The sequence below is a fragment of the Lactuca sativa genome, chromosome 3 (assembly GCF_002870075.4).
Source record: "Lactuca sativa cultivar Salinas chromosome 3, Lsat_Salinas_v11, whole genome shotgun sequence".
Classification (NCBI taxonomy): Eukaryota; Viridiplantae; Streptophyta; class Magnoliopsida; order Asterales; family Asteraceae; genus Lactuca; species Lactuca sativa.
In genome coordinates, this window is record NC_056625.2 from 314,700,456 (window position 1) to 314,772,544 (window position 72,089).

At 39.1% G+C, this 72,089-nt stretch overlaps 1 long non-coding RNA gene and 3 other non-coding genes across 4 annotated transcripts; all 4 read right to left on the bottom strand.

Moving 5' to 3' along the window:
* Positions 1–35,456: 35,456 nt before the first annotated feature.
* On the bottom strand, positions 35,457–35,559 carry LOC111907213 (small nucleolar RNA Z103). Its single transcript, XR_002855453.1, has one exon. It is a non-coding gene; the product is annotated as a small nucleolar RNA Z103 (small nucleolar RNA).
* LOC111907212 (uncharacterized) lies at positions 35,536–36,539 on the bottom strand. Its single transcript, XR_002855452.3, has 2 exons — positions 36,383–36,539; positions 35,536–35,848 (listed from the first exon to the last, which is right to left on the bottom strand). It is a non-coding gene; the product is annotated as an uncharacterized LOC111907212 (long non-coding RNA).
* LOC111907214 (small nucleolar RNA Z103) lies at positions 35,710–35,813 on the bottom strand. Its single transcript, XR_002855454.1, has one exon. It is a non-coding gene; the product is annotated as a small nucleolar RNA Z103 (small nucleolar RNA).
* LOC111907215 (small nucleolar RNA snoR145) lies at positions 35,945–36,093 on the bottom strand. Its single transcript, XR_002855455.1, has one exon. It is a non-coding gene; the product is annotated as a small nucleolar RNA snoR145 (small nucleolar RNA).
* Positions 36,540–72,089: the final 35,550 nt, after the last annotated feature.

A 72,089-nucleotide genomic window follows, 5' to 3' on the forward strand; every position in this document is an offset into this window, starting at 1 on the left:
CTCGATAAGTATCAGCACGTCCTTGTCCTGTGGAGCAGGGAAATAGGGATCCCCTCACAGATGGTAAGGCGAGTCCACCTCTTGCTCGTTCTCATCCCCCTCTTGACTCTATCCTATAAATAAATTTTCAGTATTTTTGGTTTTGATATAATACACATATATTTCACAGTTTTAAGCATTTATGAGTTAATCTTAATTCTATTAACATTTTTCCAATCATTTAAGAAATCAACTAATTCACTTAGATTAAATAGTGGATAGAATTTGATCATAATAAAACTTAGGCGCACAATTAGGTTTTGATGTGGTACGATCCATTTACTAGGGAACCTAGTTGATTATTTGATTTTCAAACTCTTGTATCTTTATATTTTTATCATCTTGAATTTGTTCGTGTATTATTAATTTATATCTGCTACTTTTGTAGTGTAGTTAATAATACGTATCACTTGTAGGTTTATAGGGATAAACCCGAATATAGAATCGTAGTTCTAAGGAAAGAACCTAAGTGTAATGCGTCGTAGACTTATAGGTGTATGTCTATTAGCAAGATGTTAAAGGTTTAGGAATACCTAAACCTATTGGAGTAAGCGCTTAGACTATAGTCGTGCTCTCCTATGAAAAGTACTAATTCATTATAGTCGTTAGCTCTAATACCAATCTATCACACACCAACCAACGACGGAAATGCTGGGGTTGAGACTTAAAATGTTGGATCATAGTTAAACAACATATATTGAATAATACCATAAATTATTATTACATTTATCCAAAGTCATAGAACAAAATTACATTGTTTAATAATTTCAAAAGCGTCAGACGCAGATTACAAATTCCTGCAAAACAGTAGAAGAGATTAAAGGCTACAACAGAGCCAACTATTTTTTATTGAAAATCAAATTCTTCATTCATACACCGGGTGTGTGTTCTTCCGGCCATTTTAGGTACCTAGAGATACATACGTTTAAAAAAAGTGTCAACAATAATGTTTGTGAGCTTTATAGGATTTTGACTCCGAGCATTCAATAGATCGAAACATTTTTAAAACCGATGATTTATAAAAGAATAAATTTTTACAATTTCATGCAATTTCTATTTCCATCCCAACAAATGAGTTTAGTTTTTCTGTCTAACTTATTAATTATATTTGATAACGAGAAATTATGTCATATCAAAGATTTAGTTATCCAATTGAATTAATCATAGACACAACCATTTGAAGAAAGGGTTATTTCATGTTAGTCTTATATTTTTCTAGATTATGTTTCCCAGTTCTAAGGTGGGCGTATAATTGACACTATAGACGTTCCTGCCCCATAAGGGCACGAGAAAAGGAGGTATCTGGATCATTACTAACGCATTAAGAAGTCGTGTAGTAACAAAGAAAGAACACTTGACGTCAGTTTAGTCTCGTTATACAAAGTCGTAGCTAGCAACCACAGGCGGAGAATATCGACTCGCATAAATCTACATCATCTGTCATAGATTTACACCAAAGTTCTTTATTATAAATCTATGTCGCACGCTTAGATTTACACTATAACTCCCTCCCGGATTAACGGTTATAACACTAGGGTTGATTCTAGGATTTTGATCCTAAGGAACGACAAGTATCACAACATAAATCTCGCCTTCAACGAATCTAGGATTTAACACACAAGCTCTAGTCTTAAACTCCCATGACAATTTTGTCAACAAACCAACTCACAATTCACACAAGGGATATCAATCTCTAATCTTAAGTTTGTAACATCCTGATGATGATGTATTTCTAATTTTCACCCCAAGGATGAAGATTATTTGCATTTTAGCCCTTGTGTATGAGAAGTGTTGCAAAATGGCCCATGGTGGCACTTTTGTAAATTTTAGGCGTACGATGGGCGTACGTGCCAGGACTTAAAACCCTAATTTTTAGGGTTTTGACCCTATTTAAACATTTTTATGTCCCAAGTCTCATTCCCTTCATCAGCCTCCTGCCCCATTTCAACCCTCTAGCAAACCCTAGGCCATTTTGAGCTTAGTGTGTGTGTTTTGGTGAACTTGAAGGAGGAAGGAAGAAGAGGAGATCACCCTAGAAGTGTGGAGCACCTTGGATCCAGAATCATCACCTTTGGACACTCTTTAGAGGTAAAAAGCTCTGGACTTGATGAAGCTATGCTTAGATCTAGTTTAGCTATGAAGTTTGTGCTCTTTTGGTCCCATTAGTTTGGTATTTTGAGTATGAGCTACTCCGATCCATTTAAGTTGTCCTTTCAGTCGTTTTGAAGTGTTTAGAAGCATAAAAATGTAGTCTTGGTCCTTATTCACCTTCCATGCATGAGTTTGGATGTCTTAATGGGTTGAGAGGTTAGGGCTTTGTTATTTAGCACTTAATGGTCATGCAAGACCATAAAGTTGGAAACTTTATGGTTAAGGACAACATTTGAGGTCTAGATCTGTGATTTGGGTGTAAGGACTTAAGCATTAAGCTCTTAATAAGAAGGAAAGGGGCCAGACGCATACGTTGGGCGTACCAAGTGGTACGTTGCGCGTACGCAGTCAACCACCCATTTTTGGTCAAGGTATGAGTACGCCCAGTGTACCAGCTGAGTACGCCCGTCGTACTCAGCTGAGTTGACTCGGTTGACTTTTTGACTTTGACCAAGTTTGACCTAAGGGTATATTGGGTATTTTGAGTGATATTTGAGATTGGTCATTATTTGGTGTATAGGTGACTAGTTAAGCTGGCATTCGGAGTTGCATCCTATTCAACGATCATTTCAAACTGAGAGGTGAGTTTTTCTCACTGTCCTTGTGGGTCGAAGGTACTAATGTCGGTCATTAGTATGTATCTTGGTATAGAGGATGTTACTATGATGTAGTGATTTGTTAGATCTGGTATATAGGATGTAGTATGCGGTGGTGATCTGTAGATCTGCCTGATCGTCTGCTGACTAGTTATATGTTTATCTGTTTAATGGATATATGTTATATGTTATGTATATGTCGACAAATTATGGTTGGGTTAAGGTAGTATTGCTTTGTGCAGTAGCCAACAAACCTGGGAGCAAGCTATACATAAGTTGTTGGCATGTATGGCAAGCCAGATATGAGTTGTAGACCTAAAGGGCAAGCTAGAATCATAATGTGGGCTCAAGGGTAATCAAGTCTGTTAGCTGTGGACCCAGTATATGTTCTTATATGTTTGTATGTTGGTACTTTGGGGGAACTCACTAAACTTTGGCTTACATTTTTAGTTTATTGTTTCAGGTACTTCAGAGGATCATGGGAAAGCAAATGCATGATCGTGCACATCTTCCTGTTTTTATGACACTGGATCTTGGGATACTCTGATGTTGAATAATACTTTTGAAACAATGGTTTTGTAAACACTTTATGGATGAAATTGGTTGTTTTTGAAAATTTTAAGTTTCTATTATTTTTTGGATGTTACAAAGTTTCTAATATTTTTATAAAACTTAGAGTTTTTAAGCGTAATTATGAATTTAATTCAAAGTTTGGATAGCGTGACTACTACGTTTTGAATAATTCTATATATTTAACCAATTGAAAATTATCCAAATAACACAGTTTAAAACACAAATATGCAAGTAAATGATTATTAATCTATCATTTTAATAACTCACTACGACACATGTTTAGGCATCACAATTGTTTAAACAACTTTATAAAAAAAATCTTTTTATGACATAATTTGTCATTAATTTTTATATATAACTCAATTAAAACATTTTGAGCCATTCTTTGTACAAAACCGATTTTTATATAAAGTCGAAATTCTTTTTATATAAAAATCATATTTTGGTCATTTCTTTTGTACATTCTTTCACATAAGGATCACATCTTGGTCACTTCTAATAAATATCTCATAAATACTCTAACTAATATTTTTACAAAAACCATGTATTTACATAATAGATAATATTTTCTTTAGCCAAACTTTTACTGGTCCATTTTTCGTATAAAATATCAAATAACATTTTAGGTTATCCATATACATACCTAATATATGTTTAAAGTACAGATTCTTAAAAGCCTATCATTTTACATAAAACTTCATAAAGAACACATATTTATCTTTTTTAAACACACCATTTGCCCAACAAGTTAAATGCTAAGTTTATGACATCAGAAATATCACAACTTCCATACTTATAATTCTGTAACAGATTCACAAGGATTCTAACATGTTATTTATGAATATATAACCATCTTGATCATAGTTATCTCGCAAAAACTGACTACATGCACAAAATCATAACATGGACATATATTTCCATGAAACTTTCGTTATAACATAACTAGTATGTATCTTCCCCCAAGTGATTTAAAACATAAAATGGGGCCATAAAGACTCACTTTTGAAGCGTGTTCTTGCTTGGGTTTTCGTTTATCTTCCCAGGAAACTTCTCGTCTCGAATTTTAACCAACTATTGAAAGAAGACCCGTAATTGTTTTAGCTTCTTTAACCCATGAAAATGATGAGGAATGGAGTTTTTCAGGACCGAAGAAGGAAGAAGAGGGAGCACCACATCAACCTCGGTGGTGATCGGCGGTAGTGGGGTGGCAGGGGTTGCTTCGGCATCCTCTAGCTGTCTTCCTCGTTTTCGGCAGCACCACAACGAAGGTAAGAAACAGGGCAGAAAGCAGCGATGCAAGAGGGTGTTTGGCTTGATCGTTTCATCGCAAACCAGAGGGTAAAGAGGAGGGGGGCTTCTGCCCTTGGCTCGCCGGAAACCACCAGCAAAACACCTTCGGTCGGGGTGTTCTTGATGAACCATGAAAACAGAAAAGAGAGAAGGGAGAAAGAGAGAAAATGATGAGTGTTTAAGTGTTTTTAGGCTCCTCTTTTCTGCATGAAGTGCTCTCTTTATAAGTGATCATCTCGCTTTTGAGTAGATGTACCTTTGTTTAAATGTGGAAGCAAAGTCTTACATCTTTTTCATTATGTATGTACTATGTTGGGAAAACTGCAATAAAGTCCCTACATATTGGCCTCATAATCGATTTAGTCCCTATATATTTTTTTTATTCAATTAAGTCCCAAATACCGGTAATCGTATTCAATTTAACCCTTTGACCTGGTCAACAGGTCATCTAAATTTCAAAAATTACATTTTTGGCCCAGATTTCAAAATTTATTACAAATTTGAACCAAAATTTACACTTTTGGCCCAAATTTTAAATTTTGTTACAAATTTGGTCTACACTTTACCCTTTTTGCCCAAATTTTAGAATTTTATTATGAATTCATCATAACTTTAGTTTTTTTACAACTTTTTTTCTCAAAGAACTGTTTGAAATATGTTTTTTCTTTATAACATCATATTTATACAAAAAAAAACACATTTTCACATAAAAATCTTATAGTTTATATATAAAACTTTCTTCAAAAAGTTTTTTGTATATGAAATATTTAGTTATAAAAATAAGTATTTATTAAGTATATAAATATATAGTGTAACAGCCCGGATTTCCAGGTATCTTTTATGCATATATTTTTGGTGTTTTGTAAGGGGACTCGGCGAGTTGGAGCTCAAACTCGCCGAGTAGGATCGCGGTTCTAGACGCGGGTTCGCGCCTGGACTCGGCGAGTCCAAGGAATGGACTCGGCGAGTCCGCGCTGTTTAATGAAACCCTAATTTCCCGGTCCTAAGCCCTATTTAAAGGACCTTATGGCCCTTCATTGCGGCTACCTTGACCTTGAGAGCACCAAATCAGCTGAGGGTTCTTGTGAGTGAGATAAGAGGCCATTATTCACCAATTTTGTGTGTGTTTTCAAGAAAGGAAGGGGAAAGTCAAGCTAGAAGAGTTGGGGAGCTTGGATCTACTTCCATTTCGTCAGAGGAAGCTTCTTGAGGTATCATTCAGAGCTTATTCTCGTGTTTTTGTTGATATGGTCAAATCTAGGGTTTCTTCATGCCTTGTTTGCTTTGTATTTGAAGTGTGAGAGGTCCCATGGGGATATGGTGCCTAGATCTGGACCTTAGTAGGTCCAGAGAGTCCCAAATGCCATGCTTTATGTCCTTCCTTTTGGGTTGGAGACTTAGGTTGCCAATTTAGAGGTCATTTCTTCAAAAGAAGCCTTGTAGGCGTTCCATGGTAGCCAAGACTGTGACTTTACGTGATGAATGTGCTTAGGAGGGCCAGATCTATGAGTTGATGGAGCGGATCTGACCTCAGAAGCGAGTTTGAGTTGATGCATGGCATGGACTCGCCGAGTCTGAAGAACAGACTCAGCGAGTAGCATGAAGATTGTCCTTGACCACTCAGCGAGTGGTCTTGCCGAGTTAAGGGTTGACACAGTGAGTCAGGGAGAGTTAGAGAGGATTGACAGGTGGACTGAGTCGAGCTGGAACTCGCCGAGTTGTTCTTGATACTCGGCGAGTTGAGTCGTGGTGGCCCCGCGATTCATGCCAGGTGGGACTCATCGAGTGGGGGTATACTCGACGTGTCAGGAGAGGATCCTAGAGAGTCAATGAACACGTATAGACTCGCCGAGTCGCCCTAGTGCACTCGCCGAGTCCGGTCAAAGTTGACCATTGACTGTTGACCAAAGTTGACCAGTGTTGACTTGATAGGTGTAGTCAACCTTAGTGGTAAAAGTGTTAATTACAGATATATGATGTTATAGGAGGATTATAGCTCGGAGGATCGAGCGCGAGTGATTTCCGGGATTTGCGAGTTATCGAGATACGCGAGGTGAGTCTTCTCACTATACTTTACCTTGAGTAGGTAATCAGAGTTATGTGAGAGAGTATTTGTATGCTATATGTATGTTATGTGTTGTACTGCATTATTTCTATGTGATTTATGTTGTGCATGTTTATAGAGTTGGAACCGGAAGGTTCACAGAGTTAGAACCAGAGGGTTCACAGAGTAGGGTCCACAGACCCACGGAGTTATAGCCTCGAGTGGCTAATATGTGTTATGCGTGGTATTTTGGGGAACTCACTAAGCTTTGTGTTTACAGTGTTAGTGTTGTTTGTTTCAGGTACTAGTGACGATCGTGGGAAGGCGCCGGCTTGATCTGTACACACGCATGGGATTTTTATGATATGTGATCTTGGGATTTTGTATGATGTGAATTGGAGTTTTAAACTTGATGTTTTATTAAAATTAAATGAAAAATGTTTTTATATTTTGCGATAAATTATTTTGAAATTCACGGTGTTACATATAGAAATCCGTTTTTATAAAAAAAATGTATACAAAAACGTATTTTACAAAAAAAAAATGTATACAAACACTTATTTTATCTATATTTTTTTTATAAAATCGTGTTTGTTTATATTTTTTTTATAAAAACGTGTTTGAATATTTTTTTATATAATACGTGTTTGTATACATTTTATAAAATGTATACAAACACGATTTTATAAAATATATACAAACACGTATTATATAAAGACTTATTCAAACATGTTTTTATAAAATGTATATGAACACGTATTATATAAAAAAATTATTCAAACATGTTTTTATAAAAAAAATATAAACAAACACGATTTTATAAAAAAATATAGATACACACTTATTTGTGTACATATAAAGGTGATAGGTGTTTGTATACATTTTTTTATAAAAACGAATTTATATATATATATTTATATACTAAATAAATACATATTTTTATAACTAGATATTTCATATACAAAAAAGTTTTTATATAGAAAATATAAGATTTTTATGTGAAAATACATTTTTTTTTTGTATAAATATGATTTTATAAAGAAGAAACATATTAGAAACAATTTTTTGAAAAAAAGTTGTAAAAAAAAACTAAAATTAGGATGAATTCATAATAAAATTCTAAAATTTGGGCAAAAAAGGTAAAGTTTGGACCAAATTTGTAAAAAAAAAATTAAAATCTGGGCCAAAAATGTAATTTTTGAAAGTTGGATGACCTGTTGACTGGGTCAAAGGGTTAAATTGAATACGATTACCGGTATTTGGGACTTAATTGAATAAAAAATATATATAGGGACTAAATCGATTATGAAGCCAATATGTAGGGACTTTATTGTAGTTTTCCCTACTATGTTTGCAAGAACATGGAGAGGGTTAGAGAAGGTCAACCCAAAAACATAGGGTGGCAAGATGGAGTGCCTCACTTGCTTTTGTATGATCACTTCAGCCATAAAAGTCCATAGGTTAGTACTTGGAAAGAAAATTAGTACTTGGAAAGAAAATTAGCTTCCTTAGTCACTTTCAATCATATAATCATATAAAGTATGTTGTGTGAGAGAGTGTGAGAAAGAAGACGTGGGTAGTGCTAGAAATAGGCTTGCATGGTTTTAATAAGTTGGTCAATTAAGACTACACATGCTTTAATAGTACAACCCTAGGTGGTGTCACTGTTTAGGCATTTAAAAGTCTCAAAATAGTATTCTAAATCCGTGTGTTTCAATCCCAACATCAAATAATTTTTCCGGAGTTGGAAGATGATAGATTTGGTTTTAAGTATTCCAAAAAGTCAAACGGATTCTAAATAAGATATGTAGAAATCCCGAAAAAAAAGATTCAAATTTCGCGTCTAAAAGACCTGATTCGGCCGTTTTCGCAAATTTGATAAGTATTTGTGATAAAATTTCAATGAGAATCGAATTAAATATTAGACCTAATTCTGAGTTCAAAAACGTTTAGTCAATTCCCATATAAGTTGAGCAAGTACCTCAACGGATCAATACGATTTTTAATATTAAGAATTAACAGTGTTGGCTCGGTTTGTTTTCTTAATACGGATGAATCTCAATCTCTGTTTTTTGACGATCTTTATATCCACAAAGTCTTGAGAGTATAACTTATCTAATTTGATCATAAATTAGTCTTAAGTACACTCGATGCGAAAATTTATTTTAGCGTCTCAATAATATCAATTTTTGTGATATTTAGTTTAAATCATTTAACGACAAATGACTTTTTAGACAATTTGAGATATTTCGAAAGTGATCACGAGTACAATACGTCTAATACACTTTATTAACATATAATCTCATACATTTAGGTCTTAATACAATAGGGCTCATGACAGGATGAGCGACAAACTTGACCTAAATTGTAACATCCAAAATATACAACCCAAAAATTTCATTTTTAATTTATTATCAAAACCATAATTTCATTTCCAAAGTGTAAAAATCATAATCGAGTATTTCAAAATGTCATAATATCTGTCACATATCAATTCTCATATCAAATATCAGAGTCAAACTCTCAGGCTGAAGATGGTGGTGTGTGTCATGCGATCATCCCGAACCCTTCCCTTTAATAGTGGAAGTACCTGAAACCAAAATTGAAACTATAAGCACGAAGCTTAGTGAGTCTCCCCAACCTACCACATACCATACACATATAACATGCAATTAAGAGATACGTGCCCTGCCCACACTCATGGAGATATGGGCCCCGCCCATACTCAGCTATCTTTAAGATAGGGGCCCCGCCCACACTCAGCTACTTCGAGATACAGGCCCCGCCCACACTCGACTACTATGAGATATGGTCCCTGCCCACACTCAATTACTATGCCAAAATATACAAGTATCACACGGACAACATGTATAACTAATGTACCATTTATACATCATAATCAGATACAGCTATAAGATACGGGCCCCGCCCACCTCAACTAATAAGAGATACGGGTCCCGCCCACACTCAGATACTATCATAACATGCTACATGCCGGCCTTGGTGCCTTAGATACGTTCCTACAGAAGGGAAACTCACCTCGTATGATTGACTGCTGAAAACCCAAGTGAGGAATCCTTGACTGCTGCTCCGGTGACTCTCTAGCTACAAATTCCATAATACTCTTAGTCAAAACTGATAACTCTTCATGGGGTAAATAACCAATTTACCCTCTGGTCAAAGTCAAGGTTCTGGTCAGAGTCAAACTTCTAGGTCGACTCTACTCGCCGAGTCCATTTATTGACTCACCGAGTTCTTTAACTCTCAATCCCTATAAGTCACGACTCGACTCGCCAAGTCATTCTACGACTCGTCGAGTCCATCAACCTCTGAGTCCTTGTCCTACCCAACTCACTGAGTTACCTCCTCTACTCACTGATTCGACTCTCAACTCACTAATAGGGAAATTAGGGTTCGCGACCCGAATCGCCAAGTTAGATGAGCGACTCATCGAGTCCTTCGCATGCCATCACCATACAGTTGATTCTAAACGATTTCAGTGCATCCAATTCATAGATTTGGACTTCTAGAGCTTGCATAACACGTAAAGTTGCCAGCTTTACGTGCATGCATAGCGATATGAAGCTAAATCATCAAACTAGGCTAGAAATGGAGACCTAAGGCTTGGAATAGGGCCTTGGTTGAATAAAGGTGGCTACCTTGAGCTCCTAGAGCTCAAGAGTGTCCAGATCTGAAGTCCATAACCCCATGAGAGCTCCAATCTCGGCGTTATCCTTGAAATGACCCAAAAGTGAGAAAAACAAGCGTAGATGAAGATTTAATAGGAGAATGATCAAGTTTGAGACTTAATTACCATAAAGTGTAGTAAATGAGGTGTAGCTCATGGATATACTTCTTCTCTGTGACGACGTGAAAATTTAAAACAATTTTTCATTTTTAAAATGCATACTCTTTATAACATATCTTATAAAAATCTCTTTTATAATTTTACAAAGCACAACTCCATTATTAATCCAGGATCCTCTTAACTCTTTCTCTGGTGTGTACAATCAAGTCGGTGCCGTCCCGCGATCCAGACAAGAAAACCTGAAACACATAACACGGTAAACACGAATCTTAGTGAGTTCCCCAAAATACCACATACAACACATATTAGCCACTCGAGGCTATAACTCTGTTTGACCCTCTGGTCAATGTGTCTCAGTGGGACCCTCCAGTCCCATAACTCTGTGGACCCTCTGGTCCTAACTTTGTGGACCTTCCGGTCCTAACTCTATAAACTCTATAACATACATAGCATAAATCACATAGAAATAGTGCAGTATATATCATCATATAAATGGCATACAAAATACTTTGTCACATAAGTCTAATTACCACTCTAGGTAAAGTATAGTGAGAAGACTCACCTGGATGAAGAACAACTCCTATAAATACTGCTGCTATGCATCGACCTCTAACTCTGTGCCAAACCCACAATAATCTCAATTAGGAGCTAAGTCCAACCTCTCACTTATTGGGTCTAAAGATAGACCACCTACCAGCCCACTAATTCCCTAACCCACTGGGCCCACCAAGGCCCAATAATAAATGGGTCCACACACGGTCCAATTCCCAAACAAAAAGTCAAGCCCAACCCAAGGGCCCCAAAGCACATATATCCACTTCTCTGATCCAAGACTCTATTGCATGAAGCCCAAACTCCAGGCCCAACACTCAAGGCCCAAAACATAACTCAAAAGCCCATAGAAGGAGTTCTGCGGGGCGTACCTTCTTGGTACGCTTAGCGTACTCAAGCGCGCCTGAAACAGATCGGGGACCTCAACCTACTACGTCGCGCGTTCTAAGACTTACACCCAACGTAAGTCCCAAACTTATCCTTCCTCTATTTTTGGTCTGAATAGGTTAAGTCATGGGCTCATATCACAGATCTAGGCTCTCTACTGCCTCATAAGTCATAAAGTCAAAACCTTTAAGCCTTTGTGTGGCTATAAAGGTCACCAACCACTTCCAACATATAACAACTTTCCCCATTAATCCCTAATCTCATGCATTACTTAGCCTCAACATCCAAGATTGGATTTTTATGAACCCACAATGCATAATATACTTAAATAAGGTAGATTCTAGCTTATGGAGGCCATTTGCTCAAAAAGTCTCCATCTTGGGACCAAAAACCCTAAAAATTGGTCCAAGAAGCACAAAACCATAATAACAAGGAAAGTTTTGAACTTTTTACCTCCAAGTGAAGCTTCTCCTTCTCTAGAAGTCAGATCCAAGCTTGCACTCCAACTTCTAGCCTTCACACGAATCTCCTCTTCTTCTTTACTAACACACAAAGGCACTTTTAGCTCCAAAAACAATCACAAAAGCTTAGAACGAAGGTTGGCTCTCTTTTAGGGTTTCACTCACTCAAATGGTGGCTGAGGATAAGGCCATAACCTTCTTTATATAGGCTCAAGTCTAAATTAGGGTTTTGCATCTGGGCCAGTTACGCCCAGCGTAACTTTAGTACGCCCAACGTACTTCATGGAGTCCGCGTTTATTATAAGCGAATGAGTACGTGTAGCGTACTCTTCAGTACGCCCAACGTACTCCTTTGCAACATTTTCCATTAAGGGGCTTCTCTTGACAATTTGGAAAAGAGGAAGAGTTAAACAGATATACCCAAATTCCCGGATGTTACAATTCTCCCCCACTTGAATTAGATTTTGCCCTCGAAATCGTTCCTTACCATACATAGATCGAACCCAACTACCCGAGATGCACTACCGAAGGTCCTTAAACCATACAACAATCTCTTCCACAGATACTCGATCCCACTAGGGTCTCCCGACCCGAAAGGGCAGACCCAACTGCCGCTGCGGTACTCAATCTGAATCTTCAGAGCTTGAAAACTCTTGCAATCTATCTCCTTGCCAGATCACACTCAAATCATCATCCTGTTAACCGCCCGCTGACTAACAGACTCTAAGAACACTCTTCTAAACCTAATTCCCTACTCAATCCCGATCGCAAATTCAAAGGACAAAAAGATCATAATCTCCCCCTTTCTCCAGGACCTACTGCAAGCACCATCATTAGGATTCATCAGAGGGGATGAACCCAAAACTCTAATCTTGGACACCATAAAATGATCATGCTCACCTGGGAATATTCTCTGACTTTTATAAACCCAATAGATGAACCTCATGCTCACCCATCCCATTCATGACAGTTTTCATTCATACCTACTTCCAACATATGAACGACTGTGGACCGTTTGAATAATTCGATTATTCTTAATAACTCAATTATTCAGGAAGTCAAAACATGCAAAGTGAAACAATAGTTAAACAATTAACATAAGACAGTAGCTTTACTTATAAATAATACTCCTTTATTTAATCATCAAATGTCAATTACATTTATCTATTACACGTTTCTAAACTATCTAATCTAAACTAATATCGTCCTTCAGCCTAATGCTCCTAGCGTGCTGCAAGTGCTTAACCCTACTCAGTCCCTTCGTAAGCGGATCTGCTTGGTTATCCTCCGATGACACCCTCTTTACTACGAGGAGTCCTTCTTCTACCCGATGTCGAATAAAGTGATATTTTCTGTCGATATGTCGAGATCTACCATGATCCCTCGGTTCCTTGGTCAAGGAAACCGCTCCTTCATTATCACAGAAAATTTCCATAGGCTCCTTTATGGCAGGTACAACTCCAAGGTCTCCAATGAAGTTCTTCAACCATATCGCCTCCTTTGACGCTTCGCTCGCTGCAATGTACTCTGATTCACACGTTGAATCAGCTACGGTTTCTTGCTTGGAACTTTTCCAAGTCATTACTCCTCCATTAAGGGTAAAGACCCAGCCCGACTGCGAACGGTAGTTGTCCCTGTCGGTCTGAAAGTTGGCGTCACTATACCCTCTCACCTTTAAGTCATCACTCCCACCGAGGACTAGAAACCATTCCTTGGTCCTCTGAAGGTACTTAAAAATGTTCTTGACTGCGGTCCAATGTGCTCTGCCAGGGTTCACTTGATATCTACTGACCATATTTAAAGCGAAGGCCACATCAGGGCGAGTACAAGTCATAGCACACATAATCGAGCCAACTATGGAAGCGTATGGTACTCTGCTCATTTCTGCTATCTCGACTTCGGTACTCGGGCATTGAGTCTTACTCAACTTGGCATTAGTTTGGATTGGTAACTCTCCCTTCTTTGAGTTTTCCATACTAAAACATGTTAGTACTTTGTCAATGTAAGTATTCTAACTAAGTCCTATTAGTCTCTTACTTCGGTCTCTCACTATCCTTATTCCCAAAATATAGGAAGCCTCTCCGAGGTCCTTCATAGCGAAGCACTTCCTAAGCCAGGACCTAACTTCCTGCAGTGTCGGGATGTCGTTTCCTATGAGTAGTATGTCATCGACATACAATACGAGGAAGCTAACTATACTCCCACTGGCTTTGACATATACACATGATTCATCTTCGCTTCGTAAAAACCCAAACTCTTTCACTTTCACATAGAAGCAAAGATTCCATCTACGAGATGCTTGCTTAAGTCCACAAATGGACTTCTCAAGCTTTCACACCCTATTGGGATGCTTCGCATTGACAAAACCCTCTGGCTGAACCATGTAAACATCCTCAACCAACTTCTCATTAAGGAAAGCGGTTTTGACATCCATTTGCCATATTTCATAATCATGAAATGCAGCAATGGCCAACATTACCCTAATAGACTTTATTTTGGCAACTGGTGAGAAGGTCTCATCATAGTCAACTCCGGGAGTTTGAGTAAAACCCTTCGCAACCAATCGCGCCTTATATGTGTGCACCTTCCCATCCATGTCGGTCTTCTTCTTGAAGATCCACCTACACCCAACTGTATTACGTCCGGGCACATGGTCAACCAAATTCCAAACTTGGTTGTCATACATGGACTGCATCTCGCTGTCCATCGCCTCTTTCCATTTTGCAGACTTCGGCCCTGCCATGGCTTCCTTATAGTTGTTAGGTTCATCTAAATTTATTAGTGTACTATCACTAATATACATGTCCCCTTCTGTAGTAATATGAAAGACATATAACTGGGGTTGAACTCTAACTCTTTCGGAACGTCTAAGAGGTAAGGACTCGTCAATCGGTTCAACCGGAGCTTCCTCCTCGGGTTGAGCGCCAGCGTTAGAGATTCCTTCATCGCTCGACTCTTGAATCTCTTCAAGATCGATTTGCCTCCCACTGTCCCCTTGGCTTATGAGTTCTCGCTCTCGGAAAACCCCTCTCCTCGCAACGAAGACAACATTGTCACTCGGTCTATAGAAGAGATATCCAAAGTATTTATGCGGGTAGCCGATGAAAAAACACCGCTCACTACGAGGTTCAAGATTGTCGTGAGTCTCTCGGCTTACGAACGCCTCGCAACCCTAAACCTTGATATATGCCAACGAGGGAGCTTTCCCTGTCCACATCTCGTGAGGTATTTTGGCAACCTTCTTTGTAGGTACTAAGTTAAGGATATGGGCGACAGTCTCTAAGGCATACCCCCAGAATGAGATAGGTAGTGAAGCACGAATCATCATGGAACGAACCATGTCCAACAAGGTTTAATTACGCCTCTCAGCCACACTGTTCAATTGCGGAGTCCTAGGTGGCGTCAATTGCGAAACTATTCTGTATTCCTCGAGGTAGTCGTGGAATTCAAGACTTAGTTACTCTCCTCCTCGATCGGATCGAAGCATCTTGATTTTCCTGCCCAATTGATTCTCCACTTCTTGTTTAAACTCTTTGAACTTTTCAAAGGTTTCTGACTTGTGCTTGATTAGATAGATATACCCATATCTACTATAGTCATCGGTGAAAGCCACATAGAAGCGGTTTGCATCCCTTGTGGTGGATCTAAAGGTCCCACACACATTGGTGTGTATGAGATCCAATAGACCCTTACCCCTTGCACAAGTTCTAGTAAAGGGTGACTTGGTCATCTTTCCAAGCAAACAAGACCACACACGTCATCATCCCTAAGGTCGAATGACTCCAACAATCCATCCTTTTGGAGTTGGGCTATGCGTTTCTTGTTGACATGTCCAAGATGACAATGCCACAAGCATGCTTTATCCATACTATTGGAAGAATCCACACACAATACATCATTTCCTAGGTTATCTATAACCATAACAGTTTCATAAATTCCATTACAAGGCAATGCTTCAAAATATAAAACACCATTTAGATAAGCATAAATTGAACCTTTCTCATTATCAAACGAATATCTAAATCCTTGTCTAAACAAACCATGAAATAAAATGATGTTTCTAGCCATATCTGGCGAATACCAACAATTATTTAAATCTAAACCTAATCCATTACTAAGCGCTAAAGAATACACTCCAATCTTGGTGACAGGCAATAATCTTCTGTTCCCCATGATTAGATTTATTCTTCCACGCTCCACATCCCTATCTCTTCTTAGTCCCTGCAAATCAGAACATATGTGAAAACCACACCCTGTATCAAGAACCCAAGAAATAGCATGTGATGAATAATTAGATTTAATTGTGTAAATACCTACGAAAGACGGCTTGATCTTCCCATCCTTGATGGCTTGCATATATTTTGGGCATCTTCTTTTCCAGTGCCCTATTTTGTGGCAATGGTGGCACTCTGCCTCTTTAGGGTTTGAGTTGGGCTTATCAGAACCAACTTTGGTTCCACTAGAAGAGGTACCATCTTGGGATTTACCCTTCTGGTTGATCCTGGAGGGAGCCTTACTCTTCTTGCCCCTCCCTTGCCCTATGGCCAAAACAAGAGTAGCGGTTGGAGTGGGAGTTGATGCAACATACTTGTCTTTGTGATTGCTCTCAGCATTTCTCAGCAGTCCTTGGAGCTTGCTCAAGGTGGCCTCTTCCTTATTCATGTGATAGGTCATGCGGAACTGGTTGTAGCAGTGAGGCAATGAGTGAAGGATAATGTCAATTGCCAGCTCTTCATCAAAGTTAACATTCAACTTCAGTAGACGATCGACATATCTCTGCATCTTTTGCAGATGAGTGGTAAGGGACTCTCCACTGCCCATTTTGGCAGTGATCATCGAAGTGATGATCTCATACCTCTCTTTCCTCGCACTTTGATGGTAACGGTACACCAAGTCTTGATGCATCTCATAGGGATAGTAGTCCTCATAGGACTTTTGAAGTTCAGCAATCATGGTCGCTAGCATGATGCAATGGACTTTCGTAGCATCACGCTCATGGGCCTCAAAGGCGGCGATCTCTTCGGGAGTAGCAGTGTTGATGTTTACCTCCTTCAGCTCCTTATCGAGGACATACTCTTTGTCCTCGTAACGAGTGACCATTCGGATGTTACGGATCCAATCATTGAAATTGGACCCGTCGAATATCACTCTCCCACACAAATTCATGAGTGAGAACGAGCCGGAGGAGTTCGAGCCGGAAGCATTGTTGTTGTTTGAGTTCGACATCTGAAATAGAAAAGAACAAAGTTTGATTAGAAATGAATCCCTAGTTAAACACCCAAAAAGAGAAATTAGGGCTAGGATCCAACAACATTATTTACATATTAGAAAAGGGATGTCATAATCTAACATGCAAATAATTTGAAGGTAAGTGAATGACGATTCACTAATTTTCCACCATGAAAAACATAAAAGAGATTAAGTTTTAAATGTATTGAAAAAACTCCTAGATTCCTTTGAGATTCATTGAACTTTTCAATGACATGTTTAAATCTCGATATGCCCTTCTAGTTTGTGACTGGGATGCCGATGATCACAAAGCGAGTGTGAATAACCATGCAAATGTACATGGTGTCCTCATTGTTACAGTCACCTATTCGATGTGTCGGTTAACCACACACGCTCCATCGAACTATGACAAACAATGATTCACCCTTTGTCACCTTTGCTTAGAACCAATTAGTGTGCCGGTTAACCACACACGCTCTACTAACTTCTTAGCAAGGGTACAAAGTGTAATTTCATGGGATTGCATCAATTCACTTTTCCTAAAGTAACTAAGAATGAGAATTTAAAAAAAAATGTTTAGTTACTTTATATAGATTCATTATACTTATTAATGAGGAAAGGATTGTCCTATCCTACCCGTTCGGCTAACGAGTCTCCACCAGTCAAGCAAGCAGTGGGTGTGAGTGTACACCCATTAAGCGCCATTTTATAGGCAGCAACCTTATACCCACCTTATAGACTGGCTTCGTGAATGAGGCCTACTAACGGTAAGACTAGCATTTTAAATCATATATATATATATATATATATATATATATATATATATATATATATATATATATATATATATATATATATTAAGCTTGTAATAATATAATAGTATAAGGTTGAATTTTAAACTTGTAAAATTCTAGGGTTTGAAATTTAAATTATTCAAAATTAAACTTTTAATCACAAATTTTAAATTTCAAAAACTTGAGGGCAAGTTTTGCACTTTTCAAAACACAAGGGATCAAATAACAAATAATTTAAATTAAACAATTAATTTCAATATTATCTATATTTGACCTAGTCAATATTTCTTGCAAGATAATTCAACAATTAATTCAAATAATCAAGTACTATCAAATAAGGAAATTATTATTTAAACAATTGGTAATTATCTTTTGTTTTGATGAGGATAATGATAAAAAAAAGTAATAAAATTCGGATTTTATTAGACTAAAACAATTTAGGTAATTATCCTTAAGCAAAACAGCAAGAAATCCTTAAAATTCCTCTGTCTGACGTTCCGACTCGCCGAGTCCCCATATGGACTCGTCGAGTTCATCCTACTCGTCGAGTCCACAATGGGACTCGCCGAGTTCATCAGGCAGAGAGCAAGAAAAAACGATTTTTAGCAAGAATCAAAACACAAAGCATCAAATTCAAGAGAAGCCAATCAAGGCTCTGATACCACTGTTGGGTTTGAGCCATAAGAACATTCCTATGTGCACATGCAAACCCTAATGCTTGGATCTAGGTTTCTCTAATGAACATGCTTTTCATCCAGGACTTGCAAACCCTAGATCTATGATATACGATTCGAAATTGACTAGACAAAACAGATCTAGATGATTACCTCTTTCTTGGAAGCTTTAATCTTGTTATCCTTGGAGCTTAGAGTCACAATTGTCACTCCTCTAATGGATTACAAACACCAAGAAGCAAGAGGATGATATGGAGAGAGGTTGAGGGCACAAAATCGGCTCTAGGAACTCCTTAGGGTTTCTGGTGGCCGATTTATGTAGCCCTTGGGTCCTTTAAATACATGAGTTGTTAGGGTTACAGCCTGAAACCCTAATTGGATTACTTAGGCCTTAAGCAGTCCAGGATCCTTCTAGATTTAGGGCTTGGACAATTTCAAGGAGCCCATGCACCTTATTTTCGTCTACCCCATGCTCCATAAAGGATCCAGAGCCCAAAAACCAACTATCACACAATTGACAGTTCTAGTCCCCTTTATTTAATTAATCTCTTTTAGCCACAAAATTAATTATTAATTAATTCTTGTCTAATATTAATTAAACTATATGATTTCTCTTTTAATATATTAATCATATAATATATTAATAAATCATAATAACCTCTTTATTCATAAATCATCCTATCATGTTGCTCTGGTGAAGGCAACCCAACAGGATCATGCACGACCGGGTCAATAGCTTACCAAATATAGTTACGGGCTTAGACAATAATCTAACAGTTTCATCTTTAATTCAAAAGAGAACCGCAATAAGTTTGATGTCAAAGCTGATAAGGGAATTTTTCTTGGTTATTCACTCACTTCAAAGGCATATAGAGTTTTGAACAAACGCTCCAAACGAATTGAAGAAACATATTATGTAACCTTTGACGATAATTACATGAAGAAAGTTCAAAGGAGCGAAAATGCCTTGGGGGAAATATTTCTTGAATCAGGACAAGTCTCGGTTCCAATATCCAACTTGTTTAAAGAGTACATTCGGCTATTTGATGAACCAAAGAAAGCAGCACACTCAGAAGCGAAAGCAGCAGACAAAAAAATTGACAATCTCAAAAAGATCATATAAGAAGCTGCCAAAGAAATGGAAAGTGAACCTCCTAAACCGACAGGAGGTCAATTATCCAATGACTCTCCAAACAACGTCTCAATGTTCAAAGGGGAGAGTTCATCAGCACCAAAGACAACCGAAATGTCTTTTGAGGGGGGGAATCCAAATCCATCATCAATTCATAGGGGTCCAAGCGAGGGGGAGCATACAACTCCAAACCAACCTAATCATAGTCCAATCGAGGGGGAGAATTCGATTTCCACAGAGGATGAAAACTTTGATCCTGACACAGGTTATACTTCGCCAGTCGAGGGGGAGAAAGAGAATACAACTGACGAAGATGATCAATCAGAACTTGAAGAGGAAGTAAATGCAGAGTTGGATCCAGCATATGATCCAAATTATCCTCCTTTAGTAAAATGGACCAAGGATCATCCCAAAACACAAATCATTGGTGAATCATCTGAGAAAGTCCTCACTCGTTCTCAATTGAAAGCAAAACAAACCGCATTATTCTCTAAAGTTGAATTTCGTATGTTTAATTCGTTTGTCTCCAAAGTCGAACCGAAAACAGTTGATGATGCACTTGATCATTCTGATTGGGTACAACCAATGCAAGATGGGCTCCATGAGTTCGAACGCAATCGAGTTTAGAGACTGATTCCCACACCAGAGGATGCTTCAGTGGTTGGCTTGAAGCGGGTCTTTAGGAATAAATTGGACAAAGAGGGGAACGTCATTAGAAACAAGGCTCGGTTGGTAGTAAAAGGATATTGCCAAGAGGAAGGGATAGACTATGAGGAAACCTTTGCTCCAGTAGCAAGGTTGGAATCAGTTAGAATCTTTCTGGCATATGTTGCTCATAAAAACTTCGAAGTTTTCCAAATGGATGTAAAATGCGCTTTCGTGAATGGAGAACTAGAAGAAACAGTGTGTGTTGAGCAACCACCAGGGTTTGAGAATGAGAAATTCCTTGATCATTGCTATGTGCTGGATAAAGTTGTATATGGTTTAAAGCAAGCATCGAGGGCCTGGTATGAAACTCTAACTCGCTTTTTGAAAATGTCAAAATTTAAGCAATGTTCGGTTGACCCAACCTTCTTTCTAAAGAAATAAGGCGAACATCTAATGATAGTTCAGATTTATGTTGATGACATCATCTTTGGCTCCACTAATCCTAGCTTAATGGTTGAATTCAGGATGTTGATGGAGACTAAATTTGAAATGAGCGCAATGGGTCCGATTAATTTTTTCCTTGGTTTGAATATTAGACAGGGACCAGAAGGTATATTTATTAACCAGGAGGCCTACACAAAGAACTTGTTGGCAAAATTTGGTATGACGGGAGATTCGAAAGGGAAGGTTCCTATGGCATTTGGCACTAAGTTAACACCTTCTCTGGAAAAACCTGTTGTTGACATAACACTATATCGACAAATGATAGGGTCCCTTATGTATCTAACAGCGAGTAGACCAGACATTATGTTTTCTGTTTGTTATTCTGCTAGGTTTCAAGCTAATCCAAGAGAACCTCACATGGTGGCAGTGAAAAATATTTTCCGTTACCTGAAGCGAACCTCATCTCTCGGTCTCTAGTATCCTGCTAGCTCTGGATTCTTTATTCAAGCTTTTTCTGATGCTGATCTTGGAGGATGCGGTCTGGACCGAAAGAGCACAACTGGTGGATGCCAATTCCTTGATGGTAAACTTGTTAGTTGGTAGTCCAAGAAGAAAACATGTGTGTAACTTTCAACAGCCGAAGCTGAGTATATAGTTGCAGCATCCTGTACTTCCCAAGTAATATGGATTCAAAGTCAACTAAGAGATTACGGGCTGAGTATGAAGAAGATTCCTCTCTATTGTGACTCAGAAAGTGAAATAAGAATATGTCACAATCCAGTGCAACACTCAAAGACTAAGCATATTGCACTTAGATATCATTTCATCAAGGACCATGTAGAACATGGGAACGTGGAAGTACATTTCGTTCGGTCCTCTGATTAACTGGCTGACATATTCACTAAAGCCTTACCTGAAGCAAGCTTCAATAGAATTTTACAAGGCTTGGGAATGATGGAAGCAGAGTCGGTACCAAATCCTCAAATCTTTCACTAAAAATCAGACAAGCGAAATGAGCGAACGCTCGGTCTATTTCATTTCCAGATTTTTCGGGAACCAAAATAAACCGTACGCTCTGTCTATTTTGGCTCCATAATTTTGGGAACCAAAATGAACCGAACACTCGGTCTATTTCGGCTCTGGAGTTTTTAGGAACCGAAATGAACCGAACGCTCGGCTTATTTCGCTTCATTCTTTTAAGATAAGGTTTGTTGTACATTTTGCTTATTCTTTTAACTATATTTTTATTTTTTTGGTGTTCTGTGCTACTTTGTTTATGTCTTTCTGTTTTTCTTACTTTTCAGAAAACTTTAAAAATCCAAAAATATTTTCTTTTTCTGTTTTTATTATTTTTTAAAAAACTTCAAAATCCAAAATTATTTTCTTTTTTTGTTTTTATTATTTTTCAGAAAATCTCAAAACTACAAAAATATTTTTTGTTCAACATCATTTTTTGTTTGTTTGTGTGGTGTGTTTGTTTGCTTGTTTTTTTAATTAGGTCCCAAGTATACCAGTACAACAGAACTAGTTAAGGGTCCCTAGAAGCATGTTGTTGCATGTTGACCAAAGCCTCTACGACTAAGAGCAAGGCCTTAATGATTCAATCTATAACTATCGTTTCTACCCAATTAGGCTGATAAAATCAACTCAAGCCCAGAGCTACCTTACTCTTCTCAAATGAGTTAAGAGTTTTCTGATTAGTCATGATAATATAGCAGAGGTACTTTCGGTTCTTTAACCCTCATCCTTACATTCTCCATTAACTTTCAGTTCACCATTGTAACCCTCGAGACTCCCGGTTTTTACCATTGAGGTTTATGGTTGCACAAAATCTGTGTTTGTGATCTTAGATACGTACACCACGTGCTAAGTGAAACCCAAAAACCAACACCTACATTGAATTGACGGTGAATCATTATATTCAAGATCTTACTTGTTACCTAATGAAATCTCTTTTTATTTTTGAGTGGTCTTTTATGAAATTGTCTAACACCAAGGCTTTTCTTCCCAAAAAGATCCAATTTACTTTTGTTTTTGAGATTTCTGTCACAACTTAAGTCACGATAAATTATATCCAACCTACCTGTTTAACAGACCACAATGGTCTCACAAGTACTTCTTCCAACATTCGGTCTTATGTTAAGAATCGACGTTCGGTTGAAGATAAGCTACCCTTAGCCTATAATTTAAAAGAAGCCTTTCAGTGTTTCTCTTCAAACACTTGATCGTATCTTCTCGGGAAACCACACAAGCACTTCAAGTCTCTCTTGACTTTGAAGGAAGTGATTCTTGCCCGGAATCATCTGCTTTATGTCTTCTAATAGACATCACTCACATCCAATACACATTTTGCTTTATTTCTTTATCTTTTGTCACCCTATTGCACGAAAATTTTTTATTTTCTAACATTCTGGTTGCTATTGGTTCGATTGATGTTTATCTTATGGAGCAACAAAGGTTATCCTAAATTTTGGAGCGAAGTTGAATTTCAAACGACGGATTGAGGATAAGATTTTGGGCGTGTGAATTTGAACGGTCCTTAAAACCACGCGTGCTGACATTTACCTGGGAGAAACCACCCTGTCACATCTCGCTTTTTCAGGCAACGTTTCAGTGATCTCATCATTATCATGACGATTCTTTCTCTCTCCTGGCAACGGTATATAAAGGGTTTCTAATACTATTTGTCTCTTTTACCTGCAACAAACTCTTTCTATATACACGGCGATTTGCAATTGTTCATCTTCTTCCTTAACTCAACAATGGCGACTTCATCATCGGCTCATAATCAAACTGCTTCATCTACATTGATCTTGATCAAGCCAAACCAGAACATGATCATCGAACTCAATCCTTTTTTGTACGATTCGTATATGTTGCAAGTGGTTGAGTGTCTGAAGTATTCACCTTTGGTTCTAGCCCTAACACAGGTGGAATCCTTCCCAATGTCACTCCTATCGCAAGTCTACACTACCGCCTCGTATGATAAGAACAAGGAGAGGATCTACTTCCGAATCTTCTTTCACAAGGCTTTGATTTCAAAAGGGAGATTTTGTTCCCTATTGCAACTTGATGTGGATTCGTCTGTGATCTCACCGGACTTCATCAAAACTACTCAACTGTTTTCGATGCTCTACGAAATGGGCTACACCGATGTGCTTACCACAGTTACGAAGGTCAAGAAGTCATGCTTACCGCCCAAATGGAATGGATTGCTTACTCTTCTCATTAAGAGTTTGGCGGAGAGGAGTGGTGGGTCTGATGGTACCAGCAAGGGTTTTCTGACCCTTCTATATGGTCTTTACAATGGTATCAATCTCGACTATGGGTCGATTATCTGGTTACAGGTAGTGCAAAGCCTCAACACTTCCACGAGGCACTCGGAAATTTCGTGTGGTCGATTCTGGACTCTCATTACACGAAGGGCGATTGATACTCTGTAGATTCTGGTTATGAAGGATGACCTAGTAGCTTCTGTGGCTACATTTCACACCAAGAAAATCATCATTTCTGATCCTACAAAGTTCCCTCACAATGGCTCTATACCTGAGACAATGTACAGGTGTGTTTCAGCTGAGAGTAAGCTCATTGCTGAATATCGCAAGCTTCCTCCCAAGGCACCGAGAGTCTTATCTCCTGATCAGTAGGCTGCCTTGGATGTTGTGGATAAGCCTGGAAACCAAGGAAAAAGGGCTACTACCAAGAAAGGGACAACTGAGGATGATAAGTCAAAGTCCAAGAAGAGAAAGTATAAGAAAGGGGATTCTTCTAAGCCAAAGAAGATCAAGAAGATGGCGAAGAAATCCAAGAGTCCATCTCCTTCCAGTTCAGAAAACGATGAGGAGGATGAAGAACAGGAAATTCATCATGTATCACCGAGAGGTAACACACCTCCCCGATCTCCCACTCCAACCGAACGTCCTCATGATAAACTTCCAACACCGCCTCCATCACCGAAACAGATAGTTCCTATTTCGGTTGCTCCTGTTTCTCCACCTACTACATCTCAAGCAACAACTTCTATTCCACCACCGCCACCAGTTTCTACCATTCCCATTTCTACAACTTCAATCCCTCCTCCTATTATTTCCCAATCAACTTCCAATACTATTCCAGAATAGACATTAGGAGTCAACGTATCTGATACGAGGGAGACTACTGAGACTGAACCTCCAGTTACTTCCAAACCACTTTCACCCTCACCTTCAACCGATTACAGTGCCACTCTCGGTGGTGCTAATGATGAGTTTGATTCAATCTTCTACAGTCCCTATCGGCTTCCTCAAATGATGATGATGATGAAGCTCCAGTCACACGCAAACAATTGCAGAGCATTGACGAGAAACTTGATAACCTGCTTAATGCCAACAAGTCCTACAATGATGTTGTGCTCAAAGCTTTCTTAGATACTGCTCTTGAGCAATATACAGAGTCAATTGACAAATCCACAAAGGTTGTTAATGAGTCTACTTCTTCTTGCAAGAAGGCCACTACTGACGTTGCAGAAATTGTTCACAATACTCAGGTTTTTCTTGAGTCACTCAAAGGGCATGCTGATACCAGTGCAACCAAGGTAAATGCCTCTATGGATTACTTATCCAAGTCAATTCAAGCAGAGCACACAAAGTTTGAAGTTGTTCGCTCTTCAATACAAGCAGAGAACACTTCACTTATCAGTTCTGTGAACTCTCAGTTTGAATCTCTTCACGCTGCTTTAGCAAAGGAGAGTGCTCTAAAGGAAGATCTTGCACGTCAAGCCTCCACAATTGAAGTTCAGAAGGTGCAGCTCGCTCAAGCTGAAAAGGAAATTTCCTTATTGAAGACGGAGAGGGCTGTCTTTCGTTGCTGTGCTAGGGATGTCAAGGATATGCTGACCAGTCTCCTTGGTGATCATGATCCTATCCTTACTTTGACTATAAGGAATCATCTCACTTCAAAACTTCTTCCTTCCCTTGCATTGTTACACGAGATGAAGGGTGTTTCGGAGAAATTCATATCTCCCAAACAAAGGGGAGAGGGTGCTCAACTAAAAGTTACTGTGAAGACTGAAACCGAATCTCCTCAACCAAAAGTCGATGTTACAACCGAACCGAAGGGTAATGACGCTTCGGGTTCTGGTTCTCAAGATAAGAATAAGGGGATTGATGGTGATAGTGATGAAGAAGAAGAGGGGACTATTGTTGAGGCCCTTAAACGAAAGAAGAATAAAGAGTTGGATGAAGCCTTGAGAGTTGCAAGGGAGGCTGAGGAAAGGGAGAGTAGGAACAAGGAAGAAGAAGAAGCCTTAAACTGCAAGAAGTCCTTGTTTCCCCTCTAGACTAAAGAAACATTGATCAATGATGCAATAGAGTTTCCAAGCGTCTACTGGCTGGAACCTGTTGCTTCTTTTGATTGTGACAATTCTAAGGATTCACAGTTCGACATGCCGATAACACGAAAGGCATTCACGTTTCAGCTTTGATTCAACTGTTGAAGTTCCTTTCCCTCGTCCAAAAGTTGATCGTGAGCTTATCGACTTTTATCTGCAGTATAGTCAACCGCAGTACTTGACATGGTGTGCACAGAAGATAGTTACTATCAAGGTACTAAAACCTACGCCTGCTGGGAAATTTGTAAATGTTAATTTCAAAATCACACGAGGATCAGCAAACTCGGTGTCAGTTATTTCCCTGGCAGATCTTCCGAATTTAAATCCTTATGATTGGATCCTATTATTTAACATTCTGCTCACCAATCCAAAAGAGTATGAGCCGATATTGGATCATTTGAGGAGGATGTTGACCTCTTACATCCATGAGGTTGCTGCTATAGATCAGGAGATAGCAAAAGTGATGAACAAGAAACCGACTGTCAAGCCAACACCGAAACCAGGAGATGTGAACAATATGAAGATGGGCCAAATCGATTCTACACATCTTACTGTGATGTTCACAAGAGGCGAAGTCAATCGTTTTCTGTTCGCTCTTGCTGATAAACATTTATTCTCAACTGACTGCTTGGAGTACATTATCAATATTATCCATCGGTGCAAGCAGAATTCAGAAGCAGACAAGAAGAACTTCACGGACATGCTTCGGTGGTACATTACTTTTCGTCATCATTTGTTGGCCATCATACCAAAGTTATTCAAGACAATCAAGAAGTCTTCTGCAGCTCAACCAAAGTGAGCTTTCGGCTCCATTGACGCAAAGGGGGAGATTGTTGAGTCTAGTTATGTTGCGTCATGGGCTTATGTTTTGTATCCGGATTGGGCATGTCCATCTGTGATTTTCTAGTAGGGTTTTACTATAAATAATGCATGCATGCATGCATGTATGTATGAGGTACGGTCGTGATTATCATTTATTATTGTTTTGTAACCCTAAGCACCTCTACAGTCGAAGATCTTAATCGAGCTCTTCTGAGGTGTTGAAGTTTTAATCATACAACATACTTAAAGCCATTTTTGTGTTCATAATTATGTTCTTAATTGTTTGCTTGCATAGAATCTATCGATCCTAATAGAATTTAGTTCTAACACTAGGTTTTGACTCTGATATATTTGTTGGGAACACCCTTCTGAGATTTTATGGTGAACATAGTAGCGTAAATGATGCAGAGAAAATGTTCGATAAAATGTATGAAAGAGATGTAATGTCACCATCGTCAGCTTGTTACCTGTGTGTGCAGCCATTGACTTCATTCCATCTATTGTCATCCACATCATTGTTGATGTGGCAAAAAGAGCTAATAGGTCCCAGTAACTAAAAAGACATGTTGTTTCCGACCTTATACCCCAAAAAACAACAAAATAACTTTAGGGACTAAATCAACTAATTTTATAAACATCGTAGGGCTTTATGTCATTTCTCCTGCGTAAAAAAAAGTTTTTTTAGAGTTGAATTAGCTTAATGTCTTATGAAGGTACTTTTGAAAATGTTTTTTCTAATATGAAGGGTATTATGAAAATTTTGACTAAATAAGGTTAGAAGGAAGACAAAATCAAATAAAGGCAAGTTTTTTTATATCATATTTTGAATTAAAAAAAATGCGTCACGATATAATGAAATGAAATAAAAACAAATACAAAATATAATTTTTTTATCTTTTAGAATTTAGTAATTATTGGCCAAAAGTTTAGTATATTGTATAGGATCCCTAAAATTCGAGGGTCGACTTGTCTATATTTACAGTTATTTGAATACGTTTTTCTGATGCATTATAGAGAGAAAAAAACGAGAGTAGTATAAAGGGCAAACAGTAGAGAAATTTAGACTCAATGTAAAGATTTTCCAAATTCCAATACGTGATCATCTTTCCAATCGATGAAATAAACAACTTGTTTCGCTTCCCTATTGGATTTCCAAATTCCAATACGTGATCATCTTCCCAATCGATGAAATAAACTTGTTTCGCTTCCCTATTACAATCTAGATATATAACGGGTGCTACTATATCTACATCTCTCACTCACATAAATCGTTATATGGGATACACAAACATTATTACACTCACAATGATGGGTACACAAGGCAATTAGGGGTACGAATAGAATTTCTTATTTTGAATTTGTATGTAATTCATCAATTTGACATGAATAATCATAATCAAAATCAAATATCTTGAACGTAAAACATTGATTATTAAGAGTCTTAACCATTATAAAGTAATCAATTCCAAAATAATAATTTAGCCAAACATCTCCATAATGATCGGCTGGCTGGTCGACAAATGCATGGTCCAATCGTGAAAAATGACAAGCGTTGATAGTATCCACTTAATTACGTGTGTAAGCCACGCCATGCCGACCCATTTTATATATTTATTCCTCTTATAAACAGAATAAATAAAAATATTTAAATAAATTAATAAATTATTTCCATGCAGAAAGTGTCGTCCATGAGATTCAAACTCAGAGTTTCATATTTATCTTTTGAATGAGTCGAACAAAGAAAATTAATTGATGAAGAAAATTTACAATGTAGAATTGTCAGGTATTGTGACAAAAAAAAAAAAAGAACTACAAGGCAAGTATTTATTTTAATTAAAGAATTAAATATTAAATTGGAAAATAGACAGTCGAAAATAACATCTTTTATAATTAAATACTTATGAATACGAAATTTTGTCTTGGTTATAAATGTACAAAAATATTATTTCTATGTATCTTAGTTGATTAAAAATATAATCTTATTTTAATCCTTTACAGTTAAAAAAAAAGAATTTTGATTTCAATTTCTCTAGCTCCTCTATATAATACAATTTGATTCAACATTAAGTCCACACATCAAAAGCTTATTTCAACGGGTTTCTCCTATTTGTAATGAAAAATGCTCAAAAAGTTTATTAATTTTATGGTCTTTTCACGGGATATTTCTTTCTAAAAATGGAAATATCCCCAACTCTTGCTACAGAAAGCTTTTCGTTTAGTTGGTTGACAAACAATAGAGCTTCTTTCAAAGAAGAAACAAAGTGTTTTTTCGAAGATTCGTCAAGCGATTTCAGTTTTGGTGTTTTGGCATCGACCTCTACAACAACTGCTGATGAGATGTTTTCTGAGGGACATATTCTTCCTAAGCACTTTATCATCTCAAATTCAGCTCCCTCAACGCCTTCTTTGAAGGCTATTCGTATATATAACACTGAAAATATTCAATCACACAATATATTTCGAGAATGGAAAAAGTCGTCAAAGCGAATGATGAAAAATTTGTTTGGGTATTTGAGACTTAGGAAAGGTGGGAGGGTCAATGATAGTAGCAAATCAACTCGTGGAAAATCATTGGTACATTATTCTTATTCTATGGACGTTTCATATGAATTTGACAATTCGATTTCTGATGCAGTTCTTCATTGTAAAAGATCCAATGGTACTTAATATTTTTGTTTATATCAATTTATTTGCTTTTTAATGTTTGGATCTTGTTGATATTTGTTTCGGTTAATTTGGTTTTCCTATGTAGATTTCACTGTTATTTCGTTAATTTGTTATTTTAATATTTGTAAATCAATAAAAATGTAAATTTGGATGATCACTAATAATTGTTTCGCAATTTTTTTATTGTCAAAACCGATGCAAATTGGATATGGATATTGAGTTATGGACTTCTCGATGGTTTCTTTTTTTTTTTTTTTTTTTTTGATAGGATAGATTCGAATGTGGGGTATTTTTCAAGGAGCATTCGTTAAGATATATATAATCTTTAAATCAAATATGAGGAAGAGACGTGCTACATGTAAAAAAAAATAGCAAATAGCTAGATAAACAACAAAATAAGAGTTATGTAAAGATATCAAATTTGTTGTTACTAAAAGACCAACTAGAAAAAACATTCTTTTCAATCAATGAAATTTTTCTAAAACTATTAGGATCGCATAGCTTAATATTCCTTGCTGACCATATCACCCAAATTGTTGTCAAAGTGACCATTTCAATTGCCTTTTCTTCGTAGAAGATAAGTATCTTTCATCAATCCACATAAGAATTTCAAGCACATCTACACCATTCAGAAAACAATATCCATCCAACGACACATCATATCCCAAAGAGACCTTGCCAATGCGTAATCAAGAAAAATACATGGGAAGTATGCTCCATCTTTCTTCACAAAGAGGGCATACAATAGATTCCAAATCAATACTCCAGTTCGGCAAATTGATTAAAGTTGGCAATCTTATTATGAAGTAATCTCAAAATGAAAACATTGATTTTATGTGGAACATATCTATTCCAACGGCCAATCAACGAGATAGTTGGAAGGGTAATATCATCAATATGAGCACGCTTTGCACTAATCGAAAAATCCCAGTTTCAACCAACACCAAGTCCAACATACCTTTTTGTGAAACTTTGTACACGATTTAACAATGTGTCTCTATTAAACACTAAAGAATTCAATGTATTGTGGATGTCCTAAACTTATTGGAAGAAATGAATAATACATTGAAAGAAATGTTGTTTCGAATTGTGAATTTCGTAACAAGTCTAATATTAAGAAATGAAGTTCCGGTGACCACCACTAGAGGCTACAAAATCTTGGCATTAATCGATGTCATAAATCTATAATGAACGAATAATAAGACTTTTTTATTTTGAAAAAAAAAAAAAAAAAAACATGTGATTACCAAACCATGAAAGTCAATGGAAAGCAAACTAGAACTCCTTAAAGCCTACAAGTGCATCCATGGAGAAGTAATGAGTAATGATAACATTCTTACACAACGATAAGAATTTGAAATAAAACACAATCAACATTAAAGAGAACCAATATGACAAATTAAACGAAATAACAGCACCAATATGGCTCATCTTTACCTTGAAGGTCAATCCCAACAAAGAGGGAAACTTAAAATGAGTGAATGACTTTCGAGCAATGTCATATTCAGGCATCGTGATTGAAGCAATCTGACCAAAGGCTAGATAATAGCACCGAAAAACATAGATAACAAAAAGTGTTCAAAAAAAGGTATTTACGGGTTTCTTGTGAGATAGAAACGTTCATGATTCATTAAAATAACAAATTTATCAAGGAAAAATCCAAGGCTTGGACATTGGAATACATATAATAGCAACGAGATTATGACACCAAAAGCTTTTGTTACTTTGCTCCAAAAACTTTTGTTATAATAAGGACAAAATATGCGAGTTTTTAACCATAATGGAGTTGATGAAAAAAATATTTACCATTTTAGTGTTTTTTCAAAAGTATTTATCATTTTAATGTTTTTCTCATTTTTCTTTATTTTTTAGTTTCTTTTTTAGCTTTTTTTAATTTAAATATCTTATTTTTCTTTTTTTCTCTTTTATTCCACCTTTTTATTGTTATATATATATATATATATATATATATATATATATATATATATATATATATATATATATATATATATATATATATATATATATATATAAATGACAGTTTTTATTTTAGTTTTTTATCCCTTTTTTATTGTTTTTCTAAATAAATGTTTTTTTTATCTTTTTTTTCGGTTTTTTTTAATATCCGTTTTTCTTATACAACCTTTTTACCATCAAATTTTAGCCTCAACATTAAAAAAATCATCAAAAACAATCACTATAATCAAATTTGAAGGTGCAAAAATTCCAACATTCATATACAATGTTTTTAAAGTGAAAAAAAGACACCTCAACATTGTTTCTTACAGTAAAACACCACAAAAAAAACTCCAACATTGTTTATTATAAAAAGAAAAACATCACAATTAGCTTGACCTTGAACCGGTAAAAAATCATTACCTATAAAAAAAAAGAAAAAAATAATAAGAGAATAACCACAACAAATACCATAAAAATATATTTTTTTTAAATTATCTTGGCATAGACGGACATTGTTTTCGATTATGTCCGGGTTGCCTACAAATTTCACAAAGATTGGTATTTCTTCCTTCTTTAATATACATGCCAGTTTTTAGTCTTGTTGAACGAAGATGACCTTTTTTGTTTTGTAATAGTTCTAAATTTTGAAGTAATTCATTAAATGGTAATTGTGGCCAATATGCTTCATAAGGAAGAGGGGAGAACTCAGACGCCCAAGTAGCATAATAGTATTCAATTGAGTAACATCTATCAACATATTGCCAACTATTCAAAAAGAGTTTGGCACATGCACTCAAGACATGAGAACAAGGATATTTAAATGTCTCTCATTTACCACATGTGCAAGTTTTTTGTTCTAAATTAATTACTTGCATGTTTCGACCTCTTTGAGTTATCAACTCAAATATACTTTTTTCTCGGTTAAAAGATCTTAAAGAATGTGCACTTGTTTTTGCCATCAAAGCTACTTGTTTTACAACAACATGTGGAGTATGTGCATCTCCATGAGCTTGAGAAGTAGATCCTAAATGACGTCTCATCTCAAAATAATGCATCATTCTATAAAATGTACGTTGCACACAAGCTGTGATTGGTAACAAACGAGCACCTTTAAGTACACCATTGAAAATCTCTGACAAATTTATTGTGTGCAACCCATATCTCCTTCCACCATTATGTACAAATGTTCATCTCAACAGCAGCTTGATAAATTATAGAAAAATTCTCATTGTCAATTATGTGTATAATAGAATTCATCCACAAACAAATAAAAACAAGCAAAAATGATCAAAAAATGAACATATGAATTTGTGATCACAAAAAAATAAATAAATAAATAAATAACATGTTTGCAATCAATTCTATCAAAGATTAAAAAATAATAATAATAAAAAATAAAAAACAAGTTGTAACAATTAAGGAGACAAAATCAAAAACAGAAATTGATCAAAACAATAATCAATTCCATTTACAAAAACAAATAATCAATTTCATTTACAAAAACAAATAATCACAACAGAAATTGATCAACAATCCGTCCTAACTAGAAGCAAAATCAAGATAAATAAGAATAGAGAAGCAAAAAAACAAACAGAAACTTAATAATTGGACTCCAATGGTGGACGATGCGACGACAGAACTCGATGGAGGTCGCCGGCAACGATGGAGGAGGCACAGGCAGCCAGCGACGATGGAGGAGGCGCAGGCGGCCGGCAATGGTGGACGATGCGACGACAGAACTCGAGGTGGAGCCGTAGCTGCGTTTACGATTTTTTTTCTGTTCGTTCTCGTTTCATGGACAAAAACGTGTTTTTCTTTTTTTTAAAAACAATAATATTAGTATTAAAATTAAGGTAATCATTTTGGTAAATATTTTTGAAAAAACACTAATATGGTAAATATTTTTTCCATTAACACTATAATGGTTAAAAACTCCAAAATACACATGGGTGACCAGGTTTTCACGATTAATTGCCGACAAAATTGCAAAAATGATTTATGTGGTATGCAAATTTTTTGGGTTTTAGTCCAAACCTGAGTTTTTTACATTGATACCCCCATGTGCCTCCCACATGATGGTATATTTGTCTTTTCACTTATAAATGATCATTTTTGCAATTGGAAAAAATATATCCCTATTTTTGCAATTGGAAAAACAAATATGCCCTCATGTGAGAGTCACATGATGTGGTTTAACATCAACAACTTTACGGAAGTTAAATCCAAAAACCAATTTCACATACAAATCACTTGAAAAGGACCATGAATCCAAAAAACGTAGAGTTTGAACTGAAACCCCAAAATTTTGCATACCACAAGAACCATTGTTGTAATTTTGTCTTATCTGCCATTATGTTTTTTTCATTTAAGAGTGTATTTTTATTCAATTTTAATACCTAAAAATATCACTAAAAAGTTTTATATGATCATGTATTGTTTGTGCTACATCATCAAGACCAACATGTAATCAAATCATATTAGTTGTCAGGACCGACCGTTATCGACATTAAACCAAAATAAAATACTCCTTCCGTCCCAAATTACTTGATGAAACTTATAACAATAAAAAGAAATTTAAAATACAATCTATTAATATATTTTGTATTAAGTATTATATATCAAAAAGAAAACTATTTAAAATTGAAGAATAAAGACTAAAAAAGTCAAATGTGAACAATTAATTTGAGACCAAGTATATAGTATCACTTCAAATTTTCTTCAAACTTTTGTGAAAACATAATATATTTAATTTAAGAAAAAATAATTCCAATTGAGACACCGACGCATTGTCAATGAAATCGAACTACAGTATGGATGGACTCTTGGTCCTTAAAATGTAGGTGTATTGATGTACTACTTCGCCAATTGGTTTCACATAGCTAAAATAGGGAGTGTTTGTAATTGCTTTTTCAGTGAAATAGCTAGAGTTTGGAATTGCTTTTTAAACTGAGAATTACTTTTTTTTAAAACTTCTGACTTTTCTTTAAACTAGTCAAAAAATAGTTTTAATAAGTATTGGTCTATAATTTCTAGAATTTACAAAGTAATTTACTGTTACGAAAGTAATAGTCACAAAAAATCACCATTTCTTGTATTTCGAAAAACAACGTATTTTTATTGTGAAAATATTAATTTTAAAAACCATTTTACAAATGTCAAAAATCTTTCAGAGCTTTTTGCGTTTATTAAAAAAGCCAAAAGTTAGAAAGCTCGTTGGAGGAAAAACAGTTCCATATCAATACAACCATTGATCACTAAGATTAAACTGTTCAATTTTAATATGGAGCAAATTGGAAGCAAAACAATGACTGAAGAAAAACTCCGCAATGATGATAAGTTCACATTGTTTTGTTCATTAGCTATCCGATCAGTGTTCGTTTGTTAGTTTACATGTGTTTTCATCTCCAATTACTGATACGAGAAGATTTTATATTGGAGTTCAAACTGAAATTCTATACAAATGATGTTTATGGGCTATCGTAATCATCTTCAATCAGTGTCTTTCCATTATTAATAATAAATGTTGGATTGTAGATATTTGATTGGTTTAAGGTTGAAGTTCTTCATGAATCTAAGGTTCCAAGAGAAAAAAATGGTAAATTTTCAAAACTATACCTCTAAATACTTAAGAGCATTTTATTATATAATTAAACGATTCACTTTAGTTTAGTTTGACGTAAATCCTTCAGAGCTTTTTATACGAAATTTTCTTTGTCTGTATAATGCATACGACCTCTTTCACAAATCTGATGCTTAACAAAAGATGAAATAAGAAATTTAAAGAAAATCATAAAAAGATAATACTTGAGAAAATAAAAGTGGATCAGATTTCTGGCTTGGATTCTCTCTGAAAAAGAGAATTCTATAATGCGCTCAGTAATATCAACTTCGATCATCTGGGGAAATAATCATCACTTCCAACTTATTTATAGAAACTTTAAAATATCATATATAAAATTAAAAGTCGGCACACTAGCACTGTAAATCAGATTCTACAAAAGATATCCTTTCGGATTAAATGTAAAGTTGTAATCATTAAATGATGTGTGAATAATGGAAAAATACAGAAATGAGGATCAGATTTCTGGCTTGGATTCTCTCTGATGGAGAGAATTTAAAAAATGCGCTCAGTATAATCAACTTCGATCATCTGGGGAAATAATCATCACTTCCAATTTCTGCTACAGCTTTTACGAAATAGAAATTAACCCTAAAATTACAATAGAAATTAACCCTAAAATTACCTACAAAGTAAACTTCGCAGATTATAGAAACAAGCCCAAAATTTTCTTAAAAAGTAAAATTTTAGATTATAGCCGAGATTTCAAGACATCACTAAAATGGAAAACTTTAGAGCATCCTACGATTCGGCAAAATATATCTTCGAAGGTAATTAAAATGTGTTAGAGAGGACTCGTTAAGAGTAAATCAACCTCCCTGCTGGGACCTTCGATAGTTCAAATGAAATTCTTATTGAATCAAAGAACTAACAAATGATAAGAACAGAAACAATGCAAAATTGGGTGGTAACAGAATGTACGAATGAGTAGATCTAGTGATAAAATTATCGTATCGAAAATGAAATGAATCCGTTACGACGATCTGAATTCGAAGATGATATCCGAAAGCAAACTTGGCCGAAAGCGCATTTATTATTGCACCTCCTCCATAGGTCCTTCGTTTTTTAATACATCAATCGAGAAAATATGAATAACAGAAAGAGATTTGCTCAGTGAATACGAACCATAATAAGAAAATAGTGAATCATCTTGCGAAATCGATCCGCAATCATCGTAATTTAACTTCGTTTCTCTTCATCGCAGCTTTTGTTTTAAAACCCTAGCATCGCGAGCACAGGAATGCAAAACCCTAATGAGATAACATGAATTTGTGATGATGGATTCATATTGCGGTCTGTGTTATATAGGGTTTAGGGTTTAAACGTTTAAAGATGCCGTATGAGGCCTATAACCATAGTCCATAAACATCATCTACTTGGGCTGAGCCCAACACATAACCACTTTGGTAGGCTTGTAAGGCCAACTACAATTTAAATTCTTAAAAGTTTAACACTAAAATTCTTAGATTTTTATATTGGCTGTTAACAAATTTAAGGTGATATTTGTTTTTTGTCTGTAAATTCTTTTTGTTTTTTCTGTCCGTGTGGCGCAGATCACGCGCAGACATTAGTTTTTGCAGACTGTTTGTTTTTTTTGAAGACTGCAGACCTAAAAATGTCAGTGTGCCCTCTTCTTGGCAAAGATGTGGACCAAAGTCTTCTAACATCTTCAGACATCTTCTAACCTAAAAAAACATATATACTTTTTTTTAGATTTTTTGAATTTATATTTATTCCAACTTTATTAATGATAAACAATTTGAAAAAAAAAAGTCACAATACTTAAAAAAAAAGTTCGACGACACAAACACGATATTTTTGACAAATTTATAAATAAAAGTTTAACGGTCATTGAAGTTGTTTATATAATTATGAAAAAATATTTTTTATATATTCTTATATTTTTTGTGCCAAAATTTTATAAAACATTATTTATAAAGCATCATCAATTTCTTAGAAAAAATATTTATGGCACGATTTTTTAATTGATTCAATTGAAAAAATCGAAGTTTATTTCCATTCATTTATATATCAAATTCTTTGATTCTTGATTACAATGTTTAGGCATAACTTTGCGACCAAAATTGTTGGTTTTTATCAAATATATATGTTAATTTGTATCATTTTTATTTTCACTTTTTATACAATAATACATAAAAGTTGATTTATATTTGTTAATTATTTATAACAAAGTCATAAATATATTAAAAAAATCACTTTGTAGTTTAAAAAATCAGTTTATTTAGATTTTAGTTTATTTTAGTAGCCTGCATATGTTAAAAAAACAAACAGTCTTCTTTTTTCAGATTACAGACGTTTGGTACACCTCTTCTACTGTAGAGGTCTGCATATGTTGTCCGCAGACTGCAGACATTTTACCGCATGAAAAACAAACAGCACTTAAGTGTGTATCATTTTAAGTCCATAAGATATTCAAGGCCCAAGATCTTATAGCCCAAAAATGACCAAAAATCAAAGGAAAGCCCACAACGTGCGTACACCCCGCGTACGTACGTTGACCTAGAAGCGGGCTACTAACCCAGTACGCCCGTCGTACTGGCCAGAGTCCTAAAATCCAACCTAGGGTCTTAATCCCTTAAGACCTTTACGTCTAAACCTCAAATCTACTACAAAATAAGGTCTTAAATCATAAAGTTGACAACTTTATAACTTACATGGCTAAAAAGAACCCAACACCAAACCTTGGGTCCAAAACTACATAAAAAGGCCAACTACTCAAGCATGAGTGAACTTCAACCCTAAAGATTCGGTTTTTATGACTCCATACACTCCTAAAGGTCTAAAAGGACAGCTCAAATGGTCTGGAGTAGTCCATACTCCATAAGACCTAGGTTTTAGGACAAAAAGTGCATAAACATAGACGTAATGAGATCTAGAACAAAAACTCCAAAGTGTGAATTTTATACATTCTATAAATGCACAATAAGGTATAGAAATTGGGTCCAAAGACTTGAATACACCACTCTATCTTCAAGGAACTTCCTTCACTACCAAGAATCACCCAAAAGCACCAAAAGGTCACTAAAAAGCTAAAGAACACTCAAAAGAGGGTTAGGGTTTTGTGGGGTATCTTATAGGGTATGGAGGGTTATGAGGGGAAAGGTCTTGGGTCCATAATGATGCTTAAATAAGGTCCAAACCCTAAAAATTAGGGTTTGACCCCTGATAGTGTACGCCCCGCATGATGGGTTTTAGGTAAAACAATTCCTACACATGCAAGCTACTTTGGATCTATGTTTTAACTATTGAACATATAACTTTGAATTGAAAAACAAGAACCATAAAGAGAGAGGCTATTTTCGAAATTAACCAATTAGGGCTTTAGAACTACATACCGTTCAATTGTTATAGTAAACAATTGGTAATCCTTGATCTTGATCTTCTTGGAAGCTTAGAACCACAAATGTAATACCTCTAATAGAGTCACACCCAAGAACTATCAAGAAGGAAACTATATAAAGAGGAGGAGGAGGAGGATAGAGTATGCAATTTTCGGCCAAGTTTTCTCCAAGTGTTGGGATGGGAGAAATTTAGGAGCCAGGAGGCTCCTTATATGGTTGAGGCAACTAGGGTTTAAGGGAAAACCCTAATGTTCCTTTGCTTAGGGCCCAAGCTTATCCAGAGGCCTTATCCAAGGCCCTTGGACGAAATCATTAAGGTTTCCCCTATAGATTTTGTCTACCTCCTCCAAGGAGATTCTAGAACCTTCCATCCAACTATTTGATAATTGCAAACAAGTCCTTGTACTTCATAATTAATACAATTAACCCCAAAATCGATTCCAATTAATTTACGGCTAACTATTAATCAAAAATTATGATTACTAATTAATATATTAATCTCATAACATATTAATAAATCATTTATATTAATTTATTAATCTTATAATAAATTATTCTATCTCCTTTCATAATTTCTGATGGCGTGCCTAGGACAGCACAGCAGAACCGCGTCTAGCCCAAGAGCCGGGCACGCCAACTAAGCTCAGCCCAACAGGCTTAGCGCCCGCTGGCGTCCCCGGGAGCGAAGCGCACAGGCGAAAGGCTCGTGCCCGCTAAGAGGCGCTCCTGGATCCAGGACAAAAGATACGGTTAGGAGACAAGCAGGAGGATCAAAACATTATCGTCTGAGCCAATGAGAGCGCTCTAACGGTTGAAGGCGCACGACCCTCCAATCAGCGCCTCTAATCCTGTCTCCCCAAAAGTGATTTTGTCTGGTACGGCTCAGGAAGGAGCGCTAGGTATAAAAGGATGTGCTCTTAGACCTACGAGGTAAGTTCTCCAAGCTTTCTAGAGAGAATACACACAAACCCTAAAATACCCTCTAACTTGAACGTCGGAGCGTTCTTCCGGGAGCCCCTCCCGGAAAGCGGCTGGCGGCCTCTCTTCTTGTGATCTTGCAGTGATAGCTAGACGATCGAGAGAAGTTCACGGAAGAAACCAAAGCAAGGTCGCATCATTTGGCGCCATTTGTTTGTGAGAAGAAGAACACAAACGAAAAGCACAAGAGCAAACGTCAATGGCGTCCAACGGCAGTGAGGGACGATCGATCAGTCCCATACGTCCCATGACGACGTTGGACGAAACACCACCGTCTACCATGGTCAACAGGGCCATTTTAGGCGAAGGAAGTTCTACAGCAATCGTCGGAAACGTTCCACAACCACCACTTTCTCAGCAAGGAACGACTCCGGTAGGGCCACTCCCGTCTACACACTTTCAGATGCCACCATTCTTTGCACCACCGTTGCAGCAGGCACAACCGGTCCACCCAACACCACTTTCATTGAGCCACGCTTTCAATATCTCACCATCATTTGTAACGTTGTCGTCATTCCAGATGACGGGTGGATAGAGTTCAACAACCTCATTACCGCCACTGGCACAAACCATGATAAACCACTCACCACCTATCTACCCGATGGACGGTACATGGACTGGACCGACGATCCCTGCCAACGACAGTCTGCAACAGCCGGTGATGATCAACCCTATAACCCCTACACACCCTTTCTCTGCCAGTTATCCCCTCCAGCTTCCATTCCAGCCATACCCCTTTTACGGACCAAGTCATGGCTATCTTACACCGCCATCACATGGCATGAACCCTCAATATCAACAGGGAGCGTCGACTGTTCCAAGCCAAGAAGGTTTTTCCCGTAGTGTAACGTCTTCGTTTGTCAAAGAATTGTTAGATTATGAAATACCAAACACGGCAAAGCTCCCGACGCTCAAAACATACAATGGAACCACCGACCCGGATAACCACATTGATACGTATGAGTGGACGATGACGTTGTTGAAGCTTAACGAGAAGTTCCGGTGCACATACTTCCTGACGACCCTTGACGGCAACGCTGGCACGTGGTTTAAGACGTTACAACCAGGCAGCATCTCGAACTTTGCTCAACTCAAGTACCTTTTCCTTACCAACTTCATGCAGTTGCGTAAGTACAAGGGAGATTTTCATTCAATCATAGGTTGTAAGCAGAAAGAGGGGAAACGGTGCGAGAATATTTCACACGGTTCATAAATGCTACGTTGGACGTGTCAGGGCACGACAAAGGGCTCAAAGTCGGCGCCTTTACATGGGGGCTCTTGCCAGTCCCTTTGTCACAAGAACTCATGGGAAAGAAACCCTTAACACGGGATGAATTGAAAGAAAAGGTAGAACGGTATCAGCGGCAGGAAGACGGCGAGGCAGCCAAGCAGGCCTACTTGAATGCCATGGCGACCAGACATCACAACCCGGGTCACACGGATTTCCGGGGGGGGGGGGGGGGGATAAGCACTATGGCCAGGCAAGAAGACCACCGATGCACTTTCGACCGTTTTTCAAGGACGACAGACGGGGTCGCCGCCCAGAAGTATACACGGTGTCCGAAAAACAGCAGCCGACCAAGTCACCCAAGAACCGATATTGTGAGTATCACAAGTGTAAGACTCACGATACGGTCAACTGCTCGGTGTTAAAAAAAAAAAAAGAGATGGAGGAGAAGCAACTCAAAGGAGATCTGGTGGAGGTAGCATGAAGCCTACGCGCCAAGTTTGACGCTGAAAACGCCAAGGGCACACCTCGTGAAGGGATCCAGCCCAAGGAGATATTCATGATACGAAGTAAGAGAAGCAGGGAAGAACAATGGGGGAGCAGGAGACCGCCAAACTCTCAGCACGTGCACTCACTTTCTCCATACAAGACCCTCGACCGGAGGGATGGAGGGGTGACAATCCACTGGTGATACAAGCCTCCATCAGGGATGTAACTATAAATGGGGTCTATGTCGACACTAGGAGTTCGGCGGACATCATATATGAACACTGCTTTCGGCTCCTCCCAGACCGCTGGAATGATAACTTGCGACCCACGTCCGGGAGGCTAGTATGGTTCACCGGTCATAGCCTATGGCTGTTGGGCACAATCCACCTCCCCCTGACCATTACTAGTTACGAGAAGCAGCGGAAGAAACCCGCCTTGATAGATTTCGTGGTCATTAGACATTCAGCGGAACACAACATCCTTCTGGGAAGAATAGCTCTCTTGAAGTTGGGGGCAGTACCATCAACTATGCATGGGATCATGAAGTTCGATACCCCAATGGGCGCGGCTACGATGCTGGCCACTCTACCTAAAGAATTGCAATGCTATACAGTTATGTTGCCGGCAGAAATAACCAAGGAGACCAAGAGGCCCAAAAACATGTAGCACTTGGTTCCTGGTATGTAAAATTTATCTAAGTATTCTGCATTTTAGCCTTGGACTCGGCGAGTTGTAGGCTCGACTCGCCGAGTAGAGCCGGGACATTAAGCACGTTTAAGTTGGCGACTCGGCGAGTCCCCGCTGTCTGATGAAACCCTAATTTCAAGGGTTTGCACCCTATTTAAACCATCATATGCGCCCCCAAGCTCGCCCCCTTCGCCCTCAAAGCTCCCTATATCGTCCTAGTCTCGTTCCTTGTGAGATTGAAGTGCTTTGCTGTGATTTCTTGAAGATTTTGAGAGAAAAAGGAGAGTAGATCAAGAAGAGAAAAAGGAGGCCAGACATCTTGGTGTTATTTCAGAGATTCCTTGAGGTATAACTCAGTTTCCTTCTGTTTTCATGCTAAGAGTCCCTTAGAGCTCCATTAAAGTCCTTCTTGAGCCATTTCCAAGCTTGATTATGAATTAGGGTTTGTGATAAGTTGATTAACCTTTAGATCTAGGCATGATTGAGCTCCAGGAGCTCGGATCTACTGCCTTTATGGAGCCATATTGCATGAAAGCCCTAGATCTACTCTTTTAGTGCATTTTGAGTCCGAAAACCTTCATTGGTGTTTATTTACACGTAAAGTTGGAAACTTTACGTGATAATCAAGCCCTAAGAACTCAGATCTGTGAATGGTATGCATTGGATTCAAGCATAATCGAGTGTACAGTTCTTGCATGCATGCGACTCGGCGAGTCGTTCTTCTGACTCGGCGAGTCGTTCTTCTGACTCGGCGAGTCGAGTCGCGAGTCCCTGATTCCCCCCCCCCCCTTTTCGTGTATGTTGAGTGGCAGCGAGTCATGGGTGGACTCAGTGAGTCGGAAGCTGGACTCATCCATGGAGGGACTCGGCGAGTCAATGCCCTGACTCGGCGAGTCCAGGGCAATCTTCTTGCCTCAAGAACAGACTCAGCGAGTTGTTCACGCAACTCGGCGAGTCTCAGCGTAGAGTGTTCTTCGGGTGAAGATGAACTCGACGAGTTGTTCATACAACTCAGTGAGTATGATGAAGGACTTTTGGACATCAGTTTAGAAGGAAAACTCGTCGAGTCAATGCCTAACTCAACGAGTAGAGACAGGATTAAGGACAATCGAATGGATAGGGACTCGACGATTTGGTGAGCCAACTCGGCGAGTCGGGTCAACTGGAAGTTGGCTTTGACCTTGACTCTTGGCTTGGTTAGGGGTAAATGGTCATTTTACCCTAAGGTGGATTAGCAGTATCTGACTGAGCGTTTTGTGGGAATTATAGCCGGAGGACTTCCGGAACAGCAGCAACAGTAGCAGTCGACAGTCAGCTCCTGCTCAAATCAGCAGCTACTTTGAGGTGAGTTACCTTCCAGTAGCGGTGGGTCTACGACCATAATGCCGGCCCACCAGTTGGGTTCATATGATAGATGATTATCTTTGTGATATCATAGGGATGTATGTCACACCTTCGTGAACATACTCCTATTCTGTACTGGGACTGCATCATAGGGATGTAGGTTAAACCTTCGAGAACATACTTCTATTCTTTACATGAACGATCGAACTACGTCTAGGTTAAACCATGCTCGCTCACAAATTCATTTTTCTTTTTGTGTAACAGAATCATGTCGCCGAAGAAAAACAATCAACCCATCTACCAAACACCAACCCTTCAAATTGATGCAGCTACCTTTCAAGCTGTAGTCTAGGCTGCCGTGTCAGCTGTTCTGACCCACCTTAACGCTAACAACACGAATGTTAGCAGGATTGTTAACAATAATTCCAATCCAAGTAACAACCAAGTACCTCAACGAGCAAAAAACTACCACGACACCCCGAATCCCAAGCCCAAGAGTAACAAACGAAAGTTATAGGCTAAGGCTAAAGGCAAATCACCCCAAGGGGCAAGCAAAAGACAACAACATGTGGCAACTTTCGCATCCATGACTTCTGTACCTCCTACTACCATCCCTTCTAGTATCCCAATTATCCCTAACCCGGCCAAAAAGTATGTTGGCAATCTCCCAAAGTGCAACAAATGCAACTATCACCATCATGGACCTTGTCGGAAAATGCAGTGCTTAAATTGCAATAAAAAGGGACACACCATCTGTTACTGGAAGACTCGGATCCAACACATTACTTCAACCAACAATGTCGAAATCTCTCGAATATGCCATCTATGTGGCGTAATGGGACATTTCAAGAGGGACTGTCCAATAGAGGAGAACGACGGCGAATCCGAAGGAGTTTGACCTCGTAATGGAAAGAGGCAACGAAGGACCCTACTATAGTATAGGTTCACTTCCAATCGTCTGTATTATGTATGTTTTTAAAACTAGTGCAACTCGAGTCTTATCTTTTGCGAGATCCCGTCAGTTAAGGGACCCTCGTGCTGCGTATACTTGCCTTTTATAGTATACTTTGTTCGCAGCAGTATTCCTGTAGTTGCTCTAAAGTACTATAACTCTGTTAAAAGGTTGCATTGTTGTGTTTTGTCTGTAACGCCTTTATGATCAAATCTAGTTCCTTTATTTCCAAGTGATTCCGATTTCATCATACGATCAGAGTCTATTGGATCCTCACAATACCAGTTTCGTGCGTAAATCTCTTTCTCCGAAATCATCTTTCTAACGAAACTATCACTTCAGAACTCCGAAGTACTCATGCGTAGAGTACCTCATGTTTCTTATCCTTTCCAAAGAAACCTCAGCAAACCTCCCCGAAGTACCACTCGTGCAGTACGTCAAGTTCAATCCAAAGAACCACCTTTTCAATCTTAATTATATACGACTCGGATACCCGAGACTGTGATTGATGAACCTGGTATGCATTCTACTATGAACTTCAGGACGGAGTCTGCCCAAGACTGCGAGTGATCGTACTTTTGTGAGAATAAACTTAGAAATACCTATCCTTTTCCCTAATTCATGAGTAGTCATACTTTCTTTTAGATCTTCACGACAACTAATCCACCCCAAGGTTTTGAAATCATAATCTGTAGGAGTTGGTTAAGTCTACATCGAGCCGACATCATGTGCTTTGATAAAGCAGTTCGTCCTAACCTCCCTAAACAACGAAGCTCTAGTTATTTACAGCAACAAACCAAGTACGAACCATCTCATCATTTCGTGTATGCAAGCTCAGAAGTGCTTATGAAAGGAATATCATGCATTCCTTGCACACATCGCCGAGACGTGCCGAGAAGTGAAGGACGTTCAGAACCTCCATGAAGTACGCGACTTTCCCGACACCCTTCCAGAAGGACTACCGAGACAACCACCACAGCGTCAAGTCGAATTCATAATCGACTTAGTCCCAGGGGTTACCCCAGTAGCCAAATCAGCTTATCGTCTAGCTCCAACTGAGATGCAAGAACTTCCTAGTGAGACTAACAAACTCCTCAGGAGAGGGTTCTTTAGGCCAAGTTTCTCACTTGGAGGAGCACCAGACTTGTTTGTAAACAAGAAAGAGCGTTCCAAACGCTAAAGTAAGCCTGGTGTACCGCACCGATAATATCCCTCTCAAAGGGGATAGAAGATTTTCGTGGTGAAAGGCGTTGCATCCAACCAAGGGCTTGGTTGCATTCTTATACAAGAGGAAAGGCCATTGCATATACCTAAAGACAGCTTAAGACGCAAGAAGTTAACTATATAACACATGATCTTGAGTCAGGAGCAATGGTAATTGCTCTGAAGATCTAGAGACACTACTTGTAGGGTACAAGGTGTAATACTCCCACAAACCACAAAAACACTCAACACACATTCGACAAAGAGGAGTTATCATACCAGTGAAGTCAAACAAAAGAAGCAAAGTCGTATCCCGATAGTGAAAGGTTCGCTGGAATGCCAAGCGAGGACCTGAGTTCACTTAAGAACACGAGAAGCAACTAAAACTTCTATCCGTAGCATGATTATCAATTCTGCTTAAACTCTAATTTCGGGACAAAATTCTCTCTAACGGGGGGATGATGTGACAACCCGATATTTAGAGACAATGTAATGTAAAACCAGTCAAATTTAGGTCAAAATATAACTTTCCTAAAATCTTATTTGGGTTAATTCAAGTGGTAAGAATCGTAACAAGGTTTTCATACATATAAAGAACATAAAAATCTGAATTATAACGAAGAAGTTATAACCATTCTAAAATTCCCAACAAAACCGGCAACACCGATTAAACGAAAAACACGAAGTTTCAATACAATAGTTTTTAGCCTTAAGTATCTAAATGAAAGTTGTAGATAACATTAAACCGCGAGCATACATAAAAAGAATGTCCAAATCTGACTTCGTATGAAGAAGTTATGATTTTTCCAAGATCCGGATATAGCAGTAGACAGCTAAAAACTCGAAATAGAGATCGAGAGACTTTTGGCTAAAACAACCTAAATGAGAATCGAAGGTATCAACAATAGTAGTGCAACGATGAAAAGTCTGATGAAAACGGACATTGGATGAAGAAGTTATGGATTTTTAACGGAATTTTCGTGTCCCGGCCCGGTATAAATAAATAATTAAAAATAAAGTCAAAACTAGCCGATGAAGTCTAAATGAGAGTTGTAGAGCATATTTTCAGCTACGCGTGCATATAAAGAACGTCAAAAACGGAGCTCGTATGCGAAAGTTACGGATTTTACAAGTTCGAGGCCTGAAATCCGAGGCTGTCAGGTTTGCCACGACGTGGCACAAGTTTGCCGCGACCCGACAAGTGACTGAGGGCGTCCAATCAATGGAAGAGGATAAGACTTACTCCCCACGACGTGGCCAGCCTTATCCATGACGTGGCACACCAGAAATACCCCTATAAATAGATTTCAAGGGCTCCGAGTTCCATTGCTCAGTTCCCTTCTTTCTCGCGCCGAAACTCTGCGTTTAAGCCCCCGAGACCCTCCCAAAGCCCCGGTTTTCACCTTCAAATCCTGAAGGAAGGTTTTGTGTTCCTGAGATTCCCGAGATTCCCGAGAATCCCAAGATTTTCCCGCGTTTTCAACTCTTCCTGTCGAAGTTCTGCTCGATTCTTCTCTCGACTACTTCAAATCAACCACTTCAATCAAGTGAGTTCATACCCCTATAAAATACACTTTCAAATGTTTATCAATGCTTTTATACACCTTTGTAACGCCTCGTTCTTTAGGTGTTTAATTATAAGTCCCTGAGGTTTAAGAGGAAGGGTAGTTCTGGTGTTTTTCGGGAAATGGGTTTCATCCGAAGAGGTTTCGGGCTGGTGTATGTTATTAGAAGCATTGGGCTTCTCGTCACCCTATATGAATGTAAAGTTAATTGGGAGCGGATTAGATTAGAGGAGTTGCGGTGTTTTGAAGATGATTATTGTTTATAGTTCTTTGTGGAGTAATTGGGATAGGGGCCCATGCATGCATGGCATGCATGTTTATATTTTGAAGTTTGGTTGGGTACGCCCAGCGTAATAGAGGGAAGTTGGCGGGGTGGCCGGGTGAGTACGCCCAGTGTAATGCCGAAAATTTCAAAACAATTTTTCATTTTAAAATAATCGTTTAATTAAAAAAAACACTTTGCTGAAAATCTCATAACACAATCGAATTACAAAACATAACTCCATTTTCACTTGCATAATAAACCAGGATCCTCAAAACATGACTCTTTCTCTGGTGTGTACAATCGAGCCGGTGCCGTCCCGTGATCCTGAGAGAAATCTGAAACACATAACACAAAACACTGTAAGCACGAAGCTTAGTGAGTTCCCCAAAATACCACACATACACATATTAGCCACTCGAGGCTATAACTCTGTGGGTCCGTGGACCCTACTCTATGAACCCTTTGGTTCTAACTCTGTGAACCTTCCGGTTCTAACTCTGGGAACCTTCCGGTTCTAACTCTGTAAACATGCACAACATAAATCACATAGAAATAATGCAGTGCAAAACATAGCATACAAATACTCTGTCACATAACTCTGGTTACCTACTCGAGGTAAAGTATAGTGAGAAGACTCACCTCGCGTATCTCGATAACTCGCAAATCCTGGAAATCACTCGCGCTCGATCCTCCGAGCTATAATCCTCCTATAACACAATATATCTCTAATTAACACTTTCACAACAAAGGTTGACTACCCCTATCAAGTCAACACTGGTCAACTCTGCTCAACGGTCAACGGTCAACTTTGACCGGACTCGGCGAGTGCACTAGAGCGACTCGGAGAGTCTATATGTGTTCACTGACTTCCTAGGATCCTCTCTTGACACGTCGAGTACTTCCCTGACTCGACGAGTTCCACCTGGCATGAATCGCAGGGCCACCACGACTAAACTCGCCGAGTCTCAAGAACAACTCGGCGAGTTCCAGCTTGACTCAGTCCACCTGTCAACCCTCTCTGACTCTCCCTGACTCACTGAGTCAACCCTTAACTCAGTAAGACTACTCACTGAGTGGTTATGGACAATCTTCATGCTACTCGCTGAGTCTGTTCTTCGGACTCGGCGAGTCTAAGCTATGCATGAACTCAAACTCACTCCTGAGGTCAGATCCGTTCTAGTAACTCATAGATCTAGTCCTTCCAAGCACATTTATCACGTAAAGTTACAATCTTGGTGCTCATGCAAAGGTCCAAAGGCTTTATTTGATGATATGGTCTCTAGAATGCTATTCTAAGCTCATGGCCTCCATTAACACTCATAAAGCTTGAGGGAAAAGAGTCTCTGGACCTCTTTGGGTCCAGATCTAAAGCATCAACACAAAAAGAGGCCAATTACTCCATGAATCATTCCACAAAGAAGCCCTAACTCTAAGATTTACACCAAGGGCTGAGAAAGGAACGAATGGTTACCTCAAATGAAGTCTCTGGACTCAGGAATCACTGGATTAGCACCTCCTTTGGTCTCCTTTTGCCTTGATCCTCTTCTATATGCAAAATCACCCACAAGTAATCAAGGATCTTCCTCTTTTCTCTCACAAAACGCTCAAGGACTCTTTTAGGGTTCTCTCTGGGGTTGGTGGCCGCAAATGACGGCCATAAGCCCCTTTAAATAGGTCTCATACCCTGAAATTTAGGGTTTCATTAAACAGCGTGGACTCGCCGAGTCCGGACGCGAACCCTTTCCCAAACCGCGATCATACTCGGCGAGTTTGAGCTCTAACTCGCGAGTCTCCTCACAAAACACCAAAATTAAGAAGAATAAATAATACCTGGGAATCCAAGCTGTTACAATTCTCCCCCACTAGAACTAGACTTCGCCCTCGAAGTCTCGCTCTGCAAATAACTCCGGATGCTACTCACGCATCTCAAGCTCCGGCTCCCAAGTCATCTTGGACCCCTTATGATGCCACCACTGAACCAAAACCAAGGGTATCTCCTTTTTCCTTAGAACCTTGATTTTCCGATCTCCGATTGCCACTGGTCTCTCAGCATAATTCAGGCTCGCATCCACCTGAATATCCTCTAATGGAACCACTGCCGACTCATCGGCTATACATTTCCTCAGTTGCGACACATGAAAAGTGTCATGAATCTGCCCCAACTCTGCTGGCAAATCCAAACGATAGGCTACCCGGCCTACCCTCGCGATCACTCGGAATGGACCAATATACCGGGGCCCCAACTTGCCCCTCTTCCTTAATTGAATCACTCCTTTCCAAGGAGAGACCTTCAGGAGTACAAGGTCACCGACCAAAAATTCGAGCTCGGACCGGCGCCTGTCCGCATAACTCTTCTGGCGACTCTGAGCGGTCAACAACCTCTATCTGACCTGTTGTATCTGCTCTGACGTCTGAAGCACAATCTCTGTACTTCCCATCACACGTTGCTCTACCTCTCCCCAGCAAATGGGGTCCAATACCACCTTCCCTACAACAGCTCAAAGGGCGGCATACTGATGCACTAATGATGGCTGTTGTAGGAAAACTCTGCCAAGGGCAAATACGGGCCACAATTTCCCCCCGAAATCTAATACACATGCCCAAAACATATCCTCGAGCGTCTGAGTCGCTCGCTCTCTCTGAAGTGTCCACAGACATGACCATGGTAAACTCTAGCTCATTTCTCATATTCATCTTCGATACCGAGCACCAGGTCAGCTTTTGGCCCCACAGCTGAACCCCCAAAGGTCACACATAACATGATCCAAAACATTTCACTAACTTCCTCCCCGTGACCACTATCACAGCCCAGTGACACGCAAGTCACGAAATTCCCTTTTCCTCATAAAAAATACAATCCAATCGAAGATCGACTCAGCTCTAACCTCTGGCGTCTGGTGCGCATATTCTCCCGCGCGCCTCGCTGACCCTCCCGACAGAGACGGAGACCCCAGTCTCGCCCCGGTTTAACCACTAGGATTCCAAAAACTCAACACTAGGGCTACTCAAGACTAAAGCTCTTCTGCATCATGCACTTATCGGAGAACACTCCATCATCACACTCTCTTGCCATCTTGTAGGTACTATGGCTTCCTACAACATTACGACAACCTCTGACTAGTGAGTACTACGGCTCCCCATAGTATCACAACGCCAACTAACTAGTGAGTACTACGGCTCTCCGTAGTACCACGACTCCCTCCCTCTGACTTGTGAGTACTACGGCTCCCCGTAGCATCACAACACCCTCTGACTGGTAAATACTACGGCTCCCCGTAGCATCACTACTCTCTCTCTCTCTGACTTGTGAGTACTACAGCTCCCCGTACCATCACCCTATACTCTCATTCTCATTACAACGCCACACTATGTTCACTAACTCATGCACCGAAGTCTATCATAGATAGTTACACACACACTTGCCCCGATATGCATTACAGACTCTGGCGACAACCGTGTGACAACCTGAATTTCCATTCTAAACAAACCATTTCAATCCAATAGAAGTAGAGCAGTTGCAGTGAAAATTCAGACTTCGAGTATAAGTTTGGCAGTTTTCAGGGCTTTATACCTAAGGAGATATTAGGAGAGTGGATGCACTAGGATTTTGTGCAACACTGTAATTCTATTACTCTAGGTCATTAGAATCCATTCCGAGAATAGAAATATTTTCTACCAAAAATATCAGGACTATAAATAGAATTCTGAACCAAATTGGTTCATTAGTTGAATTCCAATTAGAGAAAAGCAAATTTCTCTCTCACGGATCTTCGGGTTTTCATCCCAGATTGTGAGTCTACTTTCCTAGATGTGTTTTAATACTTGTTATATGCTTAATAACATTATTTACATGTCCAAAATACAAGATCTGGGAGCTTACGCCCCAAGAACGTTCTTGGGGTGTAAACTCCAAAACAAGGCCTAAAGGCCATCTAGTCCCATTTCCTTGTTAGGTAACTAGCTTAGGATGATATGTATGAACATATGAGACTAGAAATCAATCAAAACCATATAGTTTTAGGAGTTTACGGCCAAGGATATGCTCTTGGGCCGTAAACCCCTTTTTCAAGGGCTAAGAGTGCCCTAATCACCCCCAAAGGCTTGGACTCTATTTTAGAAAAATACCCTAATGTGTTTAGAACCTAGAAAACATAAGAAAAGCACAAGTGTTGAAGAGTTTACGGCCAAGAGTGGTTCTTGGGCCGTAAACTCCTATTAAGGGGTCAAAGGACACCCTAAACACTTCCTTAAGCCAAGAGACTATTAGGGCAAGTACCTAGATGAGTTTTGGACCGGTTAAAATACTAAGAACCCCAATAGTGAGGGAGTTTACGGACCAAAAGGTTCCATGGCCGTAAACTCCATAACATGGTACAAATTGGTGCCATAAACCCTCCTAAAGCCAAATACTAAAGCCTAAATTTGTTCCTAGAAATGTTTGAGACTTGAAAGCACCATAAGAACCCTCCCAAGGGAGTTTACGGCCGTAAACTCCAAGGGAATAGGGTCTTTGGGCCGTAAACTCCCCAAAGGAGTCAATATGGTGCCTAATCACTTGTATAGCCTTGAAACAATTCCCCACTAGAGTTGTAGTAATTCTAAGCACCATTTAGAGCATTGGTTGAGAGTTTATGGCCAGGAGTTTACTCCCCTGGGCCGTAAACTCCAATGAGTATGGTCATTAGACCTTAAACTTCCATTAGGGGCATTGCACTCCTTTGTTGCAACCTATTAGCCTCCTAGCACTTGACCAAATGTGTTGTCCTCGCGTTTAAATGTTTATACTTGTATAATTAGTGATTAAATCTCTAATTATTTATATACATATGTCTTCATATGTAATTAGGATCATTATGTGTGTCTAAGTCTTCACTTGACACCAAGCACTTGTCCGATCCTTCCGTACGATAACAGCCCGTTCAATTCCAGTCACTTACTGCAGGTGAGTTCATACCCCTTAACTAATGTTTTAAACTACCTTTAAATGTTTTATGGGGGGGATACAAGTAGAATCATGCTAGTATTATATCAATCACATGCGATTAATAAGTAGAATTACGCTAGTTATTACATCAATCACATGTGATTAATATACAACATTCAAAAGATTTGGCTACTCATTAGCCGTTTTACCAAACTGTAAATGTGTGAAAAAACCCTAGAAATCCCTATGATTCCTATTAGTAACAAAAGGAGTCTTCTACCAAGACTTATCTTTCATTTTGATTTATGCCTTAGTGTTTATCAAAATTTGACAGAACATATTTGTATAATAATTATATTATTAATGCAATGGATGATGTTGTTGCTTGTTTACTACTTTACATTGTTGTTGATATTAGACATGACGTCCTCCGCCCCAGAACGTTTCCGCCGTTCTTGGTTTTGAGGTGTGACAGATTGGTATCAGAGCATTGTTTATAGTGAATTAAGTATATCAACCCATAAAAGATATACTAACTATAAATACATAAGGGATTAAAAATACTCTGACCAAGAGTTTATACTTTAAATAATAAAATATTTAATAAAGTATACGTGCTGCATTCATACTAAAATCAGTGTCACTAGGACAGTACAAAAGAATTACGATTGTTGGACAACACAAGTGGGCTTAGAGACATATGGTCAAAACTGGGAAAATATAGCCTGATCACCTATATTATCCGAGGGTTGACTAACATGTGCCTAAGTTTAAGTGTGTGGTTGCAACAATGCTAAAATCTTACCAACCCTACCACAATGAGAACAATAGAACATAACATTAAAATTAAAATACTATAGGAGTATTTGGTGTTACTATAAGTACTTTATACTTGAGAATTTAAAACAGGATCTTCATTACTAAGTTGATAGTTGCTAAGTGGATACACTGAGGCTATATGTAATTAGGATGTTATAGACTTAGAATCTGTGATAATTTTGCCTTACCCCTATTATGTGTGAATTTGGAAATAAGGTCACTTATTCGAAGGTCTATCCTGTTTAGATTACACATAGCTGGTATGCACTTCACAAATAGCGATGTAACTAATGAAGGTTTTCTAAATAATTATCTAGATAGTTCGTATAATAATTATTCTCTTATCCTAAATTCTCGCATAGAAATCATAGTTGGACTCCATCCCCTTGACAACCAGTATCTTCTGAACGAAGTCATAGCTAGTTGGTTTGGAGAAGAACCAGAGAATGATCATCCTATCCCCTTGAATGATCACCATGATGAAGACCTTTCGTACAATGCTAACTCCGAAGCAGAGGTTGAGAACCTACCCCGAGCAGCTCCCTTTCCAATTCCTAACCCTCGTCCGGCTTTTCATGGCCCGACCCTGAGTGAGTGGAATGCTTGGAAATATGGAGCCAAGGACAATATCAGTCTATGCTATTTGATGGCGACCGAAGCTTTTACGACTTGAGCAAAGAGGGCTTAGCAGATATAGTCTTGCCAATCTTGGTCCGCAGAGAGGCCCGAAATGAGATTCAAGGCAGGACAGCCCTGCATCAGATTTCAGAAATAGTCGCCTATGCTAGAATGCATACCCTCCACACCATTCATCTAGAAGATGCTCATGAGAGATCAGTGAGAAACCATGAAACCCTGCTGCAAGCACTGGCTGAATCACGAGCCTAAGTCATAGGGCTCCGAGTATGCCAGATGGTGTGCGAAAGACACCTACGTGACATGGAACGTCAATTGGCTGAACTAAGAGTTCACCAGAGGGATGACCGTCGCCAGTAGTAGACGCTTTACTTTATTTCCTTATAGAGAGGAATCGTATTTTTCTGTCTATGCCTGATGTGGCATTTTCTATGAAATTATCTTGTACCGTAAGTACTTTAGTTAGGTCTTTATGCTGTCAGGAACTATCTTCTGTGGATATGATGTAAGACCTTTACAAGGTCATTTTCCAGAATCTTTACGTCGTGAATATCCAAGATATTGACAGCCGGCTAACTTCTGTGTTATTCTTCATTCAAGTACTTTTATCATCTTTTCATTAGAGTCTATCTGAAACATGCTTTAGTCAAGTCATTGGACTATAGTGATTTATCTCCGGAGACATTTCCAAGTCTCTTTCAGTGGTTGGATCTTGTTATTCACCAACCCCGATACCTCAGCTCGAACGTCAAACGTCTTGAGACCATTCTACAAACTTACTTCTACTCATTTCTAGGACTGCATCATAGGGATGTAGGTCAAACCTTCGTAATCATACCTCCAATCTGTACTAGGACTGCATCATAGGGATGTAGGTCAAACTCACGAGAACATACTTCTATTCTTTTCTTAAACAGTCAAATTAAGTCTAGGTTCAACCATGCTCGCTCACAAATTCATTTTCTTTCCGTGAAACAGAATCATGTCGCCAAAGAAAGACGAGCAACCCATCAACCAAGCACCAACCCTCCAGATTGATGCAGCTACCTTTCAAGCTGCAGTCTCGACTGTCGTGTCAGCTATTCTGACCCACCTTCACGCTAACGATGCGAATGTTAGCGGAGCTGTTAACAACAATGCCACTCTAGGTGACAATCCAGTACCTCGACAAGCAACAAACTACCACGATACCCCGAGTGCCAGGACCAAGAGTAACAAACGGAAGTTTTGGGATAGAAAGAAGGACAAATCACGAAGAGGAACGAACAAGAAACAACCACCGGTAACGACCTTCATAACTACTACATCTGCACCTCCTACTACCATTCCTTCTAGTGTCCCAATTGTCCCTACACCAGCCAGACAATATGCCGGAAACCTACCAAAATGCTATAAGTGTAGCTTTCATCATCTGGGTAGTTGTCGTCCGTTACACTGTTTTAGGTGCAACAGGAATGGACATACTACCAGCTGCTGCAGGATTCTGATTCAACGCATCACATCAACCACCAATGTCCAAACCTCTCAGATATGCCATCTATGTGGCGTCATGGGACACTTCAAGAGGGACTGTCCAGCAGAGAAGGACAACAACAAACCTGACGGAGTTTGATCGCAGAATGGAAAGAGACGGTTAAGGACCCTAATATAGTATAGGTTCCCTCCAAATCGTCAGTTTTGTATGATCAAAAACATGTTTAAAACTAGTGCAACTAGAGTCTTACCTTTTGCGAGATCCTGTCTGTATAGGAATTCTCGTGCTGCGTATACTTGTCTTTTGTAGTATATCTTATTCGCAGCAATAGTCTGGTAGTAAATCTAAAGTACTGTAACTTTGTTCATGGTTGCACGGTTGTTTTTGTCTGTAAACGTTTTATGTTCAAATCTAATGTATTTAAGTTTCTGTATGATTCCGACATTATCATACGACTCGATTAAATTTGATCCTCACAAAAACAGCTTCATACGTACGTCTCCTTATCAGTAAACGTCATTTTAGCGAAACCGTCACATCAGAACACTGAAGTACTCATTCCAGGAGTACCTCTTAGTTATTTTCTTTCCGAAGAAATCCCCGAAGTACCACTCGTGCAGTACGTCAAGTTCAATCCAGAAATTCATGCAGATGATTTATCACTGAGGAATGTATACATAAGAGTGTTATATAATAAAGGTTCTACAGGTTTAGAATTAATGATTTCGCCTTAACTCTTTTCCTCATTGGGATGTGAGGGTAAGGAAGAATCAGTTATTCGACTACCTTTTCAATCTTAATTATATACGACTCGTATACACGAGATTGTGATCGTGAAGCCCAGTATGAATTCTAAAATGGACTTCAGGACGAAGAAATGCCTAAGTATACGAGTAATCGCATCGCCATGCGAACAAACTTAGAACCCAGTATGACTTCCGTAAAAAGATCACCCTATGGTTTAAACACCCACGGAGATGCAAGAACAGTCCGGACAACTTAGCGAACTACATAGAAATAGAACTAGAAGACTAGGTTTCTCACCCTAGAGAACCACGGTCATATTCTTCCAGAGATCGATGGATCGCATCGTATGCGCCTCGGATATCGAGGACTCCGTCAAGATTTTCATGAAAATCGTTATCTCTGCCTCGCATAGACAAAATGGTTGAGCAAACGCAAGGAACGAAACTACTTCCAGGAATGGATCTGAAATCCGAATATCACCAGTTCGAGTGTTAGGGAAAGATGTCCGGAAGACTATCTCCTGAACTCGATGCGGACACTTCGAGTCCGTAGTGATACCTTTTGAATAGGAACTATACGCCCATAGCTTTCAGGAGCTAAACGAGTAGAGTACATTTTCTTACTTGGATCAGTTCGTCATTTCTCCACGTAATGACTTACTTATCTACCCTTGTAGTAAGAAGGAACCCATGGGAACATTTCCTTCAGAGGAACTTTTAGCGAAGTTCTCAAAGCACGAGTTTTGAAATTGAAGAGTCAAATTTCTAAGACACACTGTTAGTAATGTGGGAAATTTTGAGTACTCTTTCGATTTGTCAAAGTCGTTGAGCCTTTATCGACACCAGAGACGCCGACAGTCTTTCGCCAAATTCTAGGTCTTACCGACCTACCGCCATAGTTCATTCAGAACTCCTCGCAAGCTACAGAAACTCGTACGACTTTGACCCAGCAAGGGGTGGCCTTTGACTGGGAAGTTACGCAAGAAAAGGAACCTTTGAGATTCCAAGTGAGTGACCAAGTTCTTTGGGATAACTCACTCTGGGAATGGCTTAATACGCTTCGTAAAGCGTGGAAAGCTAAATCCAAGTTAGACAGGACCTCCGAGATTCTTATCAGAATCGGTCATGTGCCTCACGCAAACTAGACCTACTCCACGAACTCAGTAACATACTTTCTACTCTTCGCATCTCGATCGTGAAACCATACCTTTCCGTTAGGACTCTTGCAAGTCCACTCGTCGAGATCCTCGCCTTCGTATTAGAACCGTAGTGACCCTCGACCGAGAGGTCAAGCGGACGAAGAAACGCCATCGCCAGTTAGTGAAGGTTCGTTGGAATGCCAACCGAGAACCCGTTATCACTTAGGTGCGCTAGAACCAATCGATTAGGAAGTTTCCTCCTCACGACTCGATCATTCGTGCATACTTCCTTGCCTAAATTCTAATTTCGGGACGAAATTCCCTTCAACAGGGGGATGATGTGACAACCCGAAATTTCCATTCTGAACAAACCATTTCAATCCAATAGAAGTAGAGCAGTTGCAGTGAAAATTCAGACTTCGAGTATAAGTTTGGCAGTTTTCAGGGTTTTATACCTAAGGAGATATTAGGAGAGTGGATGCACTAGGATTTTGTGCAACACTGTAATTCCATTACTCTAGGTCATTAGAATCCATTCCGAGAATAGAAATATTTTCTGCCAAAAATCTCAGGACTATAAATAGAATTCTGAACCAAATTGGTTCATTAGTTGAATTCCAATTAGAGAAAAGCCAATTTCTCTCTCACGGATCTTCGGGTTTTCATCCCAGATTGTGAGTCTACTTTCCTAGATGTGTTTTAATACTTGTTATATGCTTAATAACATTATTTACATGTCCAAAATACAAGATCCGGGAGCTTACGCCCCAAGAACGTTCTTGGGGTGTAAACTCCAAAACAAGGCCTAAAGGCCATCTAGTCCCATTTCCTTGTTAGGTAACTAGCTTAGGATGATATGTATGAACATATGAGACTAGAAATCAATCAAAACCATATAGTTTTAGGAGTTTACGGCCAAGGATATGCTCTTGGGCCGTAAACCCCTTTTTCAAGGGCTAAGAGTGCCCTAATCACCCCCAAAGGCTTGGACTCTATTTTAGACAAATACCCTAATGTGTTTAGAACCTAGAAAACATAAGAAAAGCACAAGTGTTGAAGAGTTTACGGCCAAGAGTGGTTCTTGGGCCGTAAACTCCTATTAAGGGGTCAAAGGACACCCTAAACACTTCCTTAAGCCAAGAGACTATTAGGGCAAGTACCTAGATGAGTTTTGGACTAGTTAAAATACTAAGAACCCCAATAGTGAGGGAGTTTATGGACCAAAAGGTTCCATGGCCGTAAACTCCATAACATGGTACAAATTGGTGCCATAAACCCTCCTAAAGCCAAATACTAAAGCCTAAACTTGTTCCTAGAAATGTTTGAGACTTGAAAGCACCATAAGAACCCTCCCAAGGGAGTTTACGGCCGTAAACTCCAAGGGAATAGGGTCTTTGGGCCGTAAACTCCCCAAAGGAGTCAATATGGTGCCTAATCACTTGTATAGCCTTGAAACAATTCCCCACTAGAGTTGTAGTAATTCTAAGCACCATTTAGAGCATTGGTTGAGAGTTTACGGCCAGGAGTTTCCTCCCCTGGGCCGTAAACTCCAATGAGTATGGTCATTAGACCTTAAACTTCCATTAGGGGCATTGCACTCCTTTGTTGCAACCCATTAGCCTCCTAGCACTTGACCAAAAGTGTTGTCCTCGCGTTTAAATGTTTATACTTGTATAATTAGTGATTAAATCTCTAATTATTTATATACATATGTCTTCATATGTGATTAGGATCATTGTGTGTGTCTAAGTCTTCACTTGACACCAAGCACTTGTCCGATCCTTCCGTACGATAACAGCCCGTTCAATTCCAGTCACTTACTGCAGGTGAGTTCATACCCCTTAACTAATGTTTTAAACTACCTTTAAATGTTTTATGGGGGGGATACAAGTAGAATCATGCTAGTATTATATCAATCACATGCGATTAATAAGTAGAATTACGCTAGTTATTACATCAATCACATGTGATTAATATACAACATTCAAAAGATTTGGCTACTCATTAGCCGTTTTACCAAACAGTTTCCTTCAAATGATTTTTATAAACATTTTATATGTTTTAAACTAGTTATTACACTGTACATCTTACTCTGTACATTACCTTTCAAACTTATTTACAACTATGTTTCAAACAAATGTTTCCTTATACTCAAAACTATTTTATCATACTTATGCCTTCAAATTGTTTTATAGATCGACATCAAGTTGAGCTTTTCTTAAAATAATATTTATTTTTCAAATGTCTTACAAAATTTACTTATGCTTTTATATTATAAATTGCATGCCTCTATATGTATAGTTATATAAGAAATGTTTAAAAGACTTAGGAAGGCTATCCACCCTATTTCCTTTTCGCGCCTTGAGATGTGGTCTGGTGGGATATTGGGTATTCGTCCGAAAGTCGTTTAAAGATTAGTTATATATCATGTGTACATATATAGTCATAAAAGGTCCTTCCAGTTCATCCTATGCCCTTGGGTAGCAAGGGTATACATCCATGTCCATACGTACCACTTAGATTACTAGTAAGCTACCATATGGGTAGTTTAGGAAGATACTAGAACAATTACTAGAACGCGATATCATACAATGAGTCAGTTCATTCATGTGTCAATACTTTCTAGAACATTACAGTACATTACATATACAACTATACTAGGAAGAGAACATATACAACTATACTAGGAAGAGAACATATACAACTATACTAAGAAGAGAACATATACAACTATGCTAGGAAGAGAACATATACAACTATACTAAGAAGAGAACATATACAACTATGCTAGGAAGAGAACATATACAACTATGCTAGGAAGAGAACATATACAACTATACTAGAACGATTACATTACTATACTTGCTAGATAGAGAGAACACACATTACAACTAGCACACGTAGAACCTTACAGTACTCTACTATATTATTACATGATCACACTTATAGGAGTACTTTTACATAGATATATCAGGAAGAGTCCTATTACATTTTATATGTATCGACTCTGTTATCAAATCCTCATTATCTTTACCTTGTGATACAATCACATATTCGACGAGATAGAATGGATTTAATATCCTAGTACCAAAGGATACGATTGCGGGATTGACCATTCCTAGAATCTCTGTTAGCTACAGAGGTAAAAGCACATCCACGGATGTCAACGGTTGGTACCATTACAGGTATACTTTAAGGGATTAACTATTCCTATACCCAGTTGTTAGCAACAGAGGTAAGAGTACGTCTACGGATGTCTTAAAGTTAACAATGTTCGTTACCCTAGTACCAAAGGGTAATATTCAGGTTAGTTATATTATTGCCTTTATTTTGTGACTCATTCACATAACCAATGAGGTGAATTATATTTAGGTATCCTAGTACCAAAGGATACAATTTCTTATAATGATAATAATAGTAACACAGTTAGGTCTTGGTAGAAGATTACATTGAGAACAGTTAAGTCTTGGTAGAAGACTCCTTTTGTTACCAATAGGAATCATAGGGATTTATAGGGTTTTTCACACATTTACATTTGATCTACAAACATTTTCATACTTATACGAGCTTTCTTTCAAAACAATGTCAAGTCTTAAAAATTATAAGTTTTACAAATTAAGACACATTAATACTTATGATCTCACTAGCTTCAAAGCTGATACTCGCTTTCAAAATTACTTGTATCCTCAGGTCATCATAGACAGGTACCGATGCAAGGAGAAAGGAAGATGGAGCTTGTTCAAGACTTATCTTTCATTTTGATTTATGCCTTAGTGTTTATCAAAATTTGACAGAACATATTTGTATAATAATTATATTATTAATGCAATGGATGATGTTGTTGCTTGTTTACTACTTTACATTGTTGTTGATATTAGACATGACGTCCTCTGCCCAGAACGTTTTCGCCGTTCTTGGTTTTGGGGTGTGACAAACCGCCATAACACAGAACCTACCTCTGTGGAGATCCACTTCCTTAAATAATCCCTATTGATGACAATACACGAAGGGGTCCCACTGGAACCGTGGATACATGATACATCACTAGTCATCTTAAACCCAAGACTCTAAATATCTCTGAAATCGGGACGCTATACGCGGAAACCACGGAACACCCTAACAGAGCATCACAATGTCCTGCCTCTACCATTGATTCCCTTACTCCCAGCACCATACACATACAACAATACATTTCCTCTGAATCCCATAATAATTTCCTATTTCACTCAATGCGCAACTTCAGTGCAGCCAAACACTCAATTGGAATACAAGGAAGGCGTTAACCCTTCAGAACACACTGATGATCCTCCGAAACCCTTTCCACTACTGCTCAAAATCTAAGCAAGAATACACATCCCAGCCCGGGAGTTGGCTACTCGACAATCTTCTACCCATGTCTCAACCCAGAAGTTCTCAACTGCCCATACCATCATTACGAGTCTTCCACTTGAAACGACTCTGACCACCACCAGATTCCTGACCATTGACCACCCGCCGTGGAGACACCCATCCTTCTTTCAGACATATACCACATGCATTATCTCGCCCTGCACCTTTCCTTGATCACCAATGACCCTAATCTCATGAATTCAAGCCGCAGGTTTCTGTATCCAACCCCTAACCGCTCTTGCACAAATCTCTGGTTCTGTCAATAAACCACCCGGTTCTCCCCCACTTAGGGTTCGAACCATCACTATCTGACACATCAACAACCTCACGAACTATTTTCACCAGCAATAACGCACCTGCCCCTGGAAAGTGCTATGCAATTGTCACACCCCCGAACCAGACGGCGGAAACGTCCGGGGGCTGTCGTGACTCAATTGCATACCATAACATTGAATATATATGAAACATAACAACATTCGTCACCATTCATTACATAGTACAACCAGTAGTGTTTACATGTCATACATTGATTAAACATTACATTCCCAAAAATTAATTTGTTCCATTCATACAAAAATAAACTGCAACCGTCACTGAATATGGTTTCCCTTGATTCACTGGTTCCCTGAGAATACAAGTATTTTGAAAAACGTCAACATATGAAATGTTGGTGAGTTCATAAGTAGTGTTTGAAATCGAATGTTTGTATCGTTTGAAAAACCACCAGAAAATCCGATATTTTCTGAAAAGAAAAGCTTTTGAAAACGTTTGTGAAGATCCATAGGTATGCTTGTTTGTTTCTATACTTGTAAAAAAAAATGTTCATTGAAGATGTATGCATTTCAAATCTGTATGTATTGAAAACCCTAGGAAAACCCGATGTTCTCCTAGTCCTTGAATTACGTGAAGTTACATTGAAACCATTGCATAGCGTATAGTGTCAGTCCCAGGCGACGTTGGAAGGTTCTCGAGCAGGATTATTTACTACAAACCCGCGTTACACAAACGCCCAGTTTATAGTTATACTAACGAACCCGAAGGCGTCGTCAGTACTAATCGCGTTATCCAATCGCCCTGACTAGGTGTAGTCCCACATCCGAAGAGAAAGAGGTCACGAAGACCCCGGTGACTCCATTAACCGGTTGGGGATGAAATGTACGAGGGGTCCCAGACCCGCCTCGCAAAAAGGCAGACTCCACTGGCGACACTAAAGGACCCTTGGGGACCAGTAGTCTGCAGCCATTGAAAGTCCGGTTACGTCGTGTCGGATTGGTAAAACCCAACACTTCGTAAGATAGAGGTCTTCGGGCCTTAAGATCAGGTCATTGGGCTAGCTAGGCTCAACGAACAAGATTTTACACTTTTGGGGCCCAAAGATGGTGCGTAGACGTCTGTGCACACTCGTATGTATAGTGAATTCCAAATCGTTAGTTGTATGAATCGTAGTGTCGTAGTGTCATAGCGTCATAGGGTCGTAGTGTCATAGTGTCGTAGTGTTAGTAGTTTCGGATTTTATTGGTTCGAGACCGAACCAATTCGTTTAACAACGACTTTTGGTATTGTAGTGTATTGTATTTCGTCGATAGCCGCGATGCCATTATTTAATCAAATTGTGTATATTGAATTAGCCTTGAAATATTCCTGTTTTCAGCCCCTCATTATTTGTAAAATTTACATTTTCAACCCTTTTTATTAAATACTTCCCGGTTTGGTCCTTAAACTATTTTTCTTGACATTTTAACACCAAAAATTATTGAAATTAATATTTTTCAGCATATTTTTCATAGAAAACAGTTTAAGTCCCTGAAAATGCTATTTTTCTCGGTTTTAACCCTTCTTTTCGCAATTTTGACAATTTTGGCCCAAATTGGAAAATTTTTGCAACTTTGGTCCTTTTTAAATTTAAAAAGCATTTTAAACCTTTGAAAAGGATTTGGGACACTTATAGTCCACTGTTTTACAGAAAATTACAGTTTTGGCCCTCCAAAACAGAAAAATTCGCATAATGGGCCTCATTGGGCCGAAAATGTCATTTTTAGCCCATTAAGCTTGGAATTTATGTTTTTAATCCTCTAATAGAGTATAATTCCAGAAATAATTTTATAGAAACTGTTTTGGCACACTTCATCCATCAGAATCTGTGAAATGTCAATTTGGGCCCTTAATTTTGTATTTTTCACATTTTAGGCCCAAAATTTGTGTTTTTAATCCAAAGAAAATTATTACTAAACTACTTAGCCATTTTTCTTGAAACACTTTGTATGTAGAAATATATTTGAAGCTAAGATCATAAAACATAAGTTATATCTCGGTTTTGAGGGGTTTTATGGCTAGATCCAACATTAAAACACATAAAAGCATACATATAAGCATGGAAATCATACAAGGCATACAAAACACATATAGATCTACACTTCCACTTGTATTCCCCCCCCCCCCCCACAAAACTCATAAAAACAGAAAATAGGGGGTATGAAGCTCACCTTGGGGTGTTGATTCGGTTTTGCAAGGAAAAATGGAAGGAAAATGAAGTGTTTTTGGCCTTAGCTCCCTTTGATGAAGATCTCGAGTTTTGAGATGGTTCTAGGATGCAAGATCACGATTTTTGCATAGATTAGGAAAGGATTTTGATAACAAAAGAATTTAAACCATAGATCTATGCATAATCTTACCTTAGATGAAGAATTTTGTGGAGAACCTTCTTGAATGCTTCCTAATTTTCGAGATTTTGGATGGAGAGGGAGAGATGTTCTTGAGTGATCTAGAGAGAATTTGTGAGAGATTTTTGGTGTGTGTGTGTGTATGGCTGAGAGTGAGAGAGAGGAGAGAAGAAGAGATGTGATCTTGAAGTGATATGCATGGAAGAATGGGAAATAATGCATGGAAGTCCTATGGGTAATAGTGAGGTGGCAACCAAAGTCAACTTCTCTTCTTATCCTCTTGAGTTTGGGCCTTGGGCCGAGAATGGTGGGGAAAAAAAGGATTTTTGGGCTTTTTGCCCTTAAGCCCAATATTTGAGGTAGTTTGGGTGTTCATTGGCCTTATAAAATAAAATTGTGATTTTTATGCTTTATTAAGCTAGGTTAGGTTAAATTATGGATCAAAGCTTGTGATTTATTTCATTCTAGGTCCATCATGGCCCAAAATGTTGAAATAATTTAGTGTGGGTCCAATTAGAGCCCAATTAGGGTTCTAAGCCCATGATAGTCTAATTGGAAGCTTATTGGTCCACTTGGATCCAATAAGGAAGTTCTAGTCCAAAATAGACTTAACAAGAACTTCTAAGGTTTTCCAATTGTTTGATGACTACTTGTAGTACTTGTGTAATGTATTTACTTGAAGTTTTTGATTCACATTAACTTGAATGTATAGATTACATGGCTCAAAATTTCCAGTTGTGACATCATCCCCCCGTTAGAGGGAATTTCGTCCCGAAATTCTGTTTGAAAGCTAGATTTGAGAATGCTAGAACAGGTGAGGGTACTTCTGCTTCATTTGATCTTCGCGTTCCCATGTGAATTCTGGCCCACGCTTTGCGTTCCACCGTACCTTCACGATCGGGATGCGACTCTGCTTAGTACGCTTCACCTCCCTGTCCATGATTTCGATTGGTTCTTCGACGAACAGGAGATTCTCATTAATTTCGATTTCGTCAAGAGGAATGACAAGGGTTTCATCTGATAGGCACTTTTTCAGATTAGAGACATGAAACACGGGGTGTACACCGTTTAGCTCCGCGGGTAGTTGTAGTCTGTATGCTACCGGGCCTATTCGGGCGACGATTTCGAAAGGTCCAATGTATCGCGGGTTCAGCTTTCCCCGTTTTCCGAAACGTATAACCCCTTTCCAGGGTGAGACCTTCAATAATACTCGATCACTGACCTGGAATTCTAAGGGCTTTCGCCGTTTATCAGCGTAGCTCTTTTGCCGGTCACGCGATGCTTGTAATCGAGCTTTGATCTGGACAATCTTTTCTGTGGTCTCGCGAATGATTTCCGGTCCCGTTAATGCCCTGTTTGATGTATGCGTTCTTGCTAGCTGGGTGTCACCTACTTCAGCCCAACATAACGGTGATCTACATTTACGCCCGTACAGTGCTTCGAAAGGGGCCACCTTGATGCTCGAATGATAACTATTGTTATATGAGAATTCGATCAACGGCAGGTGGGTATCCCAAGACTTTCCAAAGTCTATCACACATGCACGAAGCATGTCCTCGAGCGTCTGGATGGTTCGTTCGCTTTGACCGTCCGTTTGTGGGTGATACGCGGTGCTCATGTCGAGATGAGTTCCCATTGCCTTGTGGAGTGATTGCCAAAACCGTGACGTGAACCTACTGTCCCTATCCGAGATGATAGATTTTGGCACTCCATGAAGTCTTACAATTTCTCGTAGGTACAACCGCGTCAGTCTCTCCATCTTGTAGGATTCTTTGATTGGCAGGAAATGGGCAGATTTCGTCAGTCGGTCGATTATTACCCATATGGTGTCCAGTCCGTCCGACGTCTTGGGCAGCTTGGTCACGAAATCCATAGAAATTCCTTCCCATTTCCACTCAGGGATTGCCGGTTGTTGTAACAATCCGGAAGGTTTCTGGTACTCCACTTTCACTTTGGCGCACGTAAGGCACTTACCAACATAGGTCGCGATTTCCGCCTTCATGTTAGGCCACCAATAGTGTTGCTTAATGTACAAATACATCTTGTCCGAACCGGGATGAATGGAGTATCGTGTCTTGTGGGCTTCCTTCATAACGGTCTCCCTAAATCCTCCGATTTTTGGGACCCAAATACGGTTCATGAAGTAGTATACCCCATTCTCCTTGACTTCTAGGTTCTTCTCCATTCCGCGCAATGCCTCGCTAGTTCTATTTTCCGCTTTCATAGCCTCTGCCTGGACTGATGCAATTTGAGCGGCCAGATGAGACTGAATGGTTATCGAGTGCGTTTTCGTATGGCGATTTGTGTACTCCTTCCGACTTAATGCGTCAGCTACCACGTTGGCCTTGCCTGGATGGTACTTGATCTCGCATTCATAGTCATTTAGTAATTCCACCCATCGCCGTTGTCTCATGTTCAGCTCCTTTTGATTCAAGATGTGCTGGAGGCTCTTGTGGTCTGTGAAGATGGTGCACTTTGTACCGTACAGGTAGTGCCTCCAAATTTTTAGAGCAAAAACCACAGCTCCCAGTTCTAGGTCATGGGTCGTATAATTTACCTCATGCGTCTTTAGTTGGCGGGACGCATATGCTATCATTCTTCCACGTTGCATGAGAACGCAACCTAAACCCTGATTTGACGCGTCACAGTAGACTACAAAATCTTCCGTTCCTTCGGGTAGAGATAGCACAGGAGCGCTACAGAGAGCTTGCTTCAAGGTTGGAAACGCAATCTCTTGTCGGTCTGTCCACTTGAATGGCACGCTCTTTTGTGTAAGCAAGGTAAGTGGCTTGGCGATCTTAGAGAAGTTTTGGATGAATCTCCTATAGTAACCTGCTAGGCCTAAGAACTGACGAATTTCGGTGGGCGTAGTCGGAGTCGCCCATCCTTCCACAGCTTTGACCTTAGAAGGATCCACATGAATTCCGTCTTGGCTAACTACGTGGCCTAGGAAATTCACACTCCGGAGCCAGAACTCGCACTTGGAGAGTTTGGCGTAAAGTTTTTCCGATCGCAACGTCTCTAGGACTTGTCGGAGATGTTGGCCATGCTCCTCTTTGCTTCGAGAATAGACGAGGATGTCATCGATAAACACAATGACGAAGTTGTCTAGAAACGGTCGACAGATTCGATTCATTAGGTCCATAAATGCGGCAGGTGCATTTGTTAGACCGAAGGGCATTACAACGAATTCATAATGTCCGTAGCGGGTTCGAAAAGCGGTTTTAGGAATATCCTCTTCTCGGACTTTGAGTTGGTGGTATCCGGACCGTAAATCTATTTTAGAAAAATAACTAGCTCCTTGGAGCTGGTCGAATAGATCATCGATTCGCGGGAGTGGGTAGCGGTTTTTAACAGTGAGTTTGTTTAACTCTCTGTAATCGATGCACATTCTGAAAGATCCATCCTTCTTTTTGACAAAGAGCACCGGAGCTCCCCATGGCGAGTAGCTAGGTCGAATAAATCCCTTGTCCAGAAGCTCACTGAGTTGGCTGGACAATTCCTGCATTTCAGCAGGAGCCAACCGATATGGTGATTTAGCGAGGGGAGTCGCTCCTGGAACGAGGTCGATTCGGAACTCAACCTGTCTCTCTGGGGGTACTCCCGAAAGATCTTCAGGAAACACGTCTGGAAATTCACACGCTACCGGAATACCTTGGATGTTAGTTTCTTCTTTGGTCTTGTCCACTATGTGAGCCAAGAACGCCAAATTGTTCTTTCGCAAGTGTTTTTGTGCTTTGATGCACGAGATGAGACGAAGATTCGTACTGGGTTTGTCTCCGTAAATTACTAGGGTTTCGTGATTCGGAAGACGAAGGCGAACGACCTTCTCATGGCACATAATCTCAGCATGGTGGGGGCTTAACCAATCCATGCCGATAATCACATCGAAACTCCTAATTGATACTGGCATCAGATCTATTCGTAAGACGTGTTGATTTAGGGTTAGGGTACATCCGATGTAGATTTCCCTAGTGGATTCGGTTTTCCCATTGGCCATTTCCACCGTATAGGTTTCATTTAGCTTCTGGGGTTGTTGTTTTAATAAATGCTTAAACTTCTCGCTTACGAAACTTCGCTCCGCTCCGGTATCAAATAAGATGCATGCATAAGTGTGGTTTAGGAGGAACGTACCGGTCACAACTGCGGGGTCCTGAACTGCATCACTCTGACCCATAGTCAGCATTCTCCCTGCTCCTCTGTTTCCTGAGTTGTTGTTGTTAGGGCAATCTCGACGGAAATGTCCCGTCCTTCCACACCCAAAACAGGTGTGGCTAGGCCCTGCGTTGTTGCCGCCGGTATGGGTGTTGATGTTATTGCGGGGGTGGTTGTTGTTCTGGTTGTTTCCCTGACTCTGGTTCTGAGAAGGATAAGTCCTGCAGAACCTTGCAGTGTGTCCCCTTCGGTTGCAACTGGTGCAATGGAGTTCCCGACATTCTCCTTGGTGATGGAAATTGCACTTGTTGCATTTGGGAAGACTACCGGAATAGGGTCTTGAAGCATTTGAAGCAGCTGAGGCTGGAGCATGTGGGGTGACTGGAACCGGTGCGGTGACAGCGTTAACTGCCACCGTTTGCTGCCTTTTAGAGGTCTCGGGGCCCTGACGCCCCTTCCTCTTGTTGTTCCATCCTTTCCTACCATCACTCTCCTTCTTCTTCTCCGTCTCTACCGGTTTCTCGCCCTTTTTGTGGTTATGATCATATAGCCTCTTTGCCAATCTCTTTGCACTGTCAAACGTTTCAGGGTTCGCAGCTATCACATTCCCTTGAATGGGGGATGTCAGTCCCCAGATGAATCGTTCAATCTTCTTTCCCTCTGATGTAATCATACCCGGGCACAACAGGGATAGTTCGCTGAATCTCGATATGTAAGCATCGATGTTCCCATTCTGCACCGTGAGATTCCATAGTTCCTGCTCCATCTTCTGTATTTCGCCTCGGGGGCAGTACTCAGCCGTCAACATCTCTTTCATTTCTGCCCAGGGAATAGAGTTGGCAACAGGGAGTGTCATAGCTTCCACATGTCCATTCCACCAAGTGAGGGCTTGGTCCACGAAAGTGCAGGCCGCGAACTTCACCTTCATCTGCTCGGGGCACTCGCATATCTCGAATACCGACTCTACCTTCTTGATCCATCGCTTTAGAGCGATCACTCCTCTAGTGCCGTTGAAAGTTCGGGGTTTAGCGTTCGCAAAATCCTTGTAGGTGCATGTTTTAGTGATTCCTTGGTTCGTCCCGTTGTTCGAACTTCCGGATCCTTGCCCGTTACCTCCTCCGTTGTTCCCTCGGTGAAGTTGTGCCATAGCTGCTGTGACCGCAGCAGACACAGCTGCCTGGAAAGCAGTGGAGTCAACTTCGGGCGGGATTGGTTCGGGATTTCCGCGAGTAGGTCGGCGAGGCATCTTCTTGTCACGAAACGGAAAGATGTTGAGTGTACGTGGTTTCCGTGAGGTCGTGGTCCTACTGACTAGGTGTATGGCACGAACTTAAGTACTTCTATCATTTAGCATACAATCATAGATTCGCAACACATAGCAAAACACGTAAAAGTTCACTAATATTATCCTATGCCTCTTCCACTATTGCAGACTAAACAGACATTCTCTTTTTGGTGCTAGAAGGGTATAGTTTTAGGTTCCCTAGCTATCCCGATCTCATCAAGACGTGGGTTAGTTTTACTTTGGAGAGAATGTAGTTGATCAAGCTACATTCACTCCTTGGTATCACTAAGAACAGTCTCGAATGAACCGAGATACCAGCATTATTGTGTTTGATTCGGCGTTAGGCTCTTATTCCTAATGCAAGCAAGCGTGTTTTATTTACTTGTTTTGTTCAGAGTTATGTTAGTCCCTCTTTTTGGTTTATAGTTGCATATCAATGTATGGCTCGACATGCTAGTTCACTATAAACAAAGCTCTGATACCAACTTGTCACACCCCCGAACCAGACGGCGGAAACGTCCGGGGGCTGTCGTGACTCAATTGCATACCATAACATTGAATATATATGAAACATAACAACATTCGTCGCCATTCATTACATAGTACAACCAGTAGTGTTTACATGTCATACATTGATTAAACATTACATTCCCAAAAATTAATTTGTTCCATTCATACAAAAATAAACTGCAACCGTCACTGAATATGGTTTCCCTTGATTCACTGGTTCCCTGAGAATACAAGTATTTTGAAAAACGTCAACATATGAAATGTTGGTGAGTTCATAAGTAGTGTTTGAAATCGAATGTTTGTATCGTTTGAAAAACCACCAGAAAATCCGATATTTTCTGAAAAGAAAAGCTTTTGAAAACGTTTGTGAAGATCCATAGGTATGCTTGTTTGTTTCTATACTTGTAAAAAAAATGTTCATTGAAGATGTATGCATTTCAAATCTGTATGTATTGAAAACCCTAGGAAAACCCGATGTTCTCCTAGTCCTTGAATTACGTGAAGTTACATTGAAACCATTGCATAGCGTATAGTGTCAGTCCCAGGCGACGTTGGAAGGTTCTCGAGCAGGATTATTTACTACAAACCCGCGTTACACAAACGCCCAGTTTATAGTTATACTAACGAACCCGAAGGCGTCGTCAGTACTAATCGCGTTATCCAATCGCCCTGACTAGGTGTAGTCCCACATCCGAAGAGAAAGAGGTCACGAAGACCCCGGTGACTCCATTAACCGGTTGGGGATGAAATGTACGAGGGGTCCCAGACCCGCCTCGCAAAAAGGCAGACTCCACTGGCGACACTAAAGGACCCTTGGGGACCAGTAGTCTGCAGCCATTGAAAGTCCGGTTACGTCGTGTCGGATTGGTAAAACCCAACACTTCGTAAGATAGAGGTCTTCGGGCCTTAAGATCAGGTCATTGGGCTAGCTAGGCTCAACGAACAAGATTTTACACTTTTGGGGCCCAAAGATGGTGCGTAGACGTCTGTGCACACTCGTATGTATAGTGAATTCCAAATCGTTAGTTGTATGAATCGTAGTGTCGTAGTGTCATAGCGTCATAGGGTCGTAGTGTCATAGTGTCGTAGTGTTAGTAGTTTCGGATTTTATTGGTTCGAGACCGAACCAATTCGTTTAACAACGACTTTTGGTATTGTAGTGTATTGTATTTCGTCGATAGCCGCGATGCCATTATTTAATCAAATTGTGTATATTGAATTAGCCTTGAAATATTCCTGTTTTCAGCCCCTCATTATTTGTAAAATTTACATTTTCAACCCTTTTTATTAAATACTTCCCGGTTTGGTCCTTAAACTATTTTTCTTGACATTTTAACACCAAAAATTATTGAAATTAATATTTTTCAGCATATTTTTCATAGAAAACAGTTTAAGTCCCTGAAAATGCTATTTTTCTCGGTTTTAACCCTTCTTTTCGCAATTTTGACAATTTTGGCCCAAATTGGAAAATTTTTGCAACTTTGGTCCTTTTTAAATTTAAAAAGCATTTTAAACCTTTGAAAAGGATTTGGGACACTTATAGTCCACTGTTTTACAGAAAATTACAGTTTTGGCCCTCCAAAACAGAAAAATTCGCATAATGGGCCTCATTGGGCCGAAAATGTCATTTTTAGCCCATTAAGCTTGGAATTTATGTTTTTAATCCTCTAATAGAGTATAATTCCAGAAATAATTTTATAGAAACTGTTTTGGCACACTTCATCCATCAGAATCTGTGAAATGTCAATTTGGGCCCTTAATTTTGTATTTTTCACATTTTAGGCCCAAAATTTGTGTTTTTAATCCAAAGAAAATTATTACTAAACTACTTAGCCATTTTTCTTGAAACACTTTGTATGTAGAAATATATTTGAAGCTAAGATCATAAAACATAAGTTATATCTCGGTTTTGAGGGGTTTTATGGCTAGATCCAACATTAAAACACATAAAAGCATACATATAAGCATGGAAATCATACAAGGCATACAAAACACATATAGATCTACACTTCCACTTGTATT